Here is a 72,089-nt window from a genome sequence, read left to right as displayed (position 1 = left end):
TGCCATCACCTGGATTCTGACACTAGAATAAATGGTTGAGTAAGTGCCTGAATGGTGGTGTGTGTGATAGTGAGGTTCCAACCTTGTGTTTCCAGGAACCCAGGAGTGAGGGCAGACAGGAGGGCAGGCAGATTGTGGGTAAGAGAACTAGGGACACAAAGAGACGAGGGTAAATACGAGGCAAGAACATGGCCCGCGAAAGAAGAGGAGGCCTAGTTACCATCATGAGGTTGCTGATGAACTGGCAAAGAGTGGAGGACTGAGCTGGCCTCTAAAGTCGCTCTGCTGATTGATGTCGATGGATTACAGGTGAGAGAAACAGGTGAGGAACCACATGGGCGGACACAGGAAAATCACAGGACTCAAATGGAAAAACACCAGACACTCACTCGGATCGTGATAAAGGGGTAACGATATAATATTATTAATAATAATAATGATAATAATAATATAATTTTAGGTACTGTATAACTTCATGTATTTTAGAGAAAATGAGCAATAATTACATTTTAGCTAAGTTTACATTATAAGTAATTCTGTGTATTTTACAGGAAGGGAGACAAATGATGCTCTAAGTAATTTTAAGTACTCTGGAATATCTCAGTCATTTTGTGGAAAAACAAAAATATTTACACATCAAAGTAAGCTGTACTTGTTAGGGCCCTGGCAACAGAGTACTGTACAGTTATTAAGATTAAAGGACAGGTTGTTGTTTGTTTTATATAAACTGAGAAAAATAATGTGCGAGTTATAACAGTAGTAGTTGTTCAGTTGATTAGTGCAAATTACAGTGCTGATGTAAACATCTATGTTTGTTGGGGGCAGCTTTACTTACTTAATTTACTTACAGTATAATCATTTCTTTGTTTACTGTAAACTTTACCCCCTTATTCTAGTGTGTCTCACTTCAACTTTACCTTTCATTTTAATTTAGATTCCATTTTCAAACAAAATACTCTGAAATGACATTTAATTACAGGGACTTACGCCCTTAGTGCTGTATTAGAAAGAGTTACCAGGCTGTCCTGAGTGGATAGGATTTTTTTAACGACTAATCTGACAGTTAGAGGTTTGACTACTTTGACTGAAAGGTGTCTGGAAAAGGCAGTTCAAACCGACTGGTGTTTATTCAGCGTCAACTTGATTATTTACAGTCACTGAACTGAGCTGGGCACTGTGTCATGTTTTAGGGCAATTTAATGGAATTATCCGACATCATGGCTTCCAAGTAGTTTGTTCTTGTGTTCTGGTGGCTGAAATTCTAGTGTTGTATTAGTCTGTCACGTAGCGCTAATTAGCAGGTATCTATATGTGTGCATAGTGCCTGTACAGTTTATAGATGCCATTCACTAATCAAGCTTTTTAGCTTTAGCCGATGACCCCACTTTTTCATCTAAATGTGGGCGAAACAATGCTAACCCATGGGTGATGACCAGCAAGCTAAGCTAAGTCCAAGTAATTTGATGATACTACTTTTTTAGTTTTGCGTAAAATATTGGCATAGAATACTTTTACTTTTCAAGAGGTATTTTTAACATGGTACTATAATACTGAAGCAAAGTTATATAGTAAAATCTGACTGCTTATTTGCTTCATTGTATATCATTTCATTTGTAAAAATGCTATATTTGTTTCAGCCCAAACAAAGTGCTAATTGAGTGTGCTCACAGTTGGTTATCCTCCCACCAAAAAAATCAATTCTCATCCCTTCATTCTCTCCCTTGTTCTTTATTTCCTTCCCTTTTCCCCTCTTGTCCACCCCATCTTCAGTGCCAGTGAAGGACAGGCGCCGGGTTAGAGGAGGTCAAGCATTAGCGAAACTATCTAATCACTAGCTCTACTCTTTCTCTTCCTCCTCTCCCCCCTTTCTCCTCCTCTTCACTGACAAGTCATCTGTCAAACGGGTTGGCGGCTCTGGCCTCTCCATTAGAGCTGTGGCACCTGAGTATTTCTCAGTCCTGCGCCCGCACACACACAAAAACTCACGCACACACACTTTTCCATGCATCTCCCAGCCCAGACACCCTCCTTGTGAGCGGTGAGATCAATGCAGCCAGCTCCATGCATCATTTGTCACACCGCTGCCCTCCCTTTAATGAGCTTGTCTGGCTTCAGCTCCTCCTTTTTCATTCTCCCTTCTTCTTCTTCACCTTTCATCCCCTGTTCAGCTGACTGTTTCAATCTTTTAACTCGGCTCGCCTGCATGTAGAACAACTTCTCTTCTTACTTGTCCTACTGTCAGTCCCCCCTGACTTACTCTCTATTTAGGTAATGATACAAGCAGCATGCTTTATAGTGGGTGGAGATTACAGCAGCCAGTCCGTGGGCAGTGGTGAAGGAAGTCCTTGAAAAAAAGCACCAAAGTTTCAATGATTTTGATGATTAAGATCCTACAAAAACATGCAGCTGCAGCAGTGTAAGCAGTTTAGTGTCTTAGAGCCTGTAAAGATTAAATCTGATGAAATGATTAGTGAAAAAATAAAGTTGTCTATAAACTTCTGAAATTTATTTTGGACTTTTGAAATTATCCATGAAACACTGATAATTTGAATTGCGGATAATTTAGGGTGGTACAGCGGTGGAGTGGTTAGCAATGTTGCCTCACAGCAAGAGGGTTACTGGTTTGAAACTGCTGGCTAGCTTTGGCCTATGTGGGTTCTCGCTGGGTACTCCAGCTTCTTTCCACAGTTCAAAGACCTGCTTGATGGGTTAATTCATGTTGCTTTAGCTTTTATTTCACATTATTTATTTGCTAAAATCATTTTGGTAAAAAACAAATTACACAGGCGGCTACAACCCTGGTGCCAGTCCCAAGGCTGTGTTGCATTATGAATGTCAAATCAAAGATGCAGATCATAAGTAAGATTTCTCCATGGTCTGTGATGTTCACAGACAGCATTATTATCTGTAGTGAGAGCAGGGAGCCAGCAGGAGAAGGCCTGGAGAGGCCGAGGCATGTACAAGAGGAAAGAGAAATAAAATGCAGTAGTAGTAGAAGCAAGGCAGAACACGTGTGTGAATGATAGAGACACAGGTGCAATGGTGAAGATGCAAGGAGCAGAGATAGTGAAGGTGGAGGAGTTTAAATATGTGGGGTCAACCGTCCCAAATAACAGACAGTGCAGAGACAAGTGTCAGCAGAAAGACAGCAGCAAGAAAAAATTTAGACAAGAGCGAGACCTGCTATGATGTACGGTTTGGAGACGGTGGCACTGACTAAAAGACAGGAGGCCGAACTAGAAATGGCAGAGCTGAAGATGCTCATATTTGTGTTGAGAGCGACTAGAATGGATAGCATTAGAAATGAGTACCTCAGAGGGACAGCTCAGGTTGAGTGTTTCAGAGAGAAGCAAGGCTGAGATGGTTTTGACATTAGCAGAAGAGGGATAATGGGGAAAGGATGATGAATATGAAGCTGACAGGCAGGAATAAAAGAGGAAGAGGACAGAAAAGAAATTGATGGATATAGTGAAGGAGGACAAGCAGAGGGTTGGATGCTCGGAATATGGTGAGATGGAGGCAGACGATCCATTGTAGAAACCCCTGAAGAGAGCAGCCAAAGAAGAAGAAGCAAAAATACGCACATACTTACTGGACTGTGTGGGACTGCACTTTAAAACCTTTATAATTTTGAGTTAACTGAACAAACTGTGATTTTTTTATAGCATGCAAACACAAGTTATTATAGTTATTATAGTTAACTAAAATTTAGGTAAGAAAACTAGCTGAAGTGATTTTGTGAACCTGGAAAAGTGTAGTCATTATGTCGTAATAAACAAGTAACCTTAAATAAATGACATTTATACACATGCGTTAACATGTTTCATGCCTTACTTCCATGTATGATCTTTGTGCTGTTAGTGCAGGGTGATGATTGTCTAAAGACTTGTTGTTATATTATGATCGTCCAGTATTCAAAGATAGAAATGGGCTGTCATAAACAAGACTGACACTAAAAAAAAGCGTATTTTTTGTGTAAACTGCCATTTTTCTCTTGATCATCATCGGTCTTCCCACGTTTGCTTGAATAAAGACGAATTCTCATTTCTCCACAACAGCAGCTTCTTTGCTCTCTTTGACATCTGTTGGGTGGCACAACCTGTTTGTCTGAAAGTAGCTGCCGTTAGTACTGGATCATTTTTCGAAAATAACAATAACCGACAACAACAGCAGGTGCAGCAGAGCGTCATCTGGATCTGTACGCTGAATTCTACTTTGTGTTGTCACATTTTTCACATCCTGAAATGTTGCTGTTGTTGTTTGTCACCTGTAGCAGCAGTGCTCCACACACAGGGGCCACAAAGGTTCATGTACGCCTGTTTAGGTCAATATAGCAACAGCTCATGATGTGATATGCTGCAGGGATCAAAACTGATAAGGGAAATTGTAAAGTTTATCTCATAGAATCACACAAATTTCTGGTATTATGAAATCCATACCCCAAATTCAGTCAACACATGCACACTCCAGAAAGTCACCTTTAGCATGAGCCGGTCAAGGTGAAATAAATAGCTATCTGTAAAATGAAGCGGTAGTTGAAAGTACAATGATTCCCTGAAATATGTGATTTTTTTTGACGCTTTATTATACATAAAACTACATAACCAGTTACACAAATAGAGGTGTAACAGTTAGTCGGTGGACAGAAAATTATTTGGCAGCAGAAACAATTTCTTCACTGCAAAAATACCAGAAACATTTTACAGTGTTTACACAGTCTGTGTTGGAAGTGAATGTGGTAGTAAATCATGAAAATCTTACTGCAGTAGATTCAGAAACAGTCTGTTTGAGGACAGAGGATAAAAAAAAAGGATCAAGATGGATTTGAAGAAACCTAAAAAAACAAGTGAATGAAAAATAAACTTTATGCGTCAAGAAGGCGAAAAGAGAGTTTTATCTTCTTGTAAAACATGAAGAAAATGTGCTGCCATTTCTAAATCAGACATATTAAAATACAAGCCCCGGCAGTTCTTTTTCACATTAATGAAAAGAGTTCTAACCTTGATGAAGGAAGGTATTACATTCTTCAATTTGACAAGGTTATCGGGAGCACTCTTATCTCTGTAGTGACAAAAGGAGCCGACACAGCTTAATGTTAGATTAATATCTATAATAATTCAGGAGTAATTAAAGAATTGAATTATACAAAGCTTACTTAATTAATGTGAAACAGATCAAAACAACCACCAAATACAAAAATAAAACTTTAATGTTTGCCTTAATTGTTTTTTCAGTTATTCAAAGGAGGGAATAGATGCTGCATGGCTGCGAGAGCTAATATCACAAATAAGAAAAAGCATAGAAATAAAATCAAGGAATTTCAGTTGCATAATTACATTTATCAAGCTAATTTAAATTTATAACTGTACAAGTGCATGGGGAAAATTCATCTTATTAATTTATTAACTAAACTAGTTTACATAAAAATACATATAATATGTATGAAATAGTTGTTTTTTCATCTAGTTTATATACAGACATTGTCTGTTTGTACACCGTACACTTATTGAACTTAAGGGCAAATTGCTAATCAGGTCAACACAGAAAGATGAACAACCACACACACTCACTCCTACAGCCAATTTCCAATCATGCTGAGCAGGAGGTTCAAACCTGGAATTTTCTTGCAAAGCCGATAGCAATAACCGCTGCTCCACTCTGCCAGGAATTCCAAAAACAGTATAATGTTTTGGTACCAAAATGGCAAATAGCATTACATACAGGTTAAAGTGGGATGCCTACTAGGTGTCAGGTAGGGCTGCCACAAACAATTATTTTGATAGTCAACTAGTCACCGATTATTTTTGCGATTAGTCGACTAATCAGATCATGCATCCATTGGATGTAAAACACACCGCTTACTGCACCAGCATGCATCTGCTCTTATATAACTATCATTAGCTTACAGCTTTAAGTGTTTAAGGTATGTGCTAACTAAAAATAAAGACAAGATGATAGTTTATTAAATTTTAATGAAGTTTGCAGATTGTTTCGGTGGAGTTTAATAAACTCAGCCGTCTGCTCCTTGCTATCTAAAATATAACAGGACACCGGAGTATATTCTCCAGCATCTCACACTTCTGATAATCAGTTGTCTGCTTGACATTTATTCAGCTGTGTAAAAACTATAACTTTAATCTCAGCCAAACGGATTTACTCAAGAACGAATAAAATACTGAAAAAAGCCAAACAATAACATTTTTAAGTTATCTAAGTGACTTATATTACATGTTTAACCTGATTAGCGAAAGACGATTTGCCGGGTGTCCGGTGTTCTCACCGGCTCTAGTGAGCCTTGAACCCCGGCTAACTATCGAGCTGGTGGGTAACAGACGTCTCTGAAAACGTCGGAGCGCTTTTGAAAATATGTGGTGTCTTGATAAACTGAGCAGATATTTGAAGTTTACACAGCTACGTTCTCGCCTGAAAATATGTTAAATGTTTATTTTATGACCCAGAAAAATAATAAGACTAATATTAAAACTAACTAGCTGCTGCCGTTGTTGGAAACTGAGCAGGGCTATGAATTCCGGGATAGGTCGGGCCACGAAGTATACACCCGACCCATCCTTCAAATCTGGGGAAATGAAGGGCGCATTTGTCGGCCGCATTTGTCGAATATCTGTCTTCAAATATGGACAGTCTTTATCGTGTTGCTGTAACGTAATCGGCCTACAAATGCGGTCACAGGAGGATGCGGTTCCTGAATTTGGACACGGGTACGATACCGGACACAGCTTCTTCTTCTTTGGGGTTTAACGGCAGCTGGCATCCTTGTACATGCAGTGCTACCATCTTCTGTTTCAGTCCGTTATTACACTCTTAAATCCTACTACTTATTCCTGCGTGTTTTGAGATCTTACAAAGTTTCAAACGATGTGTTGACTATTAAATTAGTTGTCGACGATTTTGTGTGTAGCCTCCTCTGCCTGCAAATGACCACACTCCACCATTAGCCGCTAGTCAGTCAACATTACTGATGCAGCTTATCGATATTGGAATCTGTCCACTCCTATAAATCATCATTGGTGCCAGTAACATCAGGATACAGAAGAGTCTTAATCTGTAGCCTCAGGTTTCAGATGAATAAAACTGGACATCATACTGGGACAGGTGCTGCCATTTGACCTGATACATTCAGTGATCTCTATTCCTTCAACTTTTTAGCTCCGGCTTGTAGTCCAAATGTTCACCATCTGGTAGCTAACTCTGTCTAACTGCTTACTTCTAAAGTTACTGCCTAAAAAAACAAAACATCTGAAAGACACCCACAGTGCTAATGGGACTGTTCAAATTACTGGTTCTTATATATCCCAAGAGGAGTTGTTCTTGTATAGTGCTTTGCTACTCAAGCACTGTATACGACGTGCCTCATTCAGCCATTCACACCCATTCATTTAAGTACTTTTTTTTCTACACCTAGGTGCTCTCTATCTAACATTCACACTTCAGTGAAATCATCGGAGAGCAACTTGGGGTTTAGTATCTTTGCCCAAGTATAATACACCTGCTCTACTGTACCTCCTGACGCACAGCCACCCATTACCCAGTTATTTGATCCATTTCTAGTGTAAAAAGGGTCTTCCCACCCAACAGTCAGGAAGGGAAGACAATAAATAAACAGCCCCTGAAAAAGGAACCATTCATGCAGTTGATGTGAGTCGTGCACGACTTGTATTCGATGTTCTGATGAAGAGCGATTTTGTTTGCACTCTGCAGCTGTGTAAAGATGCCAACATTGAGAACAATGGCACCACAAACAAAAACCAAGCACACATGTGCTCACCACACATCGCAGCTGAATGGAGTTGAGAGATGTTTAATAGTATTAGTCCTCAACCTCCTCAGCAGTGCAGTACTTTACTGCTCTTTGTGGAAACTTAAGCTAATGCTTAGTCATACTAAGGATTCTCAAACCTGGGATTGTTCCATAGACTGCTTTTAAAATTATGCTGGATAAGACACAGTCTGTTGTATTTATGGTTTACTGTCATTTTGGCTCGGAACGAGTCCCAACCAGTGATTTATGATATACGTGAGGGGCTCAAAGGATGAGAATCACTGCTATAATGTATGATGTCCTGTGGATACAGATACATAAAGACCAGCAGAGCAGGATACCAGATCCACTCGCTGCAGAGGAGAGAGACTTAAGGGAAAGATTTATCATGCAATTCTGTGCTAAAAAAATGTTTGCGTGATTTAGCTTGTTTTTACTGGAGCCATTTTTTTATATTTATTGGTAGATTTATCTTCACTAATACCATTAAATGTGCCTGACATGATGTCATATTGAGATTTTTTTTTGAGCTCAGTTAATAAATTTTTTCTGCTTTCAAATATATCAGTATTTGTGAGCTGTATCGCAAATGCTTCCCTTTGTAGTTGGATTTGTAGCGATATGAAAAATAGAGATGGACCGATCCGATATTACGTATCGGTATCGGTCCGATACTGACCTAAATTACTGGATCGGATATCGGAGAAAAATAAAAAATGTAATCCGATCCATTAAATATCAGGAAAGCACCTCACAAAACTTGCAACACGCGTAACTCACCTCAGAACGTTAGCACGTCGGAACAGTATGCATCACGTGATAGAGCGGCTGTGGCATTTGTGACCTGTCGGTGGTCTGGATAGCATGTGGAGCTTCGCTAGCAACCCGGCATTTCATCTCCGACAAAGTTATCCCCGAGAGAAGTAAAGCAAGTGTGTAAGTCCATCTCTGAATGTTTGTAAAGCATTCCTGCGTTAAGCTTAACAAGCGACTGCCTCTTCTTGCTGCTACTTCAATCATGAAACTGCTTAATGATCAGCTGATCGGCTTTTCTGTCGCGACTCCGTCTCTCTGGTTTGTTTTTGGCCCACTTTGCACCAGAAAGAGGAAACCAGCGGCTGAACAACAGCAGCACGTTTAAGCTTGATACGCTGTTGTTAGAATTTATTTAATATTACTTTCTACTCGAGGATCTTTTGTAGCTGACGGCTGGTAACTGTGCAGGGGCGGATCTAGCAAAGTTTAGCCAGGGGGGCCGATAGGGCATTAACAGGGAAAAGGGGGCACAAAGACATACTTTTCTTTCTTATTCTCATTTAAAATGTCTAGCTTTTAATAAATAATTATCTGACACCCAAAGTTTTAATTTGATGTAAAATGAATAGAAGTCAATTACTGTATATAGTAACTATTAAGTCTAATATACCCTAGTAAGCTATAGTACTTTCTCCTTTGGGAAGGTACCATCTGTGCAGTCTGCAATTTTGTTGAAGAAAGATGTTGAATCTATTTAATATTTCTTGAAAAATAATTGATTTCTGTGCATTTTTTTTCACACTGCATCAAATTAAGGTTGATTACGTCGATTAAGCATCATGAGGTGGCGTGTGAGGGGTAGTTCCCTATTTTTTATTTATTTATTTTTGTTGTTCCTGGGAATTGGAACCCTATTAGTTAGGTTGCTTAATATTTACGCTAAGTACTCTTTAAAATACCAGAATAGGGAGGATGGTGTAGGTTTAAGTTTATTAGATTGATCAGTATTGCTGAACTATGAAATTTTTTTTTTTTTTGCATATAGGTATAACAGAATAGGGCTTCGGAGCGTGATGTCACGGGGGTGGGCGTGGAAAGGATTTTGGCCCGATTCACCATTTTGGGGGTCTAAGCTAGGAGCGATAGCATAGCCATGGTTCGTACTTGCTGTGTGCTCGGCTGCAATGTTCGATCTTACGACCGGCACGGGAATAAGGTTGGATTGTCTTTTTATGCTTTCCCAACCTGGAAGCGACATGAGGCAGCTCGTGTATCGATGTTACCAAACGAAGGCGTCTAGCCTGGATAGCAGCTGTGAGATGAGCTGACGTGCAGCTCTCTTCCATCTCCAAATATCTGTTGGTGCTCCAGACATTTTCATTCCGGTAAGTTCTAAATATGTTCATATCTCTCTTTATAGCCTATTAGTTTCATTTTCGATGCGCTCTGAGCTCATAGCAAATTAGAACAAACATCCTACTGAGTCATTTTGCAGAACTACCGTCTATTTATAGAGTTGCTAATTATTTGGCATTATTGCAGCAAACCAGCCTATGAAATGGATGAAACATCATGACTGGTTTCCAGCGCTACACGAGGGACCTGCTTCAAACAAACCACCATGCCAATCAGATTACTTCTTCCATGTGAGGGTGAAGAGGTGACCCTCCTGGATAAGATGGTGAAGGTTTGCTGCGTTTGGTGAACAGTGTGATAATAAAACCAGAGAAGAATGAAACCTGCTCCTGTTAAATGTTCTTAAGTCTTGTGCTGTTATTTTTTTCAAAAGATACAGTAAATAAAGTAATGTTAGTAGTGGGTGATATCATGTAAACACTCATGATTTGGTGTAAACATTTTGTCATTTGTAAACTGTAAATGACATGGATTCTACACTGTTACTGATGTGATGTTCTATAAAGTGGTTTTAATAAAAAAAAAAAAAAAGGCAAAATAATTTAGTTTCTTTATTCAACTTTTGAACAGTGGGACTCAGTCAGTACATATTCAGTAAATGCAAATTATTTACACAGCAGTGCACTACAGGCATACATCTAGACCCCTAGATAAAACATTATGGCATTATAGCAGTGACAACTCCTCCACAGTAGCAGGTGGGGTTTTTCTTTTTTGAGGACGGCTCCTTTTCCCCGTCACTACAGATGGTCTGTGTATGTTTTGATCAAGAGCCTTTTTTTGGGCAGCTGAAGAGGAGAAGTCTATCTTATGGCCAACCTCTGGGTGTATCTTGGTATTATTACCAGGCAAAACCCAGTATGCAGGTTCATCTGTAACAGTCCTTGTGCCACGGATCAACACTGTTCCGTCTACTTTAGACAGAAGAGCAGGGACATGGCTGCAGGTCTCTGCGACTCCGGCCATACAGGTGCAGCGGGCGGCTTCAACCTTCCCTGTGATGCTCACAGTGACCCATGGCTGCAATGCTGGTTCATTCAGTCTTAGAGTGCAGCACCTGAAACACACACAGACAAAGTTCATTTAAAAACAAGAACTATGAGCCAAGGCCGACACAAATGTGTTTAATCTACTTTATCATAAATGTAACAAAGTGTCAAGAAAGTTAGCACATACATGTAATTTTTCATTTCTTTATGTGTCCATCTATAGAACGCTGCATGTTATAGTCTAAATCTGTCTGTTCTGTCAGAAACCTGCCTGCAGAAAATGAACCTAAAGTATGTAATGCAAGGATGTCATCACTTTAGAGATGGAGAAAGCATAAAGTGACAATTATGAATCACTTAATATGTTAAGGAGATTCTGCAGGTCATTAATCAATGTATAAAACTAAAATAAAATGTATTTTTAGTGACACAAGATACAAATATGGAAGCAAGATGTATAATTAGAATTATTTATAATAAACATTAATAAATCATTGCAATTTCTTTAACCATAGAGAATAACTAAATCCTTCAGGACAGTGTCTCATCAATGCACTGAACTCACTATGTTATCCACCTAACAGTCTCCACATGTTCTCACTGTAATTTCCCCTCATGAATGAATTTATGCTGCAGTAATCTGAATGTTTGCAGGGAAATCAAACGAATTTCACTCGCAGTACTCGAGCTGACTTACCTTTGATTGAATGACGACTTGTATGCGCTGACTCCACAGATAAGGTATGAAATATGTCAGGCTACGTCAGTAGCGGTTGGTCTTCAGGGTTTCTACTCCACGGCCGTATTTCATACGGGTCCACATTTCCAATGCACGCTATTTTCTGCAAGTACCGCTGCTTCGCCTCTGGACGCAATCGGTCTCTATACAGTCCATTCTCTTTTAAGCTGCTTTTAAGCATCTTGTAATCGTCGTTCCAACACAGTGTGTTTGATTTGATTCGTAGACCCCGAAAATGCCGCCGCGCTCCCACAATGCATTGCGGCGTGACGTCAACTCCGAAGCCCTATAGCTTTAGTGTAGTTGTTGTTTTAAACTTGAGTATGAACTTATACAAAATGCAGCAAGATATTTAAAAAAAAAAACAGTTTTGTTGATTAAAAAACACTATATCGGATTCATATCGGTATCGGCAGATATCCAAATTTATGATATCGGAATCGGTATCGGACATAAAAAAGTGGTATCGTGCCATCTCTAATGAAAAATAAGGAAATAGATATCATTGCATGCATTCATTACGGGACAAACAAGCAATTTGAGAAGAGTGTCCAGAATAATTTGTTATTACCAGGCAACAGTAGATGAGAAGGATTTGGGTGTTATTCTCCCAATATTTCCTGAATCCTGTCTGGCTGTTATCTCTAGCTGAATGTGCTCCTCCATCTCTCTTTCAAGAAATAGCCAGTCAAACTTTTCTTTTGCCAAACTAAGCACTCCTTTTTTTGTCAGCCTGAATCGCATCACATTGCTGGCTATCTAAGGACAAGCTGTCATCTTTTTTTTTAAATGAAGCTTGGAAAAGTGTTGTTGCATTTGATACTCATAATTTTTTGTTATAGCTCCCTCTTAATGAGCTTCCTCTGTGTTTGGCATTGCTTTGTCTTTTCCAGGCTGAGACTCACATTTTGTTCCCATTCATGCAACAGGCAGCTGTATTTACCAGAAGAAACCTCGTACTGTGTGCAGTACCTGCTCAGCACCAAATAGCAGATAGACGTAGCTAGCAACTAGCTTGGAGCATTTAGCTGCTAAACTTAGCGAACACAGCTAAACAAACCTATAAGATATGACTGACCTGAACTCTTCAGTTAGACAAACACACGCCTACCAATCACTGCTAAAGTGATTACATATCTGTGTAAACATGTATCTGTTTGCTAACATAAAGTTTTTTATGTCTCTCCTGTGCCACAGTGCCAATGTGCTAGTGTCAAAAAAAACTGTTAGCATTGTATGTCTTTGGATGGCAGTGTCAATCAGATTGCTGCTTTTTGTCAAGACTATTTAAACATAAATAGGCTCCACAACTGCTGTCAATAATAGTACCGCGTTTTAAAGACAGATTTTATTATTGTGAATTGTTGTTCACATCTCTAGAGTTCATATATAAGTCACAGGGACAGGATTCCTTCTGTACTTCCATGTCTTTGTGTCAAAGTACCATTAGCTAAAAAAAACAAAAACAGGAAAAAAAAAGAACTTCTATGCAGGTGCAGATGTTTGGAAATGGGGATCGTAAAAAGCTGGTAACTGTTCTCGACACCTGCTACAAACACCCTGAAGGTCCCTGAAGTAAAAATAGTCTGAGACATAATTTCGACCCAAGGGACAAAGGCACTCAGCCCTTGGGTCTAAAGCCTGGCTCTAAATGCTAAGTTTTTGTTTCTTAAGATAAAATATATTTGAAGATATATTTTTCTTACCCACCGGTGGACCTGAGGGGTCAAACGGACTGCAACTTAAAGAAACACCAGCAAAAAGAAAAAAAGAGCAACACTAAGCAGGGCATGTACTGTTTAGGTGGTTCAATCCCTGAATGCTCCAGTCTCCATGACAAAATATCAATGGGCAAGATACTAACTAACCCTAAGTTGCTCTCCAATGCATCCATTGGAGTGTAAATGTAGATAGAAGCTACTTGTATTTAGAAAAAGCAAGGTGTATAAAGCGTATGGTGTGTTTTTACCTCTTAGGGCATCCCACAGTTGTAATAAGTTGGGAAATTACTGTGTGACAGCAAGACATTAAACACAACCTTTAACAAAATCATTACATAAAGTAGAACAGCTCAATAAATATATAGTGTTTACAACCCCTTACAAAATCAGAAAAAATCAGAACCTCTTAATCCGCTTCTCGTTGTTGTTTCCAGTGGATAAAAAACATCTCACCGTTGTTACCTCATGTCTGAAATAAAAAAAAATAAAAAATATGTGTATATATATTTGAATATTAGAGCTTTAAGTCACCAAACACTGTGATTGGTAGTAACAGCAATATATCAATTCAACTATACTGACTTATGGCCATTTAGCATTGGCCTCAGATGTTTTACATGGTAAGTGCTAAACTGTAGCATGCTAATACGAGAAATCAAGGTGGTTGAAATGAGAAATTTTTCATTATACTTAATGACAACTACACATTGTTGGTTTTTAGCCCAGTACAGCCTTACAGGGTTAGCTGACATGCTATTAGACTAGAGTACGAGAAGAAAATGATATAAAAATGAGAGATTCTTTCACAGTTCAGCTTCTTGCTGTATTAGCTAGCTTATTATGAAAATTTAGTAAATTTAATTTTAGTATTTTTGAAAAACAGTATCCAGACAAACTGGAGCAAAAGCAAAGCCGAATATTGATTTGAATGAAGAATATTTGCATTTACTGAACTTTGTGTGGGATTAGCTTAACACCCATTCTTTGAAAAGACACTTACTGTGCATTCCCACAGAAGTGTATTTCTCAGAGCTGTGAGCCTCTCTGCTGCCCCTGCCTGGTCTTCATTCGCTGCTTCCTATAAGTGCTCCTTCCCTCCCTCCTCCCCCCTCCCAGTCCACCAGCTGGCCCATTCCTCAGTGTTATTATTGGATTTCAGAAACCCGGGAGGGGGCATATATCACATCTCCCTTCGTCACCCCTCCGCTCGTTCACACTCATTCTTTCATTCATCTTTTTCCTTTTTAATAACTCCCTCTCTGCTCTTTGGCCATTAATAAAGATGAACTCACTCTGCTGTCGCCTCTTGCACTCATCTCTATCTCTGTCTCACAGTCGTCCTCTTTCTCTTTGCACTTTATTGACCCCCCCGTCCTAAAATCTCACCCCCCATCTCACGTGTCTTCCCCCTTACATTTTCCTTTTTCTCCCCCACTCTTCCTTTTCTTTTGCCTTCTGTAAAAAGCTCTTGTCTTCCCTCCATTCCCCTCACCTCTCTTTTCTCCTTCAATTTCTCTCTGCCTGACACAGCAGTCCATCATGTGCTGGGCTCTGGACGCCGGGCCTCCCTCTGACGCCCTCATTCATCAGGACTTTGAAAAGCAGAAATCACTCACTCCTCTCCTCCGCTGGCCGCTGCCACTTATTGCGCTATCCATCACACCTGGCGGATGATCAATACGAGCCCTTCCCCTCTGCTCTCTCCCTCCCGCTCCTCTCACCCTCACCACCTCTCCCTCCTCCTCCTTTACTGCACACTGTATTTCTCTGACGACTTGCTCTCTGCAGCCTGGGTTTATGCGAGAAAACTGAACTTGTTAGCCCTTTCTGAAACAAGGAGCAAGGCCAGAGTAACAGACAAGTTCTCTTTAATGTGAAAATTTAATTTAATTACCGCTTGTTTTGGTGGGAATTCACTAACAAGTTATTATCATGAACATTCTTCCTCAAATTTTGCAATGCAATTGAGCATCTGGTTATGTCCACCACTGAGAGATGTAAAGAAATGTGACAGCAAACTGATCTAGCTTCAAAAACCCAGAGAATAAAATGAATCCGGTATCACAGAAGACATTGGTTTGTAGACCTAGCATTACAGCCTTTGGTTTAAAGGTAGAAAATCTCATCTATTCCATAATTATAGGATGTAAATTATTCTGGATATAGAAAAATCTTGAGTCATCTTATACCAAACTGGGACTGCTGGAGAAGACATCTGAAGCAGATATCCTATCAAGGTTAGTATCAAGATAATCTGGCTTTATATCGCAATTTAATAGAGGTTGTTGATGCAGTCCGAAATGCAAATTCCTCAGTGCAAACAGACAGTAACACATAAGCAAAGCTTAACAATGCCACGACAAAGGACAAAGGAAAGAAAGAACTATTCAAACACAAACAGGGTAACCAGGTAAGTGAACACAGCTGGAGAAAATGAACCATGTGCGAAAGTAATCAGGGAAAATGACAAAACAGGAAGTCAAACTTGAGGCAAGATGCAAAACACAAGCAATAACAAAATAAAACAGGAAGTGACAAATAAAAAACAAACTCAATATAAACACAGGCACAGCAACTTGACACCAAGGAATGCTGGGGAAGGCTGGATGAATAATTCAAAATAACTAACTTGCAGATCCCAACATATCGAGACTCGTTCAGCTTTCTGCAGGTGTTTTTTACTCACTACAAATTACAGGTATTACAGCCAGTTGTTTTACTGCAGTCTCCTCCTCCTGTTCTGCGATGAGATCAGAAAATGTGGTGCATTGCTCCCTCTGGCATCTTAATATCCTGTTATGTGATGTGGGTTAAGAAGAAAATACAAGGAAAGGGAAGGAAAGAAAAGCAAAGCCTTCACTGCTAAATTGTGTGAACAATAAGAACGAGTGCCAGGTTCTGTCCTCCACCTGAAGCCACCAAATGACTACAAACTTTAAATGAACAAATCTTTATGTACAAAGCTTGAGAAAAACTTTCGCTTTGGAATCCCTATGTCAAAGCTCGAGAAAGCTTTGTCCCTGTTTTCTTCGACTTAGATTAACGATACCTAACAATATGGTGGCCAAGGTTGTTTGTAAAACAAAAACTATTTGTTAAGATGCTAAATTTGACAAATGGATAAGTCAGAGAGGGCTCAGTTACTTGCTTAGAACAGTGAAAGCAGAGCAAGTGGCAACTTGTATAGCATTCTAGTCCGATCCATCTCCCATCAAAGACGCTAAGTTTATCCACAATGTGCATGCATAAACAGTCTAGTTCCTGTATGTGTCAACAGGTCATGGGTACACCCATCAAAATGACACAAGCTTTATATTTCGGTAGAACAGTCAAACAGAGTTAAGCCTGCTTTCAGAGAAAATAGCCAACTATGGCGACAAGATGGCAGCCCTTTAAATGCAACTAACTGAGAAGCTTTATGACAGAATACTATTTGACGTTTAAGGAGAGAGAAGCTTTAGTTTTTTGTTGCTTATTGTTAGATTTTACCAGACAAGCACTGTTTGCCCTGCTTGCCCCTTTGGTGGAACAGCACTGGTCTAAGGTTACATTATTTTAAAATGCTTGCATGCACAACACGAACAACTTTTGTGAACCACGTATTGTAATTAATCTAAACTTCTTATGCAGGACAAAGTTTAGGAGTAATATTTGTAATATTAGTTTATATTTCTATTATATTTGTTTTCCCAGTGAATTTATAATTCACTAATAATAATGTCCCTCCAAGACATCTACAGGAAGCGGTGCCTGAGGAAAGCGGGGAGGATCATCAAGGACTCCAGTCACCCCAGCCATAAACTGTTCAGACTACTTCCATCAGGAAGGAGGTTCTGCAGTATCCGGTCCCGAACCAGCAGACTGAGAGACAGTGTTCGGCGAGGCTGCCGAACACTGGCGCCACCGGGTCTTCTGACCACCACCAGTAGGCAACGGGTGAAGTGTCTTGCCCAAGGACACAACGACCGAGACTGTCGAAGCCGGGCTCGAACCGGCAACCTGTCGATTACCATACCATACGCAAAACAAATGCCATTTGTTTTGCACATTTCCAACTGCCAACCTCTGTATATTTTATTTTATTCTTTCCCATCCATCCATCCATTCGCTTCCGCTTATCCTTTTCAGGGTCGCGGGGGGTGCTGGAGCATGCAAACTCCACACAGAAAGACCCCGGCCTGATGGTGGAATTGAACTCAGGACCTTCTTGCTGTGAGGCAACAGTGCTAACCACCGTGCCACCGTGCTGCCCTGTTATTCTTTATTCTATTTAATTTTTAAAATATGTACACACACACACACGCACACACACACAGGTAGATATACATATTTAGTATACACATTCAGTAATGTGCATACACTCTTTTATTGTACATATATTTATTAATATAATTCTCAGATTTAGCCATTCTTATAGTTTGCTTGTTCTTATGTTATTGTATTTTTACACACCTCTGTTGCTTGTGAAGCTTGCACACAAGAATTTCACTTGCATGTACTGTACCAGTGTACCTGCACATGTGATGTGACAATAAAAGTGTTTTGATTTGATTTGATTTGAATTTGATGAATGGCATTAGTCTGACATTGGTATAACTGTTTTAGTAGACCATATCAAAAATATTTACAGAGGTTTATGTATCTTGTGAGTACTGAAGTGAGCAGAGACGGACTGCAGTAAAACATTATTTTTGCATATTTACGAGAATTTGCCGTAGATGGACAAAAAATCATGCAAAATCAGGTTCCACTGAAATCTAAAGCTTATGTCAACCATTGTGTATTTATCTCATAACAAAGGCATATCTCTAGGTCAGGGATTGATTAGAGCAGCAGTGCCCAACCTTTTTTGTGCTACGGACCGGTTTATATTTGACGATATTTTCATGGACCGGCCTTTAAGGTGTGGCGGATAAATACAACAAAATAAAACTAGTACCAATACCAAAAAAAGAGAAGATTTATTAATAACACACTAGGAAAAGACCCAGGGAAACCGAGTTAACGATAAAAAGCTATTCTAAAAAACAACAATAAAAACCCTGAAAACCATAAATTTCACACACGAGCCTCAACTCTCGCGGCTCCATACCAAACGACTCACGGACCGGTATCAGTCCGTTGCCCACGGGTTGGGGACCGCTGGATTAGAGTGTAAGGGAGCAATGGCTTGTTGTACTGAATTTGTGAGCAGCAGTAAAAAGCTACTGATATCAGTCATTACCAAACTGGTGGAGCAGTGGACTGACACTATCATCCATAGGACCAGGCTGTAAGTATTCCTTCTGAAAATATGAGGGAAGTAAGTTGAGCTGTAAGCTATAAACGGAGTGAAACTTTTTTCCATGAACCAACTTGTTACGCAGGGGTCTGAATTGATGGTGTTATTCCACCGATCCCTCTTCAGGTAGGACCCAGTTAATGGGGGTAGGCAATAAGAGTGGCTAACAGAGGCTATAATTCTGCTGAGGGCAGCTTTACTTAGTAAAACTGATTTGTTCAGGACAGAGTAGTCGTTAAGCATCGCGGCCAAGCTTCCCAGATCCTAATGCCTTTCTAATCTCCTTTGGTATTGCTAATTCTTTTCGTTCTATACCGCCATTAAACTTCTTCACAGGTTCTTGGCAATGGATTAAATTACACTGGATGTATTGAGCAAACTAACCACAGATTGGCCTGTGCTGCCCTCGCTGGTGTAGGTGGAAAGCTGAGAATACTTTGGTTAACTGGCTGCAGCTGCACAGCAAATATAAATGGTAAGAAAAATAACAAAAAACCCTTCACTATGCGTCACCTCAGTTTGCACCCCTCATGTATTATTATTAAAGGCAGCATCTACTAAAAGCATCTGGTTCTTTAGGATATAATTACCTTGTGATCTCCGACAAAGCAGTTGTTTATTAATCCTTGGAGACTCCTCAAACCAGCTGGAAGAAATAATTTTTGTCATTTGCATTATGAAAAACACCATTAACTCATTTTCCACTCAGTTTCCTTACTTTCTAAATGATGCAAATAATACATACAAGTAAGTAAAGATGTACCTATTTGGAAATCATCATTTAAATCAGTTTAAATCTCTTTGGATTGTGTAGGGAACATGTGCCTTCCTCAGTTTGTAATCACAATTTGTTATTTTCATATATTTTCATACACAAGATACACAGTTACAGAGGGTGATGGAGGGCAACACACAAAGACAGGAAGGAAAATCTGCCAAAACACACCAAGAACATGACAAACAAAAGACATGATTAAAAGGAAAAGAGACAAGAACTGCACACATGAACACGAGGCACTGGGGAAAGGATAGGCAATGAACAACATGAAACAGAGACTACGAAGATAAATGCAAGATCAAAACTCAAAAATTGACTTAATCTGGGATTATCTAAATGGACAAAAGATACTTAGTGGAACCTTCTGCTTACACCCTTCCATGCTGGAAGTGATTTGCTTGTCCCATATTTAATAGTTGGCAGGTTCTGGTAGCCTGTGGTACCCTCTAATGTATTTACAACCCTGTCATATGTCTTTCAGTAGTTTTGCTGGTGGTCGTTTCCATCGCTCCGTCACTTCCAGATGAGAAAGTTTAACTAGTGACCCACACATTTTGTGTTTCTTGTAGCCACAGAAAGTCACAACTCTCCATGGTCAGCTGCTTCCTGTATGGATGCCTCTTAAGGTTTGCTGATTGTGTAGATTCGATTTTATTTCTATTTAGTCTTGTACTGTTATTCATTTTCATATTTCAATTTTCGCCCTGTGATGCATTAGATTTATATAAAACACTCAACACACTGAGACTCTTTTCTGTAAAGAGATGCGTGAAACCTTTGAGTAATGCAGGCTACCACCACAATGTGACATAATGAGTCAGTGTAACCTTTAATTTAGCGAGGTAAATCATGAAGACAGCATTCTTATTTAAAAATGTCAGCATAGCGAAAGACAAAGTCTCTTGAGAAAACGGAAATATCAAAAGAACAAACAACAACAGGACACATTGAAAAACATCTCCAGATGCTGCCCACAAGTTTCAGTTAAGTTCCGCAGAGAGTAATTATAAAATGTGCCTTTAAGCCAGTACAGTCTGTTTTTTCAGCTTAATTTAAAACCTTTAAAACTGCATGGTTGTAAAAGTCAAAAAGGGCCTTGTGAGCAACAGTAACTGACAAAAGAGCTTTTGATTTTCAAACATTGCTGAGAACCAAATGACGCCTGCGTTTAGCTTTAAAACTTAAATCTAATGGAAGCACACAACAGGCTTAAATTAAAGCTACTTTCGCCCTACTGACACACACTCAAAGCTATGTGAAGGAAACTGTTTCCAGGGCCTACTCCGTGGATCGGCTTCCTCCGAGGCGTGGACGTCTATCAGCAGAGAATGTACCTTCACCTATCAGCAGAGAATGTCCCTTAGTCTGTAACACAGTCAAATATATTCTCAAGTAATATTCAAGCATGCCATTCAGCGTGTTAGTACGAGCAGCTCGGGAGCAGCTTGGGAGAACAAGAAAACAGAGACTGCTTTAGATTGTCTTCCCAAAGTGACTCAACTTTATTCACAAGTACAACAGTTTATATAGAGGGTAAAATTCATGAGACAGCAGATTTATCAGTTTAAACCAGTACAGACCAAGATAAGGCAGCGTCTTCCTGCCCTTGGGTGAAGAAGCATCCTTTGTGTAGTTTATTAGTTCAGCTACAATTGTGATTATCTCAGCGACATATTTTCAAGGCACAAAACGAAGAGTTCTTTCATTAGTGAAATCTGAAACAAACCATTTGGCCTTCAACAGGCGTCTAAAAGATTAAGAAACTAATGTAGCTGAGGGAGTGATCTCTGTGGTATTTCAACCTTGTTGAATGACAGAGTTTTCCTGTATAATGTCACTATAAAACAATATCCAGTAAATGCTCCCATGGTACTAAAATACCTAACACTATGTAAACTGACATGACCCCAGAGTTGCAGAGATGCAATAGAGGTTTTAGATCTTGACATAAAACCAAGCAGGCGGACCTGCCAGCAGCTCAATTATCTGTCATTAGCAGGCAGCGCAGCACAAGCGCAGGGTAATTTGACAATCTAAACTGATGCTCTTTCATGCTGGACTGCTCCACTGGACCAGAGTAAATATATTCTCGGGCTAATGCGTATGAATAGAAGAGCTGTGTTTGAACAGCTGAGAGAATGTAAAGGGCCAGAGAGATCGAAATGAGAGGCTAGATTTGATAGGAAATGGTGATGCGCTCTGACAGCCTGGCTTAGAGTTTTCCTGCAGATTGTTGTTTCAGCGTTGTGAAAAAGGCCAAACCTTCTGATACCATCTCAGCAGACACAGAGGGATGACCAGGGGTTAATCTCCTCTGGACCCCTTGTCTCAGAAGACGGCTTGTTTATGCTGATTGGAAGCTTTTGAACTGAAATAATCCCAGCGTCACAGCCTTATCTCGCTGGTCCTCTCTGTAATTTATTCAGGATTTGTCTCTGCGTGTTGGACAATACCAGGCAGGTGCTAACACTCTAGGTCTTTGCTTATGCTGGAGGTAAGCCAAAGATAGAACAAATTATAAAGAGGAACTTCACACTTTTCAGTTTTGACACTGCATGGAAGATTTTGGAAAATCAGGTGGTTTAGGAACACCCTGGGGGCATTTTTATAAGAAATAACAGATGCAAAGCAATGAACACACAAATGCATTAGCTTTGTCAATCTGTATCACCCTGGCTGCCCTCAGCTTCTGCTGTCTGGCGGCTGTCAGGACCCTGACTTGAGAGGGGCACTTGTGTCGGACACCTGGGGATCAGGTGGATGCTGTGACATCAGTACAAATAAAGAAATGTAGTGACAGGGGAAAAGGAAGTGACAGAGGTGGAGAGATGCTCCTGCGCAACTACAGCTGTGACTGCATCCAGAAGCTGCAAGAGCCCGCCTCCTCATTTATTACCCACCATATGGCACAAGTCAATGCAAACGCCTCTTTGTCAATCATGTTTTAATCTTTTAGTTGTTATACAGTCTCTTCCTCCTTGACTTATTTCACCTTTTTAATCTACTGCAGAGCAATGTAAGTACACTTACTCATTTATTACTTTTCCATCATCATACTTCACTTTATCTTTTAGGAAAATATGAGGCATTTTGCTGCCCGATGTTTATGTGAAACCTTTTGAGGATTTGAACACAAAAAATACATTTTTTATGTTCAAGAAACTAGTTTGAGATGATATCTTGTGAACCGGATGAAAGCATCCATCAGTAAAATGGGAACATAAAGGGATGGATATGGTCAACAACCATACTCGGGTAGGTTGCGGTATGTAAACAATGCTTCAGCTGGTAGTAAAGGGCAAAAAATGTACCACTATTACATGAGCAACAGCCTGAACCATTGATACATGGAAGGATGTTTTCATGTTGTTTCACCAAATTCTGACTTTATCATTTGAATGTCGAAGCAGAAATTGAGACTCAACAGACCAGGCAATGTTTTTCCAATCTTCTATTGAACAATTTTGTGTGTGTGGTCTTCTGCTGCTGTGTCCCATCTGCTTCAAAGTTTAATGAGTGGTTATTTAAGTTACTGTTGCCTTCCCATCAGCTTGAAGCCGTCTGGCCATTCTCCTCTGATCATTATTATACGACCTCTATTAATAAATATAAAAAGTCAGGAGAAAAAAGTGGCATACCTCAGTTCTTGAGCTCCATAAGCTTCACCAGTATAACAATGAATATCTTTCATGTTTTCACTCAACCAGTCAGTTATGATAGCTGAGTGATTGATGTGTCTTTTCTCCGTTAGGGACTCCTGATACTGTCTGCCACACAGGATCAGTGACAGAGTCACAGACTGACCTGTTGATCCTCACAGTCTTACACATTCCTCTGCACTGAGACACTTGAACATTTGTGCATATATGTTATATTTAACTTGGATTTCTTTGTTCATATTGACCAAAATCAAGTTTTTTTCACTTCCCTCCCTCTTAGAACATATGGCATCAATTGTTTTTTGGCTTGATCCTCTCTCTTTAATCCTTCTTTTTGTGAGACAGAGCACAAAAATGGGAGAAAGAAAGATGGGAGTGTCAGCGAGAAGCACACGGCAGCTGAGGGTCATTAATCACTGTCATCACAGAGAGAGACGGAGGATGAAAGACATGAGAGCTGGAGCGCAGCAGACATGGCAGAAATCTCTCTGCAGAGATGAGATGAATCAGCCTATTCAGTGGCCTTTGCTTTGTTGTTGATATGAAGCTGTGACATCACATCCTGCTCAAGAGCGAATACTGAAGCGCTGGAGTCAGCGAAGCAGGAACATCCTGGTCAAAAGGGAGGGGAAGTGAACGCATCACGCTCTGACCAACAAAAGCATATGGATTTTGCATTGAATTACTGCCAGTCTAGAATCTCCCAAAGGCCCTCAGTACCTGGTGAAGACAGCAGAGTTATGGATCATGAAAATATTCAGACTCCAGTGGGAAAGGAAACATATTTAAAAACCTGACACTGACATGTATACTGACATGTAAAGCTAAAACATGGTTATATTTGGTCAAATCTAATCCTGTGACATCTTGCCATGAAAATAGTTCTTGGGTCAAAAAGAAAAATTGCGTGTAGAAGTTTACAAAGAACAAAAAGCACGGATAAACTGAAATGGCTAGTTAGCTGTTAGCCCGAACAACGGCAAAACTAATTGATATATTTTACTTTCTTGCTATGAATTAAAGCCTCAGTTTGATGCTCCTATCCGGTCGTTAAGTGATGACGTGACGAATCCTACTTCCGGGCCTAAAGTAGTCTGCGTTTAATATGGCTTTTGTGTTGTTAACATGTTTAATGTTTTGTATTTTCTTCTATTTAATCTCAAAAAGCTCCTACAGTCAGTCAGTGATCACTGTTGACTTCCCTCGCTTTTATTATCGCTAATCATTTATTTAAGCTCAGTTTTTAAAACCTTAGGATGTAGCTACAGCCCAGCCCATGCAGCAGTATATGAATGACTAACCTCGTATTGTGGATGGATTATCTCAGTTGTTCTCCTGGCTGAAGTTTGGTCCTTTTACAGCATCCTGCCATGCGATTACATTTGTTCCTGACCATCGAGAACACTCACGTTAACTTTTATCGAGTGGAAAAAAGTTAGCTTGTTTATATTATGCTAACATAGCTGTGTCGCTAGCGGTCACATAGCACATCATTATATACCAGCTAGCCAAACTTCAGTAACCCTACAAACGTCACTGCTGTTTAGTTTTCTGTCTTCATTTATGTTGGAAGTGATAACAGAGCTGTACGTTTTAATTTGTTTCCAAAACCCCGCAGTCAGGACATGCTATATTGTATATAGATAGAAGCTAGCGAGCTAACTTCCTGCTAACTTCTAACTCCGTTAAATGTCATAAATTCCGTTTTCATGGATGCCTGGAGGTTAAACTCAATTGTTACACCTGGTAGAGCAGAACGCTGATCATTTTATTAAAGATGAAAGACTTTAGACAGTTTTTCAACTCTCAGTAATGCCATAGTGATCGTTTGATATATGGACCTGCAGCAGAGTTTAGGCCCAGACACGGCTAGTGACGTCAGACTTAACGACCGGATTACCCTACCAGTGGTGCATAAATAAAATAACAGTGATAATGAAAAAAATCAACATAAAATAAAGAACATAAATAAATTTGTCTCTAAAAGTTGATTCTGTTCATCTGGACATAGCGTTTTCAGTGGGAGAAACGTTTCGTCACTCATCCAAGTGACTTCTTCAGTCTCCAAGTCACTTGGATGAGTGACGAAACGTTTCTCCCACTGAAAACGCTATGTCCAGATGAACAGAATCAACTTTTGGAGATTTACTTACCTGGATGATTGAGCATGCATCAAGACGATAAATAAATTTGTTTTCGCTAAAAGCTAACTAGCCTAGCTTAGATAACAACGCAACATAACCTTTCACAAAATATAAGAAATTATTGTGTTACCTTAGTGGGCACCATAAAATCAATTATTAGTTTAAATTAATTTGTCTTAAAACATAAAACCTTACCATACATTTATTAAAAGCATGTATACTGCAGAGTAGCAATAACAGGTTTACAGATGTTTTTGCAGTCTTTACGTCCAAGAGTTAAAGATTCCCAAATGTAACTGGTTGCTGGCATTATACATTTGACAAGCAATTAAAGCCCATTGCTGTCTAAGACCTCACCTTCTGAATTGAGCTTCTTCACAGATTTTATGCTGCTTTTGCCTTTTTTGAACATTTTAAAGGACCCACCGTACAAATAATGTGAGCTGTATTACAAGCCACCCACAAAGTTTGTGCTTAAGTTTTGGTGAGTGAAGTGTTTTGTTAGTCTCTTAGCACTAATTATCATCAAGCAGTCTAGAGTTAGCACTCTACCCATTCATCTAAACATGCTAGCATCTGACTCCAGAAAAACAGAAAAACCAATAGCTGACACTACAGTGATTCCATTCAAGAAATTTGCCCAGACCAAAGCCATTTATTATATAAAGCTGACCCTTTTAATGGTACAGTAGTCTACAGGGAATGACTTGCCCTTGGAGTCAGTATCAAGTGTCCACTTAAAGAACTTTAATTATGTGGTATTTTTGCGTTGGCTTAATCTTGTCTTTTCTCACGATATCCTTGTGATATAGGAAACCAATAACATTTTAGCTAGCTGGTAAAGCTGGGAGGCCTCCTAAGCTGTGGTTGGTTAGAGGAATGGCAGAAATAAGTGATATTCCCACAGCTTTTATTTATGAAACAACGCAGTGGAAATGCATTTTCTTGTTTTGGGTCTTTGTAACACTGACACATCACGCCTGTTTTGTGGTTGAGCAGAGGAGCTCATCAATGTTTGATTAACAGCAGCTTGCAGGCTGAACTCAGTTACAGGTGGCACTGCCAAGAAACTTGATCTGTGCCTTACAAAGTTGTGGGCAACCTGCATGTTGTTAGTGGCACCCAAGGCCAATCCAGCATCAAGCCTGACACTTACAGTAATGCTTACATGTTGTTTCTTCTTCTTTTTCTACAACTGAGCAGCTAATTGGAAATCTTGCAGACGAAATGACATTGGCAGAGTATTTTATCCCAATGAACGTGTGTTTTGATCTTCAGGCAGAATGTGTTTTCATTTTTATTACTCAGATACCAAGAAAATGTTACCAAGAGAGCTAATGTGGGTTGTTGTTTCAGACTAACATCTGGTAGTTAGCATGACCGTCTGGTCTGCCACAAGGCTAACATGTCAAGTATGAAATTTTTATTCTCCTCTCGATGAAAACACAGGGCAAATGATTTAGAGAACTGATACGTATGCACTAACCAAAAAATTTAATAACATTTCAGTTGAATTAAATTATACTAATTTTATAAAAAGACGAAGAGGAAATGGAGAAGGAGAAAGGAAAAGCTGAGGAATGACCATGACGGTAACGTCTCTCTCTTGCCCACATTTCATACCATGGCTCTGGCCTGCTCCACTGTGGTTAACTCAGAAATATGAACCAGATACTTGAAATCAGGATTCTTTATTATTCTGACCATCCCGAAAATCTATAACATCCCTTTGCTTCAAAACTGTAACGACCAGATCGCATGTTCTGTATATATTTTTCTAGCCTCCGGCTAAGATGTTATGGTTGGAAAAAAAAAAAAGAGTTAAGAGTATGATGAATGTGTTCTGGCTAGAGGAAAGTGGGTGGTCTACATCTGTCAGCGCTGCTATTAGAGCAGACAGCAGAGTTACAGGCCAATAAGCCTCACTATCATCACCATCATCAGCAGCAGATCTCCTTACAACAGCTCTCAGCTGTCCACATCACAGCCTTGACAGTCCAAACATGTACTTACTTAGAGAGCTCCACAGCTGAATGTTTTGCATTAAAAGACCAGCCTGTGTTACTGTATGTACTCAAAATGCCAGCTCAACCAAATTATAAAAACATTTTCTCACTAGTTTTGTTGTAGAAAACCATGTAGATAGTTTTGGTCGACTCTGCCAATCCAACCAAATATACTGGATGCCAGGGTAATATTTACATTGTTTTTGGTGCTCAGAACACGAATAGCTAATTACGAAGTTTACTAGTTATTCGGTATGATAAGTCCTCATTTAGTTATTTATATTACTGTGCAAAAGTCTCAAACCATGCTTATTTTGCCTCCAAGGAGCCAGACGGTCTTGTAACCTTTTTTAAAACGATCTCAAGCAATAGTTCTCCAGACTTTCTGAAGGCCTTTGAAAGTTTTTCTTTGGACATTGGGTGCTTTTTGGCTCATTTTCAGTCCACTTTTACCACTTTGACTATTTTAGAGGAGTTTTATTCCTCTCAAAGACGATAAACAGAACTTAAAAGTCATGTCTTAAAGAAATAGGAACAAATCCAGCCAGGACGTGACACAGGACCTGAGAGATGCTTCTGACCCTTCAGCTACTGTTGGCTGAAGGCTCATCACAAATAATCTCAGTGGAAGGGTGGCTGTCAAGAGGCCATTCTTAAGAAGGAGAAAAGGGGAGAAAAGGCTGAGGTATGCCAAATTACACAAGAACTGGACAGAAAATCAATGGCAACAGATCTTATGGAGGGATGACTCTCTTTTAAATCACCATCACAGTTGGGCTCTGTTGTGATTTAGGGCTGCATTTCATCGAGTGGTGTTAGGGATGATGTCAAAATTAATGGAATTATGTGTGCAATAAAAGTATAATTCGATTTGTGAAGTTTGCATGTTCTCCTTGTGTTTGTGTGGGTTTTCTTCAGATACTTTGGTTTCCTGCTACAGTCCAAGGACATGCAGTTAGTGGGGTTAGAGCTTTTGTTTGGTGCCCTGTCCAGGGTGTACCCTGCCTCTTTCCCTATGACTGGATAGGCTCCAGCCCCCCATGGTCCTCAACTGGATAATTTGAGGAGAATGGATGGATGTGTGATACAATCTGGAAATCATCTGATTTACAACAGCTTCAGTTTTCAGCATGACAATCATCCAAAATATACTGCCAGGGTAGTAAAAGAATACCTGGACAGAAAAACACACAATGCTACACAATGAGCCATGGATGGGCCTCCCCTCAACATGTTTGAAGCAGTGTGGGATCGTCTTAGTGAATGGAACAAAAAGAGAGCCAACATCTGAAGAAAAGCTTTGAACGTCCTCCAAGAAGCCTGGAGAACTATTCCTGAAGACTACTTAAAGTAAAGACAATGAGGTTTGCCTACACGAGTTCAAGCTGTGTTGAAGAATAAACGTGGTCATACCATATACTGACTTAAACACCGTATTTGCATTTATGTTTGCATATGTTTAAACAAATCTCTGCACATATTTCCCATTTTACTAGAACATATAAAGCAGATGAGGGGTGGCTCCAGACTTTTGACAGGACTTATGCTATCTAAAAACCAAAATGATATTTTTAGAGGGAATAATGAACATTTTCAAGCCCTACGTCCTGAAATTAATTAAACGTTTTAATCAGTTCCTCTAGCACCCAGTAAACTAAATGGTCTGCCAGTTTTAAAAGCTAGTAAGAAATGTATCCACTTTGTACATTAAAAATTTGGAAAACAGTCCTTAAGCTTAAACTGGGCATCCTGTTTCTTCCCACAGACTGCACATAAAAAGTTGATACAGCCCCATGACATCACCTGTTGGTAAAGCCCTGCATCTTTGGGTAGCAATCTGTAAATCACACCTAATATTCTGGCCTATTATCCTTTTGACTCCCACACCATGTTCTTTCGCAGCATCCTCTCCCTGCTCCTCGTTGTTTACCTGTGTTTTCCTGGAGCTGTGACGCTCGTCTGGTGGAATTTTTATGAGAGATTTACTGGAGCAATATGAGCCTGGGTGTTATAATTACTGAGCTAAGCAGGAAAGCTGCTATCAAAACAATGTGACGCTGGTTTGTAGTGCTGATTCATGACTATGAAAACCCGACTCACACACACACACACACACACACACACACACACACACACACACACACACACACACACACACACACACACTTAGACGGCAGTTGTGGAAAATGCAGGCAACACTTTGTTATCCTTGAGATTGGGGAGGAGAATAATGAGGTCACCTCTGAGCCAACTCTGCTGTGTTACATTAATGAGGTTGCTGTCTGGCACGTTGGCCAGCCACAAGGACACACACACACACGCACAGTAGATCACCTAGCATTATCTGTGCTCTGTCATTTGGCCTGGCACCCATACAGAGCTGAAGAAAGAGAGTGTAGCAGAGCATGGAGCAGACTGCACCGCTGCTCTATTTCTCTTTCCAGCTTATGTTAGACACTCTGACAACGCAGCGTTGATTTATGACTCCTGCAAACACACACAGCCAGCAGACATCGCCAGCGTGCGCGCCCGTGTGTGTTTTGAACTCATGTGATTGATTATCCTGTCTGTCTTGTCTGTGGCATTTTTTGAAATGTAATCTCTTTGAACAGCATGGAAGGTTTTGAGACCCCAGAGACTCCCCATACCCCACCCTACCCCACAGCCCCCTGCCATGTCTGTCCAGGCTCTTGGTGTATCCTTGCTCATATTGTATTTTGCATACCTTTGCTCAGGCTTCCTACGAAATTGAATTCCCTCTCTTCACGTGAAACTCTCCCTGGGATTAAACTGTCACTGTGTGATTTACTGTATCCTTGCTATAAACAGCGTCAGCCCTCTGTGATTGATGCGCCGGCCAAATGTTTTGTGCAGAGCCCATTGTCACGCCAGCAGACATTTGATTTTGCTTACTGTGCATTGACAACAGAACTTAACACCGTGGAGGATGTTTGCTAGGTGGTGACGAGGAATTTTTAGGAGGCAGAAAAAAAAGGAACAGTTCAACTACCAGTCTTCTAGTGCAGGACACGAAGCTGTGGATTGCAAAGTGTGATAAGCGTCTGATAATTGTGCAGACTTTTGAACACCTGATTATTTTTAGCACTATGAAAGCACATTAACCTGTTTCATGATCATTGTTTCCTAGATTTATACAAACACAACACAAAGTAGCCTTGCAATTTCCAAAATTTCCATAATTTCCTCCCCTCACCCCCAACTGGTCACAGCAGATGGCCGCCCCTACCTGAGCCTGATTCTGCTGGAGATTTCTTCCTGTTAAAAGGGAGTTTTTCCTTCCCACTGTCATCAAAGCGGTTGCAAATTGGGGTTATACAATTGCTGGGGTTTTCTCTGTGTTATTGTAGGGGCTTTACCTTATGTAAAGCGCCTTGAGACAACTGTTGTTGTGATTTGTTGCTTTATAAATAACACTGAATTGAACTAAATTAAATTTCCTATGCTCCAACTTTTTATTTTAACTTATGACTGACTGAACCAGTGGTGTCAAACATAAGGCCAAAGACTGTTCTGGGAAATGTGAAGGCGGGCAAATATTTTTGACTTTTAACTGTATTTTCATGTCATTTACAGCTTTTCCTCCTGATAAAGACCTCTCTCACAGCTACACCAAAGTAATTAGTTTTTCCAAAATCTATTTTTACACTAAATTCCCACTAAAAACAAAAAGCCAGGACTTTTTCTGTTGACTTTCAGTTTTATAATTACAGGACAATTTGGGCAATGAGTTACTGGAAGTTTTACACATTCATTTCTTACAGTGTAAGCCCAAAGAGTTGTGCTGATAGATTAATGTACTACATCAACATTTCTCTATCATCTAGAAAAACGACCAACTGTCTTGTTTTCTGTCGTACTGTCTTTTGAGGGATTAAAAGTGCAGATAACTCCTTTACAGTGAAGTTGACTTTCAGTGGTCTGGCCCGGTGATAATGAAAGTGAGCAGTATTTGGCCCACAATGTACAATGACTTGGACTAAACCATTGGGTTTTTCCAATGTTATTCTTTATTTTGTGTTTCCTGCGGCATCAAACTCCAAAACTGCCACTATTCCACATCTCAGTTATTGCCACCGATGGCAACGACTAGACCAAAATAACACAAAAGTCATAATAAATTGAAATGATCCTTTAAAGCTTCCGATCTGACGCAATCCCAATGGTGACAGCGTCTCATTTTTCTTCCCGTGTTCATGTGTGTGTATGCCGCTACGTAGCGGATGATAAATGAGCGCAGCAGATCCTGAGAGACCTCGCAGAGGAAAGAATAATGGGTATTTAAGCACACTTGTAAATTACCAACACATTTGTCTTAGGCTGTCCCCTTAGGGATGTCTTACAGCGCAGCACACAAAGTATATAAAGCTCACATACATCTGTTCCACATAGCCTTATTGGATCTGCTGACATCACTTAAATACAAACTGTCACGCCATGTACCATAACTCACACTTTGACAAAGCGCATAAAGCAGTCTTTGCACCTGCATGCATGTGTGTATATGATAGAGCCTGCCTCAGCAGGTGTGCGGCAGGTCACGCAGAGTGCACACCGATGTTTATCTCTAAGTACCACGGACAGGCATGCCGGACCGCCTGGTGGGAAAATGGGATTACAGCTATCTGTTCCTCTGCGGCGTGCTGTGCGCCAAGCTTGTGAGTTTTGCAGTTACATATTTCCATCAGCCGCGCACATGCTGCCTGCCACTTAGCTATACGCAGAGGTATTTGACCCAGCGAAAAGGTTGCTCACGTGACCGAAGGAAGCTGTCGATCACCATGAAATGTTTGTTTGTTTGTGACAGCTTTAATATTTTTATTCATTATGGATCTGAAGATAAACAGGACCCAACTTCTCTGACTTTGCTTTGACTTCTCGGCGGACTGCAAAGCTCGGGCTTGTTTTGAGCGCTCTGCCAAAGTTCAGCCGTGACCTGCTGAATGGCTTCCAGAGAAGCCGGAGTCCTTCAATTCATCATCGTCCTTCATAAACAGCCATTAATGTTAATGACAGGTGTCGTGACATGTTTACGGCAGCATTATGTCTGCTTTACAAGACCGCTGTCAAGTCAGGTTTTACAGCCGTGGCACTGGAAGGCTGCGAGGGGATGCCTGGCAGCGCGGCCAAGCGGCTCTGGGATGTTACTCAAACACACTCGCAAATAAAACGAGAGCACAGTGTTTGGCAGGGAAGTCGCTCTGTTTGACAGGGATAGCCATCAAACCTTCTCATTAAACTCTCTGGATCCAGGCTCCCTGAGCTGCCCCTGAGAGTTTTTATAGGAAAATCACTATTCTCAATTTGCTGGCTTTTATAAAAGTGTGTCCCAGGTAGTGGCTGTGGATTCTGGTGAGGTTTAACCACAGAGCCCACCCGTCCCTTCCCTCCTGCTTTATAGCATGCTGTAAAGCTGCTGGCAGGCTGACAGTGGCAGTATCTTTTTATCCGGCTGCTAATTTAAGGAAAGGGATTAAGGTTGTAAATAACGCTCACGGCGTTGGCTTTTTCCTATTTGCTGATGATGAGAAAGGGTTTGGTTTGAGGCATGGGCCTCATACAAAATGTTTTAGCAGTGTTCTTATTTTACGCTAGTTGTGTGTCTCTAACGCTTTACAAGTGGTTAAATAGCCATGCATAATTGATTCAAATGTTTGTTTATATATTTAACTATTGGTATCACTTGAAATAGTATCCCATAAAGGCTTTTTGCTTCATTTAAAGTTAGTAATTAGCACATTAATAATGCTTTCTAAATTAGTAATAAGCCATGATAACAAAGCTCTTTGATGTAGTAGGCTGGTAAAAATAACATTGCCATGTGACCATTACTTCCTTTCTGTGATAAAACATATTTATAAATGATGTATTATTTCAGTTTCTCAGAATTTAGACTTTATCAGCATATAGAACATATATGTACAGACATATTCAGTTCTTTAGGTATAAGGAAAAAATTAAACATCTTTACTAATGGCAGAATGATTTATTTACTTGAAAGGATTTAGAAATAATGCTTTAAAGATGACCTATCTTGAAATAGCCCATCCTTGAGTTGAAACAGTAGCTGTGTGTCAGTAGAGCCTGAACCTGTGCTGCATCCCCCCAACCGCGCCCTAGCAAGCACTTTACAAACAAACGTAAGCAGTTTTATTGATAGGGTAATCCCAGACTGATTAATGGCCCAATAATCAGCCGTAACCAGCAATAAATCAGCTGCTGATCAATACTGCTTGTGCTCTGCAGCCGTGGCCAGATCATTACCATGTCACCGTATATCTACCATTAGCACAGGAAGGCTGAGTGCTAGAGGTTGGAAGAGGAGTGGAAGAAAAAGTGCTTCCTTTCTAATGTGTTAGAAATGGGATTGATAGAGAGGTCATTTTTTTGATTTCATTTGTCTGCTCGGCCACCTCCCTCCCCCTCTCCTTCTTCTTCTCAGTGTGATTAATGACTGTACAGCAAAGGCAGTGATAAAGATGGAGAGGCTAGAGCAGGATGTTAAATTATGATAATGACAGTGCAATTAATGACACTGAGAGACATTATTCTTCAGCCTTTTGGCATATCACAGCTGCCAGGAATGCTGAAGATGTACAGTGACCTCATGCTAATATTGCTACCAAGATAGCCGTTTATTTGACCGTGTGACTATAAAAAAAACCCTAACTTTTTTACAGGTGTGCAGCTGTACGTAGTGTTACAGAAGTGTATAGATGAGTGTTTGACCAGCATTTTCTAAGTCTGTTACTTTGCACTGCTTTGCACCAATCCGGTTGTTCAGTCTGACGTCACTAGCCGTGTCTGGACCTAAACTCCGCTGCAGGTCCATATAGGGGAGAGTGAGGTAAGATGAGCCAGTGGGTAAGTTGAACCACCCCTTGTATCTAGGTAACTGTGTACATGTTTTGTCATGTGACCATAAATCCAGGAAGCACTCATCATTTCCATCCTGCTATATTAAAGAGGAGCACATTGGAGAAGGGGTAAGTCTGTATTACACAAAAAAATGTTTTTTGCTTGTCAAAGTAAAATTTCTGCATATCAGGTAAATTGACTGTAATATTAAAACAAATGTATCTGTGTCTAAAATGATATATTATACATGTTGGTGGGTTTCTAAAATATAATATCATCTGAAGAAGTTTTCTAAAGATTAGCCTAAATTGCTAAGCTAGCCCGTTTTTTTCAAAATGGTGGCTATGGGGCAAAGTGAGCCAAAGGCTATGGGGTAAATTGATCCAATGGTTCAACCTACCCCACCATAAGGCACTGAAATTTATTTAAGGCTCTGACTTATTAAATAGTATTTTAGTTCAGTATACTGAATCCTTTTGTTGTATTTGTCATATGTTAACTATTATAGAAAAGATATCATGCCAAGGACCTACAGACGGAAGACCAGCTGGGGCTCAACACCCCTGGAGGAGATTGAAAGGGCAGCGAGTGAAGTCAAGGGAGGAAAGTCCATAAGATCAGTGGCTAAAGAAAGACAAATTGACAGGTCAACACTCAGGAGATATATTAAAAAGAGGGACACATAGGAGGTCAAATCGGTTGGCTATAGTGGAACAGCTTCAGCAAAGAGAGTCTTCTCTGAGGAGGTGGAGAAGGAGCTAGCAGAGCATATCAAGAAGCTTGCAGAGCAGTTCCAGATTTTTACCAGACCCTGTACATGCATGTGGTTCACGAAGTGACCCCAACCATGCTCGATATGTGTCTCCCACTGATATTCTACCCTTACCCAAAAGTCAGCAGCCCAGGAAACAAACAAATCAAAAGCGTGTGAAGACACGAATCCTGACTGATACACCTGAAAAGCAGGCAATTGAGAGAGCCCATGAAGAAAGGACAAATAAACTGAAAGGCAAAAAATAAATAATCCACAAAAAGCAAGGAATGTGGAAGAGGAAACAAACCCAGACAAAAATTGTAGTGGAAAGCAGCTCTGAGGAGAGTGATGTTCCCATCCCATTTGAAGACACTTCTGAGTATGAGAGTTCCAGCAATGAAAGAAGTGAACCAGATGTCTCAGACCTGGTAGTTGGTGACTTTGTCATCGTAAGATTTTCATCCAAATCCAGGAGCACCATTACATTGGCCTGGTTGACAGCTTTGCAGACAACGAAGTGAGTGCCAGATTTCTCAGAAGAATCCGAGGGATCACTAGCAGTAAGAAACCGACGTTTGTGTTCAAGGAAAATGATGAGGCATCTTTCCCACGCAAGGATGTGCTGAAGAAGCTACCTCAACCTCAACAGGCTGGAGGAACTGCAAGGAGGGAGCAACAGTTCATATTCCCCTGCAACCTTGATCATTGGAATATTGAATAGTTCTTTTGAATAAATGGTTTTGAACTGGTCGTTTGTTTAGAAACCACCAGTTTCCAGGTTTGTTCTCACAGGTTTACAACTGTTAAAATGGTTTGTTTTCACAGTATGATCAGTTTTACATTTTAAAAACTACATGGTCAGTTTGCCCCAAGATGGCTCAGTTTACCCACTGACTAGGTTCAATTTACCCCTAATCTGGGGCAAGTTGAGCCAAGTTTTTTTTTAATAGGTCATTATTTTGGGCAGCGTCATCAGACATAGATTCTGATCATTACATTTGAAAGGAGACATCCTGAAATAAAGGAATATGTTATCATTCTATTTCTGTGTCATTTTTTCTCACATCCAGGGCAACATGAGTAAAAAGTGGCTCATCTTACCTCACTCTCCCCTACTGTATCAAACGATCACTATGGCATTACTGAGAGTTGAAAAACTGTCTAAAGTCTTTCATCTTTAATAAAATGATCAGCGTTCTGCTCTACCAGGTGTAACAATTGAGTTTAACATCCAGGCATCCATGAAAACGGAATTTATGACATTTAACGGAGTTAGAAGTTAGCAGGGAGTTAGCTCGCTAGTTCTATCTAAATACAATATAGCATGTCCTGACTGCGGGGTTTTGGAAACAAATTAAAACGTACAGCTCTGTTATCACTTCCAGCATAAATGAAGACAGAAAACTAAATAGCAGTGATGTTTGTAGGGTTACAGACGTTTGGCTAGCTGGTATATAATGATGTGCTACGTGACCGCTAGCGACACAGCTATGTTAGCATAATATAAACAAGCTAACTTTTTTTCCACTGGATAAAAGTTAACGTGAGTGTTCTCGGTGGTCAGGAACAAATGTAATCGCATGGCAGGATGCTGTAAAAGGACCAAACTTCGGCCAGGTGAACAACTGAGATAATCCATCCACAATACGAGGTTAGTCATTCATATACTGCTGCATGGGCTGGGCTGTAGTTACATGCTAAGGTTTTAAAAACTGAGCTTAAATAAATGATTAGCGGTAATAAAAGCCTTGGACCGGCAAAAGTGACCCGAAATAGGCACTCTGGTGGAGTTACTTTGTGTGTGTGTGTTTATAAGTAGTTTTAAACCTTGTGATCCACAAAACAGCATAACAGTAAAAGAAGAACTGACTGCGTTACAGTTAGTGCAGGAGCAGCGGCTTCGCTCATGCGCGATTCATTTGCAGTTTGGACGCATAGGTGTGAACATCTCCTGTCCTGATAGCATCAGGGGGAGAACTATCCTCCGCCTGTGAGCGCTTTGGCATGGGTGAGGTGCCCACGGCAGCACCCGCTGCTTGTTGAGAGTAAAAGCGATACGCACTTTCACGTCAAAAGGTCGTCTTAAATAAGTCTCCAATAACACCAGAAAAAGTCGCCAGATTTGTCGCTAGTCGCTTTTTAGAAAAAAAGTCGCTAAGAGGGTCTGAAAACTCGCTAAATATAGCGACAAAGTTGCTAAGTTGGCAACACTGGGTATATGTTAGCCAAACCCAAGCAGGATTGTGGGGAAGAATTCATGTTTTAATGAAACAGAAATTGTAAAGCATTGTGCAATAATATTAATAGTGCGCCACATAATAACAGCAAAATGTTTTGTACCAATTACCCAGCATGCTATCCGTCTCATCATCCTTCGGTATTTTTTTATTGTCTTCTGATAGATTTAGACTGTACCTTTATAATGTATATCTTTTTAATGTGTCTGTTTTTTCACCCTATATGCTGTTCAGGCTTTAACTTACAATAGCCAATAAAGGGATTATGGCAGGTAAGCTAGGATAACACCCCAGTACAGCCCAGTACAGCCTTTAGTTAAATCTTGTTTGGTCTTAGAGTTAATTCATGATTACCTTGAACAGCAACAAGCTGTCAGAGACATGAAACAGTTGATGTGGGCACAGGAATGTGGAGTGAAGAGCCTAACCCTGACTGTTCTTAATAAAAACAGGACCAAGAATGTTGAATATAATAAAACATGAAATCCGTACCACACACAAAATGTGAGTCTAGTTTTGACGTTTGCTAGGTTTACCACAGAAAGCTGAGGCCTTGTCAGGTCTGGCCTTTCTTGTGCTAACGCATGAGCATGATCACAGCAAAAATAAAAATGAGACAATTAGCCTTGCTGTCATAAAGTTTAGCCAGCGTCTGTGGATTATTAATGAACAATGTGTCATTTTACAATCAGCTCTGTTGGCTTCAAGCAAAGCCAGCAGAGGAGACCGGCTGAAATAGATGCACCACATTTGAATGAAGTGTCCCTTGAAATCAGAGATGAGATTAGAGGTCAGAATTTGGTCAAAGCGCATCCCATATCCATAGCAGAGCCGTTTGCTGTGACAGATGAGGAGGAGCTGTGGAAAGGGAGGGTCACCAAACAAGGGAGAGAAGGATCAAATCAACTAAGCGAACAGAGGAGAAGATAGGCCAGGGCAAAAAGGAAGTGAAGATGACAAGGTGCAGAGGAAGAGCATGTGGGGAGATAAGATAGTGCAGACACAAAAAGGAAGGGGAGGATGGAGAAGAAGAAAGGTAATTTGAGAGAGAGGGAGAGTAGTAGAAGAGGTTGAGGCAAGGCTGACAGTGGGCCATTCATCCTCCATGCTAGAAGAGACAAACTGCTGGCAGAGGAAGACAGGCCCCATAAATCACTTGGCAGCACACACACACATACACACAGTAAAACACATTCATGGCCACACAAGCACAGAAACCCACATGTGAACAGAAAACTCACATCTCCTACAGCTTATTTCAACCACATCTGTCTCTTTTTTCTTCCTGACCATCTGTGTGTCTCTCTGGTACAGTGCTGGAAAGAAACTCAGTGCTTAAGTGTGGTTTTGAGATACTTCATTTGAGTAAAGTAGAGCACTGCAATTCAGATCAATTCAAATGAAAGTGACAGCTATTTCAGCCTATTGCGGCATTTTGTATATGTGCGCTAAATGAGTATTTAATTTTTGTCTTGCTCAGCATTTAAAACCACAATTACTTTTGGTTTACATATTTCAAAATTGTTTCTTGATTTTATTAATGCAAAAAATCCACAAAACAAAATCCCAAATATCGATATCAACATATCCAATTTTATTTAATCCAGTTCATATACTTAGACAGAATGCAATTATATTGACTTTAAATACAAAAGTTCATTTTGGAAGCTGTAAATACAGAGGGCCAAAAAGAGGATTAAAATTAGTAACGTTTAGCCAACTAGCTGTTTGCTCTTCACATTAGAGTTATAACAGTCTCTCAGATTCTTACCCTGTTTTCCTTAACAATACTTTTGTTTCTGTATCGAATAGGATACGGTGTTAAATTTTTCATTCTGATTTTAAGTGACTATAGTTTTTATCATACTTTTGCATAAGTAAAGGCTTGTAATAATTCCCCCAACACTGCTTTGGTAGCTCTATTTATGTTATAATGTAGGAGTGTGTGGGTGGAAAAAAGAAGCTGCAAATATTCCTGACCTTTTGGATTTTCCGCTCACAGTCCAGTAATACTTAACTGGTGGTGATGTGGACAGACCGTTCTTCCTTTCCGTCTCTCTGCGGCCAATGCTGGCAGCTCTCCGACTGATGGACTTGGTCTCTGTGGGTTCTGTCACTCACAGACCTCCTGCTTTCCTCCCCCGCCCAATGAGGGTGAGGAGTGCCAATTCCTCTTTGCCCAGCCCTGACCTCTCCACTGACACCCATGGCGTGTTTTGACAATGGGCCACACGCTGACCACGGCTGCCGGGCAGGTCAGGGAGTGGCTGGTCTTATGTTTTCACTGGAGGACATTCATTTTGTTGTTATTTCAGTAATTAAGGTCAAACCTTTTAGACACAATTAATGACACAGGGTCAGGAAGTGAATACAATGACTCCAGCAACTTAATCTGTGCCTGATATAAAAAAAATTGTGCTTGTAACCTTTCAAAGAATCAAACTGTTAAAGAAATGAATAATGCCCCACAAAATATTGTCATCAGATCCTGAGTGTGGTGGTGCGGGGGGGGGGGGGGGGGGGGGGGGGGGGGGGTGTCAAAGGAGTGGTTGAAATGACACAGAACAACCTTTTAGAACCATTTAAGGGGGGGGGGGGGGGGGGTCAAAGGAGTGGTTGAAATGGCACAGAGCAACCTTTTAGAACCATTTAAGACTTTGGAAATACACCATGCCCTTTATTTCTGTCTCTAAGTTTGAGTTTTGAGTGTAAATCAACCATATTTACACCCTAACCCTTACTACTAAAAGTAAATCCAAAGTTGCAAGTTCACAAAAATTTGTATATTATTATGTATTTGGGTTTATTATTTCTTATAAATACTTATAAGTACTCATAAGCAAACATATCAAGAATTTAGTTTTTGTATATCTTTTAGGCAGTGACAAATATTAGCTTTTATCTTTCTATTATTATTTAGCTTTTTTCACCTTTATTATAACAGGAGCAGTCAAGAGAGTAAGCAAAAAAAACACAGCAAATAGGCTTGGGTGGCTTCAAATCTGGATCTCACAACATATGAGTCACAATGACACAAACCCGATGAGTTAAATGTGATGCTAAGGTTATGATTCATCTTGACATGTTTAAACAAAAACATTTCTTATGCTAACAAAATTCAAAAAGGACTGCAGCACTATTAGAAGCAAAACAAAAAATGTAAATACTTCAAGTAAAATAATTCGTTTCAGATCCAAGCATCCTTTTAAAAAAACCCCAGAATAAAACTCTAACAAACAGAAAAGATTGTTAGTTAGTCATAAGTTGTTGGGGTGGTTTGTTTTGGTAAATTGTTTTCCAAAAACTCATGATCCTAAGCTTAATAGGCAAGGAAATTGTTTTTGAACCATTAAAATATTTGGTGTCGGAACCCATTAAAACAACTTGTGAGCTTTAACAACTTCGATGGAGGATATTCTACACACGAATAGTACAAATTAAAAGCTGTAGATGCCTATAATGATATCTGAACAGTTTCTGGAACTTTCAAACAAATAACCAACAAAAAAACCCACAAAAAACCACAGGACAAAGAAAAAGAACAAAGCCTGGAAACAGAGTTATGCAAAATCAACCTGAATTTCCTGAAACAAGAGAAGGGCTCTCTCTTTCTTTGTAGCAGTTTACAATAAACCATTAGTATGACACAGGTCATATGTAACCCTAAACACAACTCTTTAGGCATCAGTGAAGACAGTGAATTATATTACCAATGTCACAGAAGAGAAACCATAGATGATGGTAAAATGTAAGAGAAGTTTTACAAAGCTGCAAAGATATATTTCCCTGTAATTAAACAAGCAGCATCTCAAGAGACCAAACAACAAACAGCATAAACAACATTGTGCAAAACATCGAAATCCTATTAATACCTCAGGGATTTTATATACAGTAGTCCCATAAATTCAGTTTCATGTGATCTATCTTTACCTTTCAACTAAATGTGCATGAGCCTATTTTTAAACACCCCAAGTAAAGTTGTACTAAGAAAATATATATGCCTATTACGTGATGTGTAATATATCCAGTGTACTAAAAGCTTTACAATGACGAATATAATTAAATAATTTCCAACCACATCAGTTTGTCAGTGTCCCTTTCTTGCTTTTTCTATAACATTTGTTTTCCTTCCCTCGTTTTCTTCTTCAGTGTAGGGCCAGCAGTTTGCCTCTTTAACTTCATTTATTGCATTCAACCTTCAACCCAAAACCATCAAAGACAGGGCAAATGTTCTAACATCACCTCCCCAACTCCACTGTGCTATTCCTGTACCAGTAAGCAAAGAATGATCATGCTTTGGTTGTGCAAAAAAACAAAAAAAACTAAAACAGAGATAAGTTCATATTATCTTGAGAAGTGGAAAAATTCTTCGCTTGGGCACATGCAGACACCTTGTGAGTTTGTGGTTGGACCTCTGTGTTAATCCTTTGTGGCACAGTTACTGTCACCTATCTATCACCTCAAAACAGCCATTCACTTCTGACCTCTGGCATCAACAACACGTTTTTGCCCAGAGAACTAGATTTTTGTTCTTTTCCAGACCGTCCTCGGTAAAGCCTGGAGATGGTTGTGCGGGAAAATCCCAGCAGATCAGCAGTTTTGAAATGCTCAGGCAAACCCATCGGTCACTAACAACCATGCTACATTCAAAGTCACGTAAGTCACCTTTCTCTCCCATTTCTGGTGCTCGTTGATCTTAAGCAGGTCATCTTGACCATGTCTACACACACCTGAATGCACTGAACTGCTTCTATATGAGTTTTCCATTGGATATTTGCAATAATAAGCAACTGAACATTAGTACCTATGCTGTTTTTAGTGGGAAGATGTCACCACCTTCTCAGGTTGCAGATGAGGCCTAGAATTCCTAGCAGGACAAATTAGTGTGAGGCCTCAATTGGGGAAAAAAGTGCCAATGGGAGTAGAAAGTTCTGCGGGTAACTATGGGTACAATTAAATAGGAATGATAAGAGGAACAAGTGGAGGTTGTTACAAACACGATACAGGTGTTTGTGTCAGGAAAAAAAGAAGTAAGTTCAGATGAAGGCGAGGTAGGGAGAGATAAATGATAGAATATTGATATGAATAGATTTATCGTCGGGCAGAAATTTCAAAGGATAGGTCTTGGAAAATAGGGTTAGTGAAAACCTTAAAGCTGTCAGTAAAGATGCTGGCATCTTGATGATTCATAAAAGTAGTTGTTTCTAAAACAGATTGTCATGAAATAACCTCTATGACACTATGTCCAAAACTATTTTTTTACACTAAAAAGACATCATGGTCTAGAGCAGGGGTGCCCAATCCCGGTCCTCGAGGGCTACCGTCCTGCAGCTTTTAGATGCATCCCTACTCCAACACAGCTGAATCAAATGGTTTGATTACCTCTTCAGCATGCCATCGTGTTTGGCAAAGGCCTGATAACAAGCCATTCATTTGATTCAGCTGTGTTGGAGTAGGGATGCATCTAAAAGCTGCAGGATAGTAGCTCTCGAGGACTGGGATTGGGCAGCCCTGGTCTAGAGTCTTAAGATGGAGAGAAGTGCTAATTTTACAGATGCAAAATCTGTGGAAAAATCAGACCAGTCATTTAAAGTGTGCAGCAAATGGTCTCTGACTGATTTGTTGTTTGCTGTCAAACACTGAGTTGATTTAAGCTTTTGGTTTATTAGTTCCTTAACACCTCGCCAACCAATGGCAAACAGGAGCGTCGCTGTGATTGTTTGCCAGTACAGTCACCACCAATTACAGGCCTCAAAAGAAGAGGCATTAATCAAATCCTTAGTACGGTGGCAGACATCAGATTGCAGAAGGCTGCAAAACAAATATGTCACTGTCAGTGAGACCATACAGCAGGCATTTAGGAGATTGCATTAAGTCGATGGCTCAGCTGAATAGCAACCCAAGCTAATGTGGAACAGGGCCTCTGGAAACTATTTGCACAAGATGGTGGGAGGTGGAGGGTAAGAGTGGAGGAGCGGAGCTGCCTTCCCTCATTTTCTATCTCTTCTTAATTCTTTCTATTTTTCCAACCTTTTGTCTTTTTTTTATTTAAGCCGACAGGCTGAACTGAAGGGCGTGGGATGGCCAGTGGAGGAATAAGGATGAGAGAACAGTGAGAGAAGGGAGGAGACAGATGAAATGAAATAAAAATGAGCTGCAATGAAAGAAACAAGAGTGGAAAAATGCCTGTGGAGGAGAGAAAACAAAGAGTGGGACACTGGAAATGAAAGAGTTCCCCTTATTGGATCAGCGTTTGTGTTTCCAGAGAAATGAAGAGGTGGTCATTGCTGTCTTGGAGCACAAACTGTATTAAATTTGTGTTTTGGGACAAGCATTTTGAGTACATTTGTGGCTACATATCCAAATATGACTACGCCAATTGTGATTGAAAAGTGATTGAAAAGCCTTCCCCTGCATAGCACAACCAAGCAGAACTGCTATTTCCATAACAAATCATATTACAGTGCACTCTCTATAGCTATCGCCATGATTTTCAAATATTCAAAAAGTCATCAAGATTTTAAAAAATGTAACAGTTTATGAGACTTTTTTTAATACTGACATACACACAGTTCTCTTATTTTTACTGATGTTTGGTATAATGCAATGTGCTACTAAACATCTACACATATACCAATAGACTGGAGGAGTTGGAACTATAGGCTCTAGATAAAACAGTATTAGCTGTTCAACTGATATCTGTCAACTTATTTTAGCTACTTGGCAAACATTTTGACTCTAAATATATTTAGAAATGCTATATCTGCATTTGAATTCTGTTAAGTACACAAACAGTTTGCTCTGATTGTTTAGCAGATCGGATTATACTGATAGACGGTGTTCTTGGTGATCGGAGATAGCTTGCCAGTCAAGGCCATTTATGCCTCATTTCCCCATGAAATGACATGAATATTTTCATTATCGTGAGATTCATAATATACGGAATCTGTTCCACTATATACTGCGTTTCATCTTGCAACACAAACGTGTTTGGGTGTATGCGGGCACAGACACACAGATGCTCAGATTTCTGCATGGTTTCAAATGAAGTGTGTATGTGTGGCGCAGCTACACTGGTCCATCATTAGTTTAATAAAACTAAAGGCCTGCTAATTTAGTAAAACTGTAGGTCCAAGCAAATAAGTAAAGAGCCCCAAATTATATAACTTAATGCTGTTTTAGCTGTTCAGCTTACATCCATCTACTTACTTTAACTCCTGATTGGCTCAAGTAGCCCAAGTAGCTATACATAGTCTTCAACATACACATATGCAACTACAATCCCCAACAATATAGGATTACCTAGCATAACACCTACGATCAAAATGATCTCATCAATGTCTGTCTGAGCTTTTAGATTTTTTTGTAATTTTTGTCTTTTCAATTTCTTTCCCCACACATTGTGTTTTTATTGTTGGAGAAGAACATCTCTACCTTTCTCCTTAAAGCTGTGGGGGACTGTTCCAAAGCTGGTCCAATATCTGCTCAAATCTGTAGAGTCAAAGATCTTCTTTGTTGCTAAAATGCATTTGTAACAGCTAATGAAGCCTCACGATGACTTTGCTGCTTCTGTGTCAAGCTGGCCTCACTGAATGAAAGTCTCCACATTGTCTTATTCAGTCTCGATGTAATCTTTCAGTTATCTTTTGGACACAGTGCTCTGACTGTATTGTGTGACCATGGCACAAGCCCTCTTTATCATTAAAACATGCAGACTTCTGTCATCCTGTCTGTACTCAAAACAAAACAAAACAAAAAAATTCCTCATAAGGACAACATGATTGTGTGCACTTCAATTTATTGCAGATGTCCACAACACAACTTAACAGACCCTCTGGATTTACAGCCCAATGAACTTTTCACTGATGAAATGTAGCTCTAACTAAATGAAGTCAGTATCAGTGGTATCAACTTGATGACATATTAGTAAGGACACCATTGGATGAGTCAAAGTGGGAGTTTATGGATCAATAGCTGTCACAGCTCAGGAGTCCTATGATCTGTAAAGCTGCCTGCTTAAAAAGATTATGACTGCAGTGTGGGTGTTGGGTTTCTGTGGTTATACAGTGTGAGAGTGTGTGCATGAAAAAGAATAAATTACAGGGTAATGATATTAAAAGCACAAAGTCGTTAAGATGCCAAGTTAAGACACAATAAATCCAGTCATGGCTTCTACAGCCTATCCCCACACAGGGTAATTAAATTAGATTTATAAGCCATATTACATCAGTGCAAGATACTTCATCCACCCTCAGCTCCTGCATCGTCCCTCCATTCTGCCCTGCTTTATTAGATGACCTGACAGCTGGCAAAAAATATGGTGGAATGTTTCAGGTCCTGGGCTGCAAGTGCTCGGCACTGGGCACTCTGTCTTTGGTGGTGTCAGTTGTGTCCACTGATAATATATGAAGCGCTCCACTTCTCTGCGGAGAGGGGTAGTAGCGGGGCTGCTTATGGTGCAGTGAAACGGCTTTATCACCATCCACAGTGGCTGCTGCCACTGCTTCACTGCTACTGCTGCTGCCACCTCACCCTCTTTCACTTCAGCGGTGTGCTCTGCAGTTTTGGAGAACAAAGCAATGGAACCGAAAAGAGCAATGATATCCATCTTGCACATGATTTGCAATGTTTAGTGCCAGTGCAGGGAATGGGAAGCTCAGGAGATGTGTGACACATGATTACAGGTTGCTTTTACACTGCAAATATTCTTCCGTATTAACAATGTTTTGTGCTTGAAAAATATGGATATGTCGCCATGGCAACCATGAAAGTAAATGCAAAGAAGTTCTGTTAACAGTATAATGCAGCTCTTTTTGTTCTAGACGCAGTTTGCACTTTATCATCATACGCTTGTTCTTTCGTACAATAAAAATTAAAGTAATGTCCTGATTTTCACTCCTGAAATCAACTGACTATAGTGCAAGTGCACATGAAGAAAAATGAAGTTTTGTCTGACATCTTTCTGTTTTCTTTTTTATCTGTGTGCAGATAACCGAAGAGCCTTTTTAATGCAAGTAATGACATAATTGTAACGGTAAAGTAATTGTTTATTTTAGTAGAGTACTGTTACATTACTACAATACTGTAAAATGTAACACGACTACAGTAACATGTTACTTTGTGACGTGTTAACTTTTGTAACAGGTTAATTTGCTACCTTATGAACTAATGCTAACTGCTCTTGAATACATAGAAATTTGTAAGGCCAATATTTAACCTAAGCTGTCAGCTTTAGTAGATTGTGCTGGGTTTCAACTATTTTTAAAACTGTTTTTTTTTTTTTAGTGTCGTTCACAAGTCAGATATTTCCTCTGATTTAAACAACCATATTTTTCGGAATATAAGGCGCACTCAAAATCCTTTAATTTTCACAAAAGTAGACAGTGCGCCTTATAATTCGGTGCACTTCATGTATAAATTCTGGTTGTGGTACACGGCGCTCAAAAATCTGTCCAAAAATGTTTTAGTACGACTTTGGAAAGCTACAAAGTTGCACAGCTTGATGGATTGTCGGAGCATTACGGCTAACGTAGTTGGGAGCTTCATGGAGTAATCTGGGTCCAAAACTCTGCTTCAGGTCCCAAAGTCAAACGAACACTGCAGCATCACTGAGAATTAAAAACTGTCTAAATTCTTTCATCTTTACTAAAATCATCAGTGTTGCTGCTCTACCAGGTGTAAAAATTGAGTTTAACATACAGGCATCCATGAAAACAGAATTTATTAAATTTAACAGAGTTAGAAGTTAGCGGGAAGTTAGCTCGCTAGTTTCCACCTAAACATGATATACCATGTTCTGACTGAGAGATTTCTGAAAAAAAATTAGCTCTACTATCACTTCCAACATAAATGAAGACAGAAAACTAAACAGCAGTGACTTTTCTAGTGTTACTGAAGTTGGACTAGCTGGTGTATAATGATGTGCTACGTGATCGCTAGCAACACAGCTATGTTAGTATAACATAAACACAGTGAAGCTGGAGGATGAACGCAAACTTTTTTCCACTCAATCAAAGTTAACGTGAGGGTTCCCAATTATAATTATATAATAACATTATAATCAACTCCTTATATATGTCAACTTAAACATGTCGTTTCAGGAGTTGGGAACAAATAACCACTATGATCATGTGTGATGAAACTTGCTTTGGAAGCTTCCTTTTCCTAACTGGAAAAATAAATAAAACCTCAAAACAATGGAGTTTAAAAACATCAGATAATGTGCAGAACACACTATGCACAGCTCACACATCTCACTGGTGAGTATTTCAAGATTTCATGAAGAACACATGGGCAATGCTAGTGATGAAGAAACCTAAACATATAATGAGATAAATGGATGAATATGCCAATCTGAGAGATGACCGTGGGCAGAAAAGAGCTAACATATTATTATTGTGGATGGAGTGTGTGTGGGAAGACACTTATCCGCCAACATCAGAGTTAATTAGTAAAGATAATAACAAATATAATAGCAAGTGCACGATTAATATGATTATAGCTGACATTTCAGATATCTGAGGGAAAACTTAACAAGAAGCGATGCTAAAATTGGAGCTTTTTAAACATGTTAGGCGCTCCTCACAGAACAAAAACACAGAGGTTTATGGGAGAAACAGCGAGTTAAAGAGAGCGGCAGACAAGATAAAAGGGACTGGAGTTAAGCCTTGTGTGGTTGATTTTAATGAGCTGTGGCACTTTTATTATCATTATTAATTAGCAGTTTTCAACCAGCCGTGTGTGATCAATAAGGTGGAGTGAAACAAATTTCAATGGGCCATTGGAATCAATCAGAAAGAGTTTTTATCTACATAACTGCCACTAAGCCCCGCTCATTAGGGCTAACAGTAGGAGATGAAAGATTTGCAGCATTTTTAATTAGAATGACGTGGCTGAGCAGCCATTTTTCTTCTGCTGCTGCTCTCTTCTAATCCTGGCAATGTTTCGCTTTGTTTCCCATGTATTAGTTTTTGGTTTCCCCCTCCTCAGCTGCAGTTTTCCTTACAGCTACATGCAATATACAGTGCATTTTACTCAAGGATGTGAGTACACTCAGCACACCACACCACACACACTCTAATCCTACTCACCTCTTAATCAGACAACCATTAAAATGGGATTAGAGCCTATGTACTAAAATCCCACATTTCCAAGCAGGAGATGTTGTTCCTGTTTACTAATCTGTGATTTTTCTCTTTGGAAATCGACACAATCCCTTAGAATCGACATGCTGAGAGATTCGGACCATTAAGGCCACATGTGAGATTCTAGTGTGGCTAAATCTGGGAAATGTTGCAAGCACAAAAACGCTAAAGCTGTCTATTATCCAAACATACCGCCTGTTTTTCGAATTATTAACATGATTTTTCCTAAAATGTTGACCCACAGTTGGAATTATCCACACATTTGTGGAAGGGAAAGCAAGTCTTCTGTAAACTAGAATTACTGTGTTCTTGACAATGACAATAAATAAATAAATACTAAAAATACTATGCATGTTTTTGTCCCATTTTATGAAGAGTAAAAATCCACCTATGTTCAAAGAAAATCGATGCCATGCTGCTTGCAGAGTATGTATGCCAAAAAGCTCTGCACTATGTCCTAGGGAACCATTGTTGTGCACCATCATAGTGGCAGCCAAAGAGTGTTTAAACAAACTGTTGTTTGCTAGTATGCAACGGTATTCATTATTCAGTATTACTGAATGTATACTATTTAGAACTGGGAAATGACTCATTACTTGTAAGTCTAAAATGACCTAATAGCACTGTAAACTTAGGTCTGGGTGAAAAATTACCAGTAGTGATGAGCTTATGGGAATGATGTGTTAGAAAGTTTTCTGTGAAATTTTCCATTCTGCTTCAATAGTTTAATTTCTTTGTAAATTCTCGGCAGGTGAGTCTGCATGTGGAAGCCTGTATGGACCCATCTGATGATAAAATTTATGTCACTCTGACTCGAGTGGATCCCAGCATGCTCACAGATGCTGAAAGTATAATCTAAGATTAATGGTGCCCTTTGTGGTTAGTACTAATCTGCAGATATTGCAAGTGTACACTGACATATTCAGTCCAAATAGTTTTAGTTGTTTATTGTTAGGGTGCTAAATTTAAAATTAAAACATTTGGGATGACCTCTTAGGACTTCTTGCTGCCTCTAGAGACAACAGTCACCCAGAAATACCACAAAAAACATAACTTTGTCCACCCTCTTCTTCATCTTTCTCCAAAATGCAGGGTTATAGCAGAGGTAGGGCTAGGGTTACCACTTATTACTACTTAGATCTGCTGCTTCTTTCACGAATCTACTTGGAGACAACGTTAGAGAGGCAAGGATGAGATGGTTTGGAAGTGCAGAGGAGGGATAGTAGATACGTTGGACAAAGTATGTTGAATATGGAGGCTCCAGACAGGATGAAAAGAGGAAGACCACAGAGAAAATTCATGGATGTAACGAAGGAGGCCATGCAGAGGGTTGCTGTGACACAAGAGGATGCTAGAGATAGGGTGAGATGCAGGAAGATGATCTGCTGTGGTGACCCCCAATGGGAATGGCCAAAAGAAGAAGAAGCAGACTGTGTTGGACTGCTTCTTGGCTGTGAGCAACGACCAGATGATTTAAAATGCTTTTCTTAAAACATTTTGTACCAGACGTGTTAAAAATGAATAGTTTTAGAGGTGCTGGTATGTGAGTTTTATTGTCTTTGGGCATAGTTTCCAGTTTCCGTGCTCTTCAAAGATAACCTACTCCCGGCTGGAACTTTGCAGGACAGTACAAAAGTCTTATCAATCATCTCAAGCAGTTGTGGAGCATTTATCACAAAAATGCCAAAGTATTCATTTAAACTTTACAAAATGATGTGATCAATTCTCTCCACACTTCCATCTCTCTTCCGTTATTCCCCGCTATGTTCCTCCTTACTCCTCTCCTTTCATGGAAGTCGGTGGTGGAGGGCTACTTAGCACACAACAGTTAATACCTGTCTAATTTATTAGCCTCCTGCCCCAGCCCTGAAGGGCCATTAGCAACACACACTGACACAGCACACCGGCCTGTGTCGTAATTTATTGTCTTATTACAGTGCTGCAGCAGCATCAATTAATTATCCATTAAAGCGCTGCTGTCCCAGGATTTATGGAGGGGTCTGTGGGGGCTGTGGGAGATACTGTTGGAGAGGAATAGGTAGACATGAGGAAGAAGAAAGGGGAGGAGAAGGAGGAGGTTGAGCAGATATACCGGAAAGGATGAAAGATGGATTGTTGTTTTTGGGGTGCGCTTTATTTCAAAATTCGGGATAAAAACAAAGTGAGCTGAAAATGCTTTAAATAAAAGTCTACAAATCAAACAGCTACGGTTTCATTCTGGAATTATGACTCACATTCAAAACTGAAATATAATCTGTGCAAATAACAGTGGTATTGCATATTTTACTGTAAATATCCAGCCCTCTTTATGGTCTAAAAGGAGGGAAGAAAATACCAAACAGTAGAGAATGAGGCCAGCTGCTGTGGATATTAGCATTGTTATCGCCTGTGGTAAATGAGTATATTCACAATATCAATAAAGACAGCTATATCTGTTGGATGGTTTAATAGAGTTCACTTTATAATGTTTTCATAGACAGTACAAAACATGGACACCCTAAACCTGCATTCTATCTGAAGGCCACCAGTTGGCGATAATTGCAGCTGTGAAAGACTTCTGACCCTACAGATGTTTATGGGAAATCTGTCATGTTTTTGCAGTGACCAGACCCAAGGAGGAGATTCAGCTAAGAGCTTTAAATGGTTTATTTAAAGAATGTTAAAAGTGGCAAGAGTCCCAGGTGTACAGTGGCGAGCTGAGGGAGGTGTAGGTAAATGACAGTCTGTGAACTTCAGACTAATGGGACAAGCAACAAACTTCCAGTAGGTAACTGGGAGGCAAGTAAGGAGAGAAGATAACACACTGAAAAGCGTGACCTTGGTCTTGTCTTGGTCTCGCTGTCTCGGTCTTGCTGTCTCAGATCGACATAGTGGTCGGGAGATTTGGAGTCAACAGTATCCATGACACACAACGTAACGGTCGATAATTTGTCATGTGCATCAGCTCTAAGAGCCGTGCTTAGAGAGTGCTTTGTAGTGAATCAGAAGAGTCGACTCCCATTGAGTGAGAGCCGGCTCCTCACTTAATTTCCTTTTGCTGCTCAGCTCTCACACAGTGGCTCAGCTATGCTCCAATCCCTCCATATTGTGGCCAATCACATGCGAGGATATAGGATAATATCATTATGTGAAAAACAGAGAGGGTGAGAGACGCGGCAGTCAAGTGGAGTGTGCGTCTGTCCTCTCAGTAAGTGAGTGAGACAGTAGACAGCGGTGAGGAGGGCTGTGCAAGTGCATCGCAAAAACATGCATTTTAAAGACTTTTTTGTCTCGACTTTGTCTTGGTCTTGACTCGGTCTTGGTCTTGTCTTGGTCTCCATACCCTCTGGTCTTGGTCTTGGTTTAGGCGGTCTTGACTACAAGTCTACTCTTTTGTTTCTTTTGCCGTATGCTTTGGTTCATTTTGTCCATTTACGATGCACTCTCAACTACTCGCTTTTGAGAGTCTGAAAATGGGGCCCTATGTATGTGTCTTTTAAAATTTTGGGTAGAAGAGTATTTAAATGATTCATACAAATATGATTTACAAAGGTTTAAAATAGGCAGTTTACTGCTAATTATGCTATAGCTTATGTACAGTGTGACTGTGTCGTCACAGCTCTACACAGTGGTCCAAAATAAAACCTGCACAGCAGATAAAAGCATCTGTCTTTTCTCAACAGTGTGCACACTCTGGATCATCACAAACTGACTTCCATCCGTTGCTTCTCTCTCTTTTACATACCATATTGGAAAGCAAACAAACAATAATCAAACACCTGGTTTACAACAGGTAGCACACTTTGCAATAATGGAGCTCAGCTGAAAGCATACCAGTTCTCCTCTCATCGATGTGAACTGCCATGCTGTTTCTGGAGAGAAACACTTGTGTAAAACCTACATTTTTACTACCGTATTTTCGGACCATAGGGCGCACCCGATTTTAAGGTGCATTAAGTGAAACAAAACAGTCAGATAAGTCAAACTTATCTACTACTACTCAACTCATCCTTCTTGCTTCCTCCATTTCCATACCATTGATACCATGTTGAATTCTCTCAGAGTTGTTCTAATCCCGTGTTGTTGCAGTACATTAACAACTAACCTCGTATTGTGGATGGATTATCTCAGTTGTTCTCCTGACTGAAGTTTGGTCCGTTTACAGCATCCTGCCATGTGATTGCATTTGTCCCTAACCATCGGGAACTTTTATTGAGTGGAAAAAGGTTAGCGTTCATCCTCCAGCTTCATTGTGTTTATGTTATGCTAACATAGCTGTGTCGCTAGCGATCACGTAGCACATCATTATACCAGCTAGCCCAACTTCAGTAACCCTACAAACGTCACTGCTGTTTAGTTTTCCGTCTTCATTTATGTTGGAAGTGAGAGCAGAGCTGTACGTTTTAATTTGTTCAGAAATCTCTCAGTCAGAACATGGCATATCATGTTTAGGTGGAAACTAGCGAGCTAACTTCCTGCTAACTCCGTTAAATGTAATAAGTTCAGTTTTCATGGATGCCTGGATGTTAAACTTTATTGCTGATCACTTCATTAAAGATGAAAGAATTTAGACAGTTTTTAACTAATGCCGCAGTGTTCGTTTGACTTTGGGACCTGAAGTGGAGTTTGGACCTGGATTATACTCCGTGAGGATCGTGACTACGGTAGCTGTAATGCTTCGACAGCGGCTTCGTCGCTTACCAAAGCCGTACTAAAACATTTTTGACAGATTTTTGAGCACTGTGTACCACATAAAATCAGTCCGGGGTCAGTAAGCACAACCAGATCTCATACATAAGGCGCACCGTCGATTTTTGAGAAAATGAAAAGATTTTAAGTGCGCCTTATTTTGTGAAAAATACGGTATATTATCTTTGCTAGAGGATTACCCGCTCGTTGCACTGCTCATGTTAGATTGTGTCTGTCACTACTGAAATTAACTGCCTGTCTTAAAGTGTTCAAGTTAGTCCAGTGTTAGTAAATGTATACCTATAGTACAGTCTCTACAATCATGGCTGTAACTAAGGATTACAGGATATATACTCAGACTGTGGTACTTGTTCCAGCAAAAATTTTAAGCTTCTTCTGTTGTTTACCTGAAAGGATTCTTGGTATGAATTGTTAACGTTATGATTTCAATTGTTTATAATTAATATTCCCAAAATTAAAAGGTAAATGGACTACTTCTTACATAGCGATTTTCTTCTCTTGTTGAACACTCAGAGTATTTTATACAACATGCCTCATTCACACCCAATCATACAAGTACTTTTTTCTATGCTTTTTCTACTTAAGTGCTTTCTATCAAACATTTACACTCCACTCAACAAATCAGAGAGAAACTTGGGGTTCAAGTTTTTACCCAAGAATACTTCAGCACGCAGACTGGAGCAGCCAGGGATCAAACCACCACCAGATGTCCTGCTCTACCTCCTGAGCTACAGCCACAACTAATTACAAGCTTTGGCATGCTATTGGAGGCTAAATAAGCAACATGTTAGCATTTAGCTAACTATTTAATGTATTTTCTTGTCTTTTTATTTTGGAATTTTTACAAGTACACTGAACATGTTTATTGTTGTTTGGTATTTACATGCACAAAAACAAAATAAACACTTATATACAGTATGTGTGCTGGCACATAAATACACTCAGTTATACAAGGGGTTTGTACAGTTTGGAAAAGACCTTTGTCTTCCTTTGTTTAACTTTCAACCAAACCAACCATGACACCAACAAACCCATCATCAGTGTTTCCACGACAACAGCTTTATCACGCCCAGAGTTCACATACATACAAATGTGATTCCTGTGCTATTGTAATCTCTTTTCATCGGCTCAGTCATGAGTACAATCACAATAGATATGCGTGTCCTTGGGAGAATTAATATATCCAACCATAAAAAAAAAGAAGTGATTTTCCTTCACACCTCCGTTGTGCCATGGTCCCTGGGTGGCGTAGACAGGAAATAGGAATGACTGCTTCCTGCCTGAGCCAGCTTTGAAGGCAGTGTATGAGGGACAATCTCATGGCGAAGCAATGTTCCTGCGCTTTCAGCAGGCTCTTTGTAATATCTGATTTACAGTTTCCCTCTTGCTGTTTCATCTGTGATTTAGTGTTTCCCGGTCAGATGGCTATCAGCTGTCTTACATGTCCGCTCTGGTCCTGCGGGACAGTACATGGAAAAAGAGAAGCATAAGATTACTTTATGCTACAATCAGGATCTTGCTGATCTGCATTTTTAATGGATAACAATATTGATCTACACTGCTGTTAAAAATGAATTGATTTCTTAGTTTTTTTGCACATTTGTCACACTTAAATGTTTCAAATCGTCAAACAAATTTAAATATTAGACAATAGTAACTGTACTAAAAACGTAAATAAAAAATGTAGTTTTAGAATGATTTCATTTATTGAGAAAAGTAATAAATAAATATAAATTACTCAGCCCCAAAACCTAATAACTAGTTGTGCCACCCTTGGCAGCAAAAAAGCAGTCAAGGGTTTTCAAACATAAATGTTTAAGGTCATGCCAAAACATGTCAATCTGGTTAAGTTCAGACTTTGGTTAGCCCACTCCTAAATCTTACTTTCCGTGTTATTTTTTGAGCCATTCAGGGGCGGACTTGCTGCTGCTAAATAACCCAAATACACTTGAACCTCAGGCCTCAAACTGGTGGCCGGACATTGTCTCTAAGGAGTTTCTGGTAGAGAGCAGAATCCAATTATGGCAATTCATCCATGTCCTGAAGCAGCAGAGGAGCCACAGTCCATCACACTACCACCACCATGTTTGACTGTTGATATCATTTTCTTTTCTTTTCATTTTTGCCCAGTCTCTTTCTTATTGGTGAATCATGAACACTGACCACATGTGAGAGTAGAGAAGCCTGCAGTTGTTTAAATTTTGCTTTGAGCTCTCTTCTGACCTTCTAGAGTTGTCAATGCAATCTTGAATGAGTTTTCTCCATTTGTGGATAATGGCTTCTACAATGGTTCAATGGAGTCCTAAAGCATCACAAATGGCTTTGTAACCCCCTTTCAGACTAAAGTCCATCCCTTTGTTTTTGTTATCTATTGTCTGTTCTTGAATTTCTTTACATTGTGGCACGATGTGCTGCCTTTGGAGGTCTTTGAGCTTTCTTTTCTTTGTCAGATAGCTGGGTATGGCTAGTGAAGTTGAACTCAGATTTCCAAAACATTTGATTCATTATTCATAATTTAATGAGGTGGGCATGTTTTTCTTCCCACACAGGGTCAAGTAGGTTTGGATAGTGTTTTTTCCCTAATAAATAAGATTATTATTATTTTAAAATAGTGTTTTATATTTACTCTGGTTATTCTTGTCTAATATTAAAATTTATTTGATGATCTGAAACATTTAATTATGAAAAAAATGCATAAAAGGAAGAAATCGGGAAGAGTGCAAATACTTTTTCATGGCTCTGTGCTTTCTGAGGAACGCCGGAGACTTTAGCGTTACACTGCCTCTTGCTGCCCCTCTACAACACACGTTCCTGATAATACTCAGCACTTTCCCCCAGCTTAACCTCTGACCTTGTCCCTTTTTTAACCCTCAACCTTACTATAACCTGAACCCCATCGTAATTCCCTGAAACTATAAATCTCAAACTAACCTTAAATTAAAGGCTGGGGTGATTTAGAGGTCAGCACTTTTATCCTTCACCTGTCTTCTAGTTCAAATTTCACCTATTGATTTTTCCCCTCAACGTTTCAAATCAGTTTAGAAACAGCATTAAATTTTGTGAGTATTGCATTTTTTTCACTTAGTCTTGACATTAACTTGACATCAAAACAGACTTTTGATTAAGACATAAATGAGTTGACGCTCACATTTGTAACTGATCTTTGGCCCCAAAGCTGATTGTACTCACTTGAGACAGTTGTGTTTTACACCAGACAAACTGCAGCTCATATCAGAAGCATCGCAGAACCGACTCTCCACTCAGCATCGATAAAATTTGTACCAGGTCTTTTTTTTTTTAGGGAAACTGCAGATGAGGAGGGAGGAAATCAGACACAGGAATGAAATAGAGCTGATTTTCAGAATAAAATACTATTGCATACTAAACACTCTGCTTCTAAAATCCTCCTCTTGTGATATAAAGCCACGCATGGAATAGAGCAAACCATGTTGAAGACATGACGTCAGAAACATTGTGACTTGTATTCCCAGGGTATTCCCAAGGCTGTGGAGTGATGATTTCCTGGAGAAGTTCAGATATGGTAAAGGAAGCACATATGGCAGATACACTGACTTCCCAAATGCAGGACAGTGGAGGCATAAATGCTGAACCAATAGCTTTTAATATTAAGTTAATGTGAAAGCTTTAAAAACGTCAGGGTCAAAATAAGAATACAAAGGAGAGCAATCAAACCGGTGAATGTACTTGTATCTTCGGTCCCTAGATAAATATGGATTATAATGATAATATTAAAGTATACTTTAAAAGGTTTTATGTTCTTTGATTTTTCTTTGTAATTATTATTTGAGGTTTGGACTTTTTCACACTTCACGTTTTCTGGTTTCAGTGGATTTAGTTTATTATCCACTTTATTCTTTTAACTACTCCTGTGTCTTTTTTGTTTCCTGTGTCATTGTCTTGTTTACAACTGTGTCTTGTTGCCCCAGCTGTTACCACTTCCCTGATTACCTCATGTATATATATTACTATTCCTGACATTCCTCTTAGTCTCTTTCCTAATATCTTGTATCCCCTCTGGCGCTCCGTTTCCTGGCTACCTGTGAAGACGTTTGTATTTCAGTTTGGTCCGGTTTTTGGATCAACTTTATTAAAGGTTTACTTTTGTTTGAATCCTGCATGTTGATCCTTAAACTACGATAGACGAACACATTCACCCCTCTCCCTGATGAATAATTCTGTGATTTAATTGGTGTGGGATTTGATTTGAGGTTTGTTCCATTAAATTGCTTTTCCTGAAGTAAAACTTGGTATTTTATTGCATTTTCATTGTCCACTTGGAACAGACAGTAAGGAAAAAGGAACTTAGTTTGAAGTTCTTTTTTCTCTCATCCACAGTCCAAGCTTGCTCATTTTGACCTTTGACCTTATAGCTGTTCAACCAGCTTCATTTGGGGATTTATTATTTTTTTCCATAAGAAATTTCAACAATAGCCCAGGGCTCAACTCTTATTCGGTCACATTTCCATGCTTATGGCACAAACATTAGTTAAAGGAGCTGTTGAATGTTTACACAGTAGAACAAACTCAGCAGCAGAGGTCTCATAAACATACGGTGACCACGGAGTCTGCGCTTCATCTCTACAGTTTATCACTCAGTGGAAGGAGACGAATGACAGGAAGGAGCAGAAAGAACGATGACAGGAATGTGAGAAAGAGCGAATGAAAAATGATCTAGGTAAGTTAGAGGATTTGGAGTGAGAAGAAAAGCAACTTTTGGCAGTTGCTGTGATGGTTTTTGAGTCTCTGTTGTTCACCCTAATTATTACAGTGTATACAGTTTCAAACAAGTCTCAGCCATGTTAACAATCAGCTCATTAAAACTGAAAAATAATATAAATAGTTGATATTTTTCCATGGGATACCCTTTATGTTGCATGTTTTTTTTTCCACTGAGATAGCAGAAGGGGTCTGCAGCAGCAGCACATTAAATAAAATTGAATAAAAATAAAGTTCAAATATAAAATTCACAGCACTTGAAGAAATTTTTTTTTCCGGCAGTCCCACTTTTTTCAGTATATATTGGAGGCTAAAAGCGATTTTACTTTCATGAAAAGAAAGATTTGGCTATACTGCTAATGAGGGTGGTGGTGGCTATTTCCTGAGCTGACTGTTTGCTTTTCACCGAGGCTTTTTGGGGACATTACCAAGGTAGAGAAACGAGTTCAGGTCCAGGATCTCTGAGAAGAGACATCCCACTAGGGCTGGGCGATATATCGAGTTTTTTAAAAATATCGATATATTTTCATACGAGATATAAGATGTGACAATATCGTTTATATCGATATAGTCTATGTTACGTTATAATTATACTTGTGGAGCCGCAGGTTTGCCTCTCTTTCGTCCACTTTTGTCTCTACGCAACGTTACTCTGCCTCGCCTCTCCTTCACTGAACACAACTCCGCCTCCCCCATAGCTTCACCTGACAATGACAAGGCAATGACAAGATGAAAGCGGAAAATCTCCGTTAGCGAGTTACCGCGGATGGCCCCGTGCGTGGGGCTGGACGGCGTCAACGTGTTAGCGAGCTAACTGCGCTAACGAGCTAACGACATGCAGCCCGGAGGGGCTGGACGGCCTAAAATCCTTTCATTTTCTCAAAACTCGACAGTGCGCCTTATGTATGAATTCTGGTTGTGCTTACTGACCGCGAACCGATTTTATGTGGTACACAGCACTCAGCAATCTGTCAAAAAAATTTTTAATATGACTTTGCTAAGCTACGGAGCTGCACGGCTTGATGTCGGAGGATTACGGCTACCGGGGAGGAGCCTCGCGGAGTGATACGCACTGTGTGTGTATAAGGACCACAAATGGCACCTGTTCAGAGACGTGGTGCAGCTGTGAAATCTGTCTCTTTGTTACTACGCTCAGCGTCTATTAGTTTACATTTTGACTGCACAATTGTGAGCTTTTTGTTATGCACAAAAACAACATTTTCTTTTATTTATGGACCATGATTATTTAATAAATGCTGATAATTTATTTTTGAGTAATTTCTTCATGTACATCTATGCTGTATGTAAATAAAAGTGCCCGTGTGACATCTGGGACACAGTGTGACTAGAACTCTCTTTTTGTTCTTAACTTATGGCTTTAAAAAAAAAAAATCGAGATATATATCTTATATCGCCATCCAGCTAAAAAATATCGAGATATGAATTTTGGGTCATATCGCCCAGCCCTACATCCCACTTCTTTCCAAAAAAAAGCTGAACAGATGGACAGATCCAAGAAATATGTGCCTGATCCAGGGAAACCGATCCTCACTCCCACCATCAGAATCAGATTCTTCAAGCAGAAATCTGTCCAAAAACAAGGATTTATTGGAAGCCACGTTTCCTCTAATATTACTCTATCAGTTTAGTTTTCCAAGTCTTGTCTCTTGCCGTTGGTTCATTTTTTTTCACTAAGAAGTGCTTGTTTGATTTTACTATAATGCATTTAATATTAAGTTTGGACTCTTTACCTCCACCAGATCAGATAAGAGTTTCTGAAACCATTTCTTTAGCATGCAGTTGCAGTGTAACCTAAACCCTAGCTCTAGTGCTTCACTGGTGACCTTGTGAATGTTAAGAGGTTAAGTATGTGAAAATATCTAAACTGTTGAAGTTGGAGCAACTTATTTCCTTTAAAAGAAAATAAATGGTGGATCAGCACATAAATCCTCTCTGTCCAGATCAATAGATTCACATAAACCCTGCAAATTACTTTGATTTCCAGCTGTTATTATTTGGCAAATGTGATGCCTTTCTCTGTCCGTACCTTTGATCTTGTCACGCTGGAACAAAGCATGGATCACTGGATGCTGGCCAGCTCAGCAGTTTTATTTCTCTGTGGAGATGAATTCTTTTTCTCTCCATTCAGTCTAACACTGAGGACATCATCAATATACAAAAAAAAACTAGACATTGAAAAGAGGAACTGAAAAATAAATGACATTTATTTATTTATTTATTTTTTGACATTTCAGCATTCATATCAATATAAAACCTGTTCTTTATGCTTTAAAAAAACAAAAAGTAGAAAGACTAATAGCTGACCTTTTTCATCTGGAAGCAGCCTGTTAACAGTTTTGAGTGTTTTAATGGTAGCCTGTTTGGAAAATGTTTTTTGTCCTGCCATGACTTCTCAGTTGCTGTTGCTCTTGCAATCCATGAGTGACCAATCACGGATAAGAAATGTGCAGCAGTCTTTGGACTTCTTTATTGCTGCTTTTCAATAGTTTGCCTTTAGCATGAGTTACACAACTAGCTATATTGTGTCTCATAGCAATGTGACAGCATAGACTGGGTGTAACTATAATAGCGTGGTTATGACTCAGTCACACTAGATTAAATACAGGATGGAAACCTCCTTGTGAATAGTAAAATTAACGGTTTCCAAGTGATTTCACTGAATATTTTTGCTGTCGGAGGACAATCACTCGTAGTAGCGACTGCTTTCAATCACTAGGGTGCGACCGTGGCTCAGGGGTTTGGGAGGCGTATCTGTAACCGGAAGGTTTGATCCCTGGGCTCTCTGTCCTGGTTGTTGTGTCCTTGGGCAAGACACTTTACCCTACCGCCTACTGGTGTTGGCCAGAGGGGCCGATGGCGCGATATGTCAGCCTCGCTTCTGTCAGTCTGCCCCAGGGCAGCTGTGGCTACAACCATAGCTGCCTCCACCAGTGTGTGAATGTAAGAGTGAATGAATAGTGGTATTGTAAAGCGCTTTGGGTGCCTTGAAAAGCGCTATATAAATCCAATCCATTATTATTATAATTATTACTAGGCGATTGCACAGGTTGCCTGGTGGGCGTCTCCAGACAGTTGTGGTCTGACAACCAACAGCATGAATGCCGACAGATTGTCAACATGTTGCAGTCTATGTGAGTGAGTCTGTGCTGATGAGTGCAACTCATCTGCGACACGTCTCTGTACAACAGGTCTCAACTTAGCTGGTTGCCAACTGGTTGTATTCTTCTTATATTCCTATGTAAAAGCAAGGCTGCCAAGCACCTATGTCACTTTGCAGTTACATTCCCATCCTGCAACAACTACGTCACTTTTGTAGAAGAATTTATTTGTTTTGCATCCATCAGGTTCTGTCTGGAATGAAAGTAGTTGATATGGATTTGCATCAAGATGTATGGAGTATGGAGATGGTAACAGATTTGCAGCAGATGGCTTATTGTGATTTATTACAGTTAATCACAAACAGATTCCAAGCAATTGCCAGCTTGACCCCATTCAATCACAAACTGATAGCAGACTGACTTCTGCTTGTTGCCATTTTATTGCCATCTTGACACACCAAAGCAGCTTTGAAGACAGCTGACAGCAAGTGGTTGCAGACCTGGTCCTCATGTTCGAAGCAACCATTGCAAGGCAACAAGATTGCAAGTGCATTGCACGGTTGAAATTATTTTAGTCATGCTAAACAGATTAAAAGTGACCAAACCCTGTCATTCCTGGCGTGACCAGAGCATTGACCTCAGTGTGACACCTCAAGCTGAGGGAGCTTTTTGCTGTCGCCATGTTGGTGTTTTGCTTTGAAGGACTGGATCTTACGGAGAAACTAAATGACCAGCTAATCAATAGATGTGTTTGCTTTGAGTCCCAGTATTATAGCTGGCTCAATATACTGATAGGTTACTCTTCAGCCTTTTCACACACATCCTGGCAATGAGAGAAGTACCTCTTTGCAGTACGAGCACCACTGTTCCCTGAAGTAAAATGCATATCCTGTATGTGCGTGCATGGAGCTGTGGTGTTGTGTGAAAAAGTCCAGGGCCAGCCTCATCCTGATCTTTCCCTCTCATCACGGCTGTGTCTGTTTTTAATCTGGGCCAGTGATTTATGAAGGAGCCTGGGCTGTGTATATCTCCTCACTTCCTTTCATTTCTCAAATGGTTTGTGCACCGCGGGATGATAGATTTATCTACACACAACCCCTGCATGACTAATTAACTCTGAAATATCAGGGCCAGATGTGGAACTAAAAGAAAGACCCCAGAGTGCTTTCTCTCTCGCTCGATCTTACTCTTTCCTTTTTCCTAACTGTTGCTTGTGATTTTTCTTCTTTTCTTTGCCCCTTCTCAGCACTTGGCTATAATTCTGCTGATAATATGACAGGCTGTTTTAGGAAAATGTAAATGTTGTAGGGACTGAAATAGCAAATTGACACAGTCGATAGTTTGGATTTTGAAGGCAGCTCAAATAAATGTGTTTGCCTGAAGCAACACTTGTTTTTCTTTTTCTCTTTACAGTCTGGGTTTGTTACACACAAATTTGCAATTAAATGTGCACATGAGGTTCAAATAAAAGCCCAGTGATCACAGACTTAGTGATTAATGGGGGAAATGAAGACAAACATGAGCATTATTACCCAAAGTGTTCTTTGTCCAACTTCAACCTATCAAACCTTTTAAAGCTGTTTTATAAGCAGAATCGGTTTTGAATTTCTTTAAATTGTCAAGAATGATGACAGATATAAAAATCGAATATGTTCATTAGATTTTCCCCTCTTCTACTTTTGATAGAGCTTTACATGCAAATTATACAAATGATGTAGTTTTTCTTCTTTCATTTTTAGAAATACTTGAGCCAGAACATAGCACATCATCTAGCTAGCTCAGCTAGCTATGCTAAGATGCTAACATCCCAATCTGCTAAATCTTTAAAATCTTTTTTAATCAAGTTCGATTAAGTATGCTGATCATTTTGTGAGTGCAGTGGGGTGGGTTGAGTGGATTCCCACTCATTTTCTATGTCACTTGTGACCGGTAACACCACAGATATAACAAGGTTGATTAAAACACTCAAAATTCAATGAAAGAGGTGACCATCACTTTTATATGTTCAAGCGCATAGTGTGGAAGATATAAGGCCTTGAGGCAATCAGATGTAAAACACAATACTTATGAGTGTTTTAAGTTGTAAATCAGTCAGATTTGACCCGAATCCGACAGGAAGGCTAGAAATGTAACCACACATCGGGGACATCAATGCAGCCCACAGTTATTGTGATCGGCCAATTCAGTGCAGTCAATGCCTCCTGTGAATTTCCGGCAACTTTTTCACAGCTAGTTTTGAATTGATCAGTGAGAGAATGTCAAAAAACACAACCAGACAAAGAGTCAATCATGATATCATGTACATGCTGTACATGTAATGCACCAGCACAAGCATATTCGTCACGTCTGCTAATTGACGTCCGCTTAGCTAGTGTGTTTGTGCTGTTGGTGCATTTTAGAGGATTTTAAGCAATTATCTGACAAATAAAATGATTTGCTGTGTGGCACAGACCATCCAAGAAGTTTGCTTGTTTAAGATTTAGTTGGTCAATTTCTAGCATTTCATTGGCATGAAATACGGAAATAGTCAAATAATACCATTTTACACCAGATACGCAAACGGACATTACTTCAGGTCAATTAGTTCGCTGAAACAATTTCTCTGCCTCTCCACATTTAGTCTCAACTTGGGTTCACAATGTTCTGTGAAAAGTCGACATTGACACATTTGGTGTGTGATCCGAAAAAGTCAGAATTTTGTTTTTTATTTTTATATTTCAGTGTGGCCACGGCTTTCTTTTGAAGCATTGAAGTATGAGAAAAATAAGCTTACATGTCACTTCATCTGTGACCTTGATGAACATTTTCTTGACAAGGTTAATGTGCCACTTGCAAGGTTCTTACTGAACAGTACATGATGTTCCATATTAGAGTAAAAAAGAAGATAAAAGAGGGGCTTTGAGTGTGGCTAGCTAAGTGAGTGATGGCTAAAATGCTCAGCTTCAGAGGATCTAAAATGAGCAAACAAAAGACCGCCATGGTCGTTGGTAGTGACGCGCCATTAGCATTGCAAAAAGGGGACATTTCCTCGAAGTACGCTGCCTTATTAGCCTCCACTCACAAAGAATGGTCTCTTATTAGCATTACTGATCTCCAAGGTTATCTTGAAAAAACAACATTTTTCAGACTCCTCTCTGACTTTTTCCGCGTGCTTCATTTTTTAAAATAGGTTGGTATGAACTGAGTAAGTCAGGAGAAAGACAAGGAGGTGATGAGTAAACCTCTTCTGGGCAGATCCACCTTAAAAAAAGCCAGAAGGCCCCTCTGACACGCTGACAGCTTGCCATGAGTGACGTGTGATCTGTACAAATTTCAGGACTAATAAATCTACCTGTCAGAGGAAGGAGACTTGAAAGGGCCGCTGCCCCGCGGCACAGCTTAAATGCAACTGCTGTTGATGAAATTCTGTAGGCTGGAGAATTACAGCTGTCAGGAAAAAACGCCTACATCAGATCTGACGGCTCGCCTGGCTCCTATACCAACCTGTTCTCTGTCTCACAAAGCCTGTATGCTTTCATTTCCTCTGATCCAAAATATGTGAGACATGAACTTTCAAAAACTAGGGTGGGAAATATTATCTTTGCTACGTGCAACCACGCACTTTCCCTACATTTACTATTTGTTCTTTCTCAACAAAACGTTCTCTGGAAGGAACAAAGTTAAATCATATCGCACACAGCTGTTTTGCTTTTCCATTACAGAGCAGCTCTATTTTCTTTTTGCTTTGAAGTTCAGCTGGACCGTAGCCAGTAAGAGACATATTCACTGCTGCTCCATGACAGTTATAAACATCAGCTCACCCATTCCATCATCTAAAGAGAGAGGCATAAACCAGCTGAGTGTGTTGCTGTATTTATGGCTAAACGAGTGGAAAAGCCATTGCTCCCTCTAATCTGTCATAAAGAGGATTTATGAGTGTGTGATGTGAGGACCTTGTTCAGACTGTATTGACTCATCTCATGCAGGCTCCATAAGGCATGCAGCTACCCCGGCTCCAAATCAATGGATGAAGAAGTCAATATAAAAAAAACTTTTGTATTTCCATTTAGTGAAAAGAAATCTATTACTGACCACAGGAGCCTGTTTTCTTTGTATAACTAAACAACCGAATCTGCAGCCATGCTAACAGCAGGCTACACTTTACATGTTAGCATGATAGCATACATATAACAGCTAGGTGTTGTTCTCTGTCTCCACAGGCTTAGAGGATTAGCTTGATAACATGCCAACATTTGCTTATTTGCACAGAACACTATTTACAGCCGAAGCTTTGACATTCAAATTTTGTCCTTCTGATTAATTAAAATCTAAAAACATCCTGTTAAAGCAAGAAAAAAAGTCAGAGTCAGTCCAGAGGTTTTTCACTGGGGACCATGAACATCTCAAACAAATTCTATCCAATAGCTACTGATGCTGTTGCACTCCAAATCTTTAATATCATAGTAATGCAAGAACCAAGATTTAGCAAGTCGATTGCTATTCAAACTGGTAGCTGAAAACTGTGTGTGTTGCTAGATCACAATGTGAATATGTTTGCCAGAATTCCATTATGATGTCTCAAGGCATGTCATAAAACAGTGTTAACGTTATCATGACACCATGTGATAGTCAGAGGATCATCGAACAATTCTTCCTCAGGGTAGCACAAACATCTGAACCGAAACTCCATGAAAGTCCATCTGGTAATGCTTCAGATATTTCAGTATGCACTGAAGTGGTGAACTGACTGACAATGTAGACTAATAATGATTTATAATGGGCTTTAAAGGAGAAAATATTTGTATCACGGGGAAAATAAGAGCAGTGCTTCTCTGTTACCCCTCTTTAACCCCTCTATCATGTCAGTGACCTTCTGGCCCCTTGTTTAACTCCCAGCATGCCCTGGGGCTTGAGGTTCACGCCTGGGTCTTGACCAACAGACACAGTCAAAGGTCATTCTCTCTTTGCTTAAGGTATCTTATCTTAAGGCATGTGTGTGTCACCTCTTCAACTCCCAAAACACCCTGCTGGGACCAACAAAAAAACAAGCATAAAAATTCCTGCTTACAGCTGAACCTTGTTTATTTCTCAACACTATGTGTATATGCTTGTAAATGTGCGTTGACACTTCTCTGTACTTTTTTTTTTTTTTTTTTTTGCTGATGTGGGTGCGACGTACAGGAATACAGGGCCAGGGCCTCCATGTGGTTAAAAAACAAACTTTTCTGTACTCTAATCTCCTTTTACACAAATATGTGGGTGGTGGGTTTTGCAAAAAATAAAAACTAAATGAAATAAATTAGGTAACTCTGTGTACTGAAAAGGATCTGAGGTATGAAAAGTCAACCAATGGAGATGCACCATTGAAAAACAAAAAGGAAAAACCTATCTAAGTGAGATTTGAGTAAAAGCATATATACCCAATAGCTTTTTTTAGGTACCCGTTCAGCTTATCTTTAGTACAAATATCTAATCAGGGAATCACATGGCAGTAAATATGTTTGTTCATTTATGTAGAAGCTCAAACTGAGCATCAGAATAGTGAAGAAAGAAGGTTTTTAGATCTTTAAATGCATTGTGTTTGTCACCGGCACACTGAGTAATTCAGAAAGAGCTGATCTACTGAGATTTCCTGCATGGCCATCTGTAGGGTTTACAGAGAAAGGTCTGAGAGAGAAAATATTCAGTGAGTGGCAGTTCGCCGCAGGGAAAATACCTTGTTGATGTCAGGGTTGAGTAGAGAATGGCCAGACTGGGTTGATTTGTTAGCAAGTCAAACTCGTTACAACCGATGTTTGCCGGAGAGCGTCTCTGAATGCACAACTCATCGAAACTTGAAGCAGATGAGCGATGTCAACAGAAGACCACACCACGTGCCACTCCTCATAACAGGAAACCGAGCTGCAGTTCTCACTGCCTCATCAAAAACTGGACAACAGAAGATGGGAAAAATGTTATCTACCAGCTATCTGATTGGTCTTGACTTCTGCTGTGACATCCAGATGACATGGTCTGAATTTGGCATAAAGAACATGAAAGCATGTTTCATGTTCCTATTATCAACAGTTCAAGCTGATGGTGGTGTAATGGTGTGGGGTGATATCTTCTTGGCACCCTCTGGGCCCCTCAGTGCTAACTGAGCATTGTTTAAACACCACAACTGAATCTATGTCGAATCTATCTCAGTAAGAATTAAGCCAGTTCTGAAGGCAAAACCCAATTGTCAGGCAGTTCAAGAGACCTGTCAGTGTTACCACAAAGCTGACAGTGAGGACGAAACTTTGAAGTAAAAGACTTTCAGTGGGTGTAATTTTCTCCCTAAGTCTAAGTTTGGCTAGTTATTTAAGAAGAACAGCCTGGTTCTGTTGATACAAATGAGTCCATTCACCAGCAGTCTTGATGACCCACAATTGAGAGATGATTTTAAAACCTCTGATGTTTAAAATAAAACAGAAACACAAGTCCCAATCAGCATTGTGTGACTGGGAACACTCACATGATAAACAGTGGTCTTAACCGAGTTAAGGGGATGAATCAGCCATATTTCATTTCATTTACTTAACCACTTAGCAGATGATGGAGGTAGTGCTGCTTTTTGTTTCTCACCATGTTTCTTCGCTTAACCTAAACGAGGTAGAAGTTTCTAGCCTTCCGTCGTAATCTAATTGCAAAGTGTGGAAGGAAAACATTCAAGGCATAAACAGGGAGTTAATCTTTATCTCTGAACTCACCGCCTGCCTGTCAATTGGAGGGAAGGGCGGCAAGAAAAAAAACAAAAAAAACCAACACAGGTATAATTTAGCATGACAGGCTTCTGGTGGCGGCCGGGGTGAAGAGTTCACAGAGAGAAACAGACGCTGTGTGTGTGTGTGTGTGTGTGTGTGTGTGTAAGGGACAAAGACTACAGCAGTTAGATTTACTATATGTGGACCACATTTATGTATAGCGGTACAACTCTTCCACTATAGCAAAGGAAGCATGTGAGAGTTTGACAATCGCTAAACACAGCGGCGATTGTTCACAGACTTGGGCACAAAAAGGCCAAGCAACTGTAGCACAAGCACATCTATTCAAAGCCTTCAAAAATCAAGTGTGGCTACCCAACAGAACTTCTTTTATTTCAATTCCAGCCCATTACATTGAACCTACTGTCTCTTATTCGCACACTGACACAACGAGAATGTCTTTTGACAAGGGTGAACGGGACGAAAGCGGAGGATGACCCAGGGCTGGGACAGCACGGACTAGACGGGGTGCTGGGGGCCTCGGAGGCATATGTTGTGGATCCATGACAGTCGATGGGGCCGAAGAAAGAGCAGAGCAAAGCCGCAAAGAGTATGGGTGTGATAATGGATTCCCACATTAGGTCCGTCAAGGTCTGATGAAAAATGGGATATGGCAGCAGCTTGGCATGGGAAGTAGAAAATCTGGTTTGAAGTGCTAAGTTGAGCTTGCTGCTGACTCTATGCTTGGTGGCAGGCACAGGGGACTAGTGCTGGGGATTTTTGGGAGACTGCCCCGGGTCAGAGCGAGGAGTGGAAACACATGGTTTCAATGTGTCTGTCATCTGCAGTACTCTGAGAGCTGTGCTTGTCCACAAGTCTGAATTTGTATCTGTAATTACTTCTGGTTAGTGAGGAAATAGAAACAAAAAAGAAAGAAAGAAAAAACCCCAAAAACAAAAAATAGAGTCTGCATGTTTCAGATGGAAATCCCGAGATTTCACCATATACTCCAATCTCCCTTTAAACACCACTCAGCCTCCTCCACAATCTCATACACGTATGTGCATTGAATTCCTGTAGAGTTCATGAGTAACATTGCCCAGGAGCCAGCAGGGTGGAAAGACATAAATTACCCGAGAGTGATGTGACGACACCACACAAACTTTCACGGAGGTTCAGAAAAGCAGTGAGCAACTTTATGGGGAGGATATCGTTTAGCCACTGAAACAAATGCAAGACTGCCTTAAACATGCTCTGTTTCTAATGAGCAGCAGGGGGTAACTCCTCTGGTTACAGAAAAAAGCCTTATGGTATGATGTCTATTAGAAAATTAATGTTCGACTAACTACTTTTTGAATTGCTGATGTCCAACTTCAAGTCTCATTGAATACAGCAGGATGTTCACTTTGTAAATGATGGTTCCCATTCGAGCTAACAAAGGACAATAAAGCACCGTATGCTGTGAACTTGCAGTGTTACAGCTCAGTTGAACAACTTGTCTCCAAAGGATTTGATTGTTCCATGGTCCCCCACTCCGTGTGTGTATGTGTGTGTGTGTGTGTGTGTGTATATATATATATATATATATGTTAGGGGTGCAACGATACACAAAATTCACGGTTCGGTTCGGTTCGATACTTCGGTGTCACGGTTCGATATTTTTTCGATACAAAAAATGTTCATGCCTTTTTAATTTGTCATTTATTAAAATTATAAATATATATTTTAACTCAGAAGTACAGTTTTTAAATTTAACCCTAACCCTTGTGCGTGTTTTTTATTTTGACAGCGAATGCGCACCTGCGGACCACTTATGTGCAGCCCTGGTTATTTAGCTCGTCATATTGCAGCCACAGAAATTATTTTGTCCATGAAACCATAAAGCTGCACTTTCTTTTTGCCTCATAGTCTGATTTGTCATAACTTCTCCGTTTTGTGGTAAGCTTTTCTTTGGCTGTCACTTCTTCACCCCGACCTGTCTTATTTGGCTCAGCAGAACTAAAATATATATCCTGCTGCTTTTACACACGCACTCACATAAGCTCAGCGATTCTCTGCGCGATCAACCTCTCACATGTTTAAGCTTGCTGCGGGAGATTTCACTTGTCATGTTTGCATAGTAAGCTAACGATTAATAAGACGATGTCAGAGGAATTAGTGCACAAATTATCATCACTCACCAATCAGTGCTGTCGCTCTCTATACACAGTTCGCACGATTGCAAAGTGAAAGCAAAAAACAAGGGCAAATTCAAACGCGATTTCAATATGTCACATATTGACAGTGGCTCACCGATGCCAATGACATAATTACCCAGCTACATTTCTGAAAGAATGCAAAAGCATTGACATATATTTTTCCTTCCTACAATAGGAATTCCTTCCTACAGGGCAGAGATAGATTTTGGTAGCCCGACTGAAAAAAATCGCTAGCCCCAGGACGTCGGGCTAGCGATATTGCAAGCCCTGTATCTGATTGAGGAATCACTCATCTTTGGAAAAGAGAGTTTATTACAGAGAAATGTCTCTTTCCAAAATAAAAGCTATACTATCCGCTTCTTCTGGGCTATATTCTCAGCAGCATAAGGAGAATCATGTGCTAACAGCTGTCTAAATGACTCGGCTAAAGTTAGTAGCATGCTTGTTGTTTTTGTCTTTGCACTAGGATGATGTCGGCGTAAATGTGCAGTCATATTCGTTGTGTTCCCACTAGTGTTTTCAGGTTAATTTCGTTGAAATGACCTTAACGCCACAACACGGCAAATCTCCGTTAACGAGCTACCGCCGATCGCCCTGTGCGTGGGGCTAGACGGCCAACACGTTAACGAGCTAACTGCGCTAACACACTAGTTCCCACCCATGTAATTGAGCATTGCATGGCACATCCAACATACTGTTTTACTTTAGTCCATGACTCACTTACCTTCAGGGTCATACGTCACATGAAAACCAAAATAATTCCAAACGCCAGATCTGAATGAGGGTGGGGGAGGTCCATGTTGCAAGTAGAGCTTAACTTCTGTCTCGCTAGCTTGCCCTGCGCTCATCCTTCTGACTATGCTGTCTGTGTTGAGGGCTCAGTGGATCTGCGCTCGACAGTGCAGCCTAGGCGGAGTAGTCGAACGCAGATTCACTGAGCGCTCAACACAGACAGCATCGTCAGAAGGAAAGTTGATAAAATAAATTATAAATGTTGTATTGTTCGATACATATGCGTACCGAACCGAAAGCACTGTATCGAACGGTTCAATATCGATACGAATATCGTTGCACCCTTAATAAATATATATATATATATATATATATATATATATATATATATATATATCTTTTGTCCTGCATCCCTCTCCTCACCGTCAACTGGTCAAGGGGGATGGCTCCCCCTCCCTGAGCATGGTTCTGCTGGAGGTTTCTTCTTGTTAAAAGGGAGTTTTTCTTCCCCACAGTCACCAAGAGCTTGATTGTTGGGGTTTTGTCTCCATCACTGTAGGTTCTTTACCTTACAATATGCCTTGAGGCTTGAGGCTGTGATTTGATGAAAATGTGATTTGAATTGAATCGAATTGTATAAATCATGCTAGGTTCAGTATAGGAACACACCAATTATACAATGACCTTGTATTTTATGATAGTAACTTTTTTTTAAAGGGAAGAGAACTCTTACAAGTAGAAAAGAGTGCTAATCTGTATTGGCGTGTTTGTGGTGGGAAAACAGGGTCCCGCATCTGCTTCACTGGCACTAAGGCAGCACCTGCTGGCTGGCTGTGAGGTCTCTTGGATTTCTTCCCACCTTTGACCAGCTGAAAGAACCATGATAAACTGTGTTAACCACTCCTTTGTGAAAGAGTACTGTGCAGTGGTGAGTGATTTACGACCAACACGCAGCTTTTATTAACTGTAATTTATTGCGATGTGGCCTGAAAAGTATAAGCCGATTCAAGTAGAGCAGAGAACAATGGCTCTTCTGCCCAGCCTCGATCAATGTGTCGCTTGATTTTAATACCAAGGCGGGTCCAAATGAGAAGCTCAGCTGAATTCCTAAAACTTCAATTAATGTGACACTTCTCACCTCTTTGAGTATGTCTTTACAGACAGGTTTTGATTTCAAACCAGGGGGAATGGGGCAAACATGAAGTAAGTTTTTTTTTTTTTTAAGTCCCGTTAAACTGGACTTTGGCTTGTTTGCCCCTTGGTGAAGATCCAAACTGCAAAACAAAACAACATCTTAAAGGTCTCTTATAAATAACAGTCTCAGTCTGGTCACAAACAAATTATGAGTTGCTTTGTTATTATGGGGTGGGACTGTGATCTGACTGAGCTCTGACCCAGCCACATGGCACACTTTGCATGTGAGCAGGTGTGCTTTCCATAGTAGGATGACAGGTATACTAAATACCAGAGATTTACCAAATAATGCTTGAAAACACTGAAGGGCTCAGGCTCACTCTGCAGCTGAAGAAGAGGAAATTTGATTCATCCGCAGTGTGATTTATCGATTTAGTTAAAAGGCAACGGTATACTGTGAAAGATACACTGAGCCAAAACGCTGGTGAGTCAAATC

General features: G+C 40.0%; 1 long non-coding RNA gene and 1 pseudogene across 1 annotated transcript; one reads left to right on the top strand and one right to left on the bottom strand.

Annotated features, from left to right (window-relative positions):
• The first annotated feature begins 34,663 nt into the window (after positions 1–34,663).
• On the top strand, positions 34,664–35,620 carry LOC147326267 (uncharacterized; annotated as a pseudogene).
• Positions 35,621–53,806: 18,186 nt separating this feature from the next.
• On the bottom strand, positions 53,807–70,549 carry LOC147326266 (uncharacterized). The gene is made up of 4 exons (XR_015130600.1): positions 70,452–70,549; positions 66,521–66,732; positions 56,159–56,275; positions 53,807–54,425 (listed from the first exon to the last, which is right to left on the bottom strand). It is a non-coding gene; the product is annotated as an uncharacterized LOC147326266 (long non-coding RNA).
• Positions 70,550–72,089: the final 1,540 nt, after the last annotated feature.

The sequence above is a fragment of the Aulonocara sp. 'chitande type north' Nkhata Bay genome, linkage group LG7, assembly GCF_057382095.1.
Source record: "Aulonocara sp. 'chitande type north' Nkhata Bay isolate Kocher_YH1m ecotype deep benthic linkage group LG7, A_spYH_male_GT1.1, whole genome shotgun sequence".
Taxonomy (NCBI): Eukaryota; Metazoa; Chordata; class Actinopteri; order Cichliformes; family Cichlidae; genus Aulonocara; species Aulonocara sp. 'chitande type north' Nkhata Bay.
This window is presented reverse-complemented; position numbering and strand designations above follow the sequence as displayed.